This window comes from Bufo bufo, chromosome 2, assembly GCF_905171765.1.
Source record: "Bufo bufo chromosome 2, aBufBuf1.1, whole genome shotgun sequence".
NCBI classification, from domain to species: domain Eukaryota; kingdom Metazoa; phylum Chordata; class Amphibia; order Anura; family Bufonidae; genus Bufo; species Bufo bufo.
The window spans coordinates 445,169,687-445,241,775 of NC_053390.1; the positions used below are offsets into that span (position 1 = coordinate 445,169,687).

General features: G+C 44.9%; 1 protein-coding gene across 3 annotated transcripts; it reads left to right on the top strand.

Annotated features, from left to right (window-relative positions):
• The first annotated feature begins 2,633 nt into the window (after positions 1-2,633).
• On the top strand, positions 2,634-50,893 carry LOC120989422 (hippocampus abundant transcript 1 protein-like). 3 transcript variants are annotated; one of them, XM_040417511.1, is made up of 12 exons: positions 2,634-2,891; positions 7,003-7,098; positions 7,174-7,236; positions 10,745-10,872; positions 11,680-11,794; positions 22,845-23,063; positions 27,467-27,580; positions 27,886-27,957; positions 28,085-28,197; positions 44,611-44,708; positions 47,364-47,530; positions 49,344-50,893. In XM_040417511.1, exons 1-12 carry the CDS (start codon positions 2,874-2,876, stop codon positions 49,554-49,556), a joined length of 1,416 nt encoding a protein of 471 aa, XP_040273445.1. In that variant the 5' UTR covers positions 2,634-2,873; the 3' UTR covers positions 49,557-50,893. The 3 variants fall into 3 exon arrangements, with proteins under 3 accessions (XP_040273445.1, XP_040273443.1, XP_040273444.1); XM_040417509.1 differs by having other exon boundaries at positions 2,634-2,850; positions 7,000-7,098; XM_040417510.1 differs by having other exon boundaries at positions 2,634-2,850.
• The last annotated feature ends 21,196 nt before the right edge of the window (positions 50,894-72,089 follow it).

Below are 72,089 nucleotides of genomic sequence, written 5' to 3' on the forward strand. Positions count from 1 at the left end.
TTCCGGCGGCAATTCGTGCACCTTCATGCGTTCCAGGGTGACACGCATCGCACGTCCGGTTTGTCACTTCCGGTTCCTGTGCCTAGGCGCGTGCTCTGAGCCCAGTAACAGATGGCATCTCTCTGTATATAACTGGTATGTTGCTCTATGTATTTCTGTATGTATTTTTATATTTGCACCTGCTCCTGAAGAAGGGGAGGATTGTTCCCCGAAACGCGTTGAGCCTTGATACTATTGGAATAAAACAATTGATCAGAAGCCTGCCTGTTTATGCTGCCATCAATCTCTGCCTACTCTACATGCGATCCTGGCCGGGCGGGGGGTTTAAAGTTACAAGTGTCATGAGTTTATCCTGGTGACTACCCCCCAGCGAAGTGAGTGCTCACTATTTTTATGTTTATAAATGACGGTGACCGATGCCATATGTCTTTATGCTATATATGTGTCATCCACAGATCCCCCCCATAAGTGTCCCTGTGTAAATAGTGCCCCCCCCCCCCCAATACACCGCAATCTGTATATCACCTATCGATCTATATCGGTCTGTCTATCACTGCCTATTCATCTAATACATCCCTTTGTCTATCTCTTCCCATCTCCACTCTGTGTCTCATCTGTTTCCGTCTGTACAGACATCACCCCCATCATCTGGGCAGGTTACAGGCACAATCTCCAGGCAGATAGCGGTGACTGAGCGGAACCCTCAGCCTCTTCAGCACGATGACCTCACTGCTGCAGGTATGACTAGAGCCCCGTGACGTCACGGTGTGGTGAGAACTGAGAAGTGACGTGCTCAGCAGTAGTGGCATGTGGTGAGGTGACAGCAGTGAGGCAGCTCCAGGTTCCTCCTCATCCACCTGCTCCTGTCTCCACTACCAGGGGGAATGTCCTATGTGAAGCCGCACTCCGCCCGCTCACAGCCCCTTCACAGCCTTATCTCTGCCTGGGTGACAACAGCTGGCACGGCTGCAGCTGCCCAAGTGACCTTGCCCACAGCTCAGCTGGCAGGAGGGGAAGCCCAGCTCCGGTCCCTTCGCTAGTTCTCCTCCATTCAGCCTGCAGCATGACTGCAGCATGGGCAGCGCGCTTGTCACCCTGTGCCATCTCCTGTCCGGGGGCAGGCTCAGCGGCTTCAATCTGGATGTCACACACACCCTGGTGAAGGAGGTTTGATGGAATGATTTAATAATGACATGATACTACTACTCACTCTCACAGTAGCATTGAGTTACGTAGCAGGCAGGTGCAGCATAACGTCACTCACTGCGTCACAGACTCACGTGCCTGCTCCTCCCACTTTATTAATGAAGCAGGCGGAGCAGGAGCGTGATGAAGTGAGTGACATCACGTTACGCTGACATCCGGTCAGGCATGCCTGCTACGCTACTATGAGAGTGAGTAGTACTAGTAGACCTGGCAGGCCCTGCAGGAGGAGCCTCTCAAGGGGCACCCGAGTGGCCGAATGGTTAGTCCGCCCCTGCACCCGCGAGGAAAAAAACTGAACGCGATCGCAGACAAAACTGACTGAACTTGCTTGAGAAATGGTGCGAGTTTCACTTACTGCATCCTAACGTAAAACTATATAAGGCTCTATTCACACATCCGTAATTCCGTTCCGCATTGCGGACCCATTCATTTCTATGGGGCCAGACGATGTGCTGCCCGGATCCGGAAAAGCAGACCCGCACTTCCGGGTCCGCAATTCCGATCCCGAAAAAAACAGAACATGTCCTATTCTTGTCCGCAATTGCGGACAAGAACAGGCAATTTCTATTAAGTGCCGGCGATGTGCGGTCCGCAAAATGCGGAACACACATTGCCGGTGTCCGTGTTTTGCGGATCCGCGAAACACACACGGATGTGTGAATGGGGCCTAAATGTGGTGTCGCTGCAATTGTACTGACCCAGAGAATGAAAATAACAGGTAAGTTAATACATAGTGAAAATTGTAAAAACAAAACCAATAAAACTGGGGCGAAATAGTTGCATTTTTTTTTTGTTTATATTCCACCCCATTTAGAATTTTTTTCCGGCTCCCCACTACACGGTATACAATATTAAATGGTGCCGTTAGAAAGCACAACTTGTCCCGCCAAAACCAAAACCTCATACGGCTACGTGAGCAGAAAAATAAAAAAATTATGGCTTCAGGAAGGTGGGGAGGAAAAAATAATGATCCAAAAAAGGAAAATCTTAAATATCAGCTGAACCTGTGCTATCCACAGCCATACTTGGTTTTCCAGAGCTTAGTGATGACGTATCTCTAGGTGTACATGTATATACAATGACGTAATGATTGCACACCAACAGCTCTGAAGAGCAGCTCATAGGCGACCTGTGGTAATGGCGCGCTCAGCTGCTTGCAGAAAACACCCGTCCTAAACATATGGCTACCAGGATACTGGCAGACGCCAGGAGGCGGGCCGGGCCCCTAGGATGACAGCGTCCACTCATGCCCCACTCAATATGGCGCTCTTTACCAGTCCTCTAGTCAGCTTGCGTCACGGGTTTTATCCAAACAGCACGTACGTTCTAGCTAAAGGACTCGCGCGCCAGCCAATAGGAATGCTCGCTGAAAAGGCAGCAACCTGCTATTGGCTGTTCAGTGACCGAAGGGTGGAGTTAAGGACCGAGGCCGGAAGCGGGTAATGGGGGCTAGAATGTAGCGGAGGGAGCCTCCGTTTCCATGGTAGTGTGGCCCGGTGAGCTGTGAGGGCCTGGTACCGGAGTCATTCCCGTTGTCGGGATGACGGGCCTGAGCTCACCATGACCGGAGAAAAGAAAAAGAAGAAGAGGCTGAATCGCAGCATACTGCTGGCTAAGAAAATCGTTTTCAAAGATGGAGGGACGGTGAGTGGTGACAGCTCTCACATATGTCACCTGTAAGGCAGGTAGTGAGCAGCAACTGGTGACTGTGATGTCATAGCCAAACTTGTGACGTCATCATTTACCACTCTTATTGCAATGCTTCTCCCACATGGATAACTTTTATAGCGAGGACTGGCTTGTGCCCTGGATTGCCAGCGCCAGCTGTTACCCAGAGATGTAGAAATGGCATTTTAAGTACTAGGTGACAGTTTGCTGCCACTTTTTGGTTTTGGAGTAGATGCCCTCTGGCGCTGTTTATAGTCTCCGGTGCCCGCTATCCTGCACCTTTCAGCATTCTGGACACCAGTCTCAATAAACCGCAGACTCTCAGTCTTCATTATTGTTTGCCATGCTTCGGGGGCACCAGTGCAGTCACCCCCCAGCCTGGTGGCCTGTATTGGTGCCATGCACTGCAGGGTACATGGCTTTGTGTGGTTCATTGGTGTGCTCAGCTTCCCAGATTGGGTAAGGACAGCTCCCAATAACACAGTCCCCAAACTTGAACACCATGGTTGCTTCCGCTGTGAAATATTATTTGTTTACGCAGTTTTGCCAGGATTGCAAAAAACCGCATTGCGCCACGACGTGTAAACCCAGGCAAAGGGTATATGTCTGCAGGAGAGGCATGCGCTGCAGTCAGTATGTATTTTCAGATGTAAAATCCTCGCTGTATTACAGCACCTTCATAATGGAGGAGATTTCAACAGATCTCATACATGTCCTCTGCATTGCAGGCCCGCCTGGGGCGCGCGCGCGCCGTCACCTTGCAGGCCCGCCTGGGGCGCGCGCGCGCCGTCTCCTTGCAGGCCCGTCTGGGGCGCCCGCGCCGTCTCCTTGCAGGCCCGTCTGGCGCGCGCGCGCCGTCACCTTGCAGGCCCGTCTGGGGCGCGCGCGCCGTCACCTTGCAGGCCCGTCTGTGGCGCGCGCGCCGTCACCTTGCAGGCCCGTCTGTGGCGCGCGCGCCGTCACCTTGCAGGCCCGTCTGTGGCGCGCGCGCGACGTCACCTTGCAGGCCCGTCTGTGGCGCGCGCGCGACGTCACCTTGCAGGCCCGTCTGGGGCGCCCGCGCGACGTCACCTTGCAGGCCCGTCTGGGGCGCGCGCGCGACGTCACCTTGCAGGCCCGTCTGGGGCGCGCGCGCGACGTCACCTTGCAGGCCCGTCTGGGGCGCGCGCGCGACGTCACCTTGCAGGCCCGTCTGGGGCGCGCGCGCGACGTCACCTTGCAGGCCCGTCTGGGGCGCGCGCGCGACGTCACCTTGCAGGCCCGTCTGGGGCGCGCGCGCGCCGTCACCTTGCAGGCCCGTCTGGGGCGCGCGCGCGCCGTCACCTTGCAGGCCCGTCTGGGGCGCGCGCGCGCGCCGTCACCTTTTGCAATGAGGCTCTACATAGATACAGGTCCTACCCATGGGATCGGCTCCTATCCAGCATTTCTGGCACACCCTGTGGGTGTCTGAATATTGAGGAATTGATTGAGAACAATATACCGTATGAATGTGCTGCACAGGTTTTATCCTTTCCTGTTACCTCTTTGTAGTGTCCTAGTTTGCTTTGCTGTGGTGCGTGGAAACCGGTCCAGTGGGTATGACAGGGCATAAAATGGTATGGTACACGAGGGAATCATGAGGTGTCTGTCAGGGAGGGGTGTATGGATTTAGTGGAAATCTGGGCTGTCTGACAAACTGCCAATATGAGAGCTCCATGCAGAGCAAATATTAACTAAGAAGCAGGTTATGGTGCATGCCCTCCACCCCTGCCTGCGCCTGGCATTGCCATCTTTGTGTCTGCAGCTCCATAACTGTAAAGTAGATCGTGTCTCTAGTGCTAGAAAAATCTTCCCAGCCACAGAATATCAATATAGCCACATTGATTGGCACTTAAAGATGACCTGTCACCGCTCCTGACATGTCTGTTTTAATAGCTTCATGCATTCCCTATGTAATTACAATTCTGGAGCATCTATTCTTGTGGCTCTATAATGTGCCTTTCCTTTATTATTTCTACTAGAAGTTATATATAAAATGCTAGCAGTCTGCAGTAAGGGTATAGAGGGGTGTTAACCAGTTGGGGGGTGTCCCTGCACAGTCTGGCACCAGCAGCACTGATTGGACAGAGTCGGACACACCTGCTACTGGTAACACCCAGCAGTATCTTTACTGCAGACTGCTGGCAATTTATTGGTAAACTTTTAGCAGGAATAATACAGGAATTTCACAGCATAGAGCCATAAGAATAGGCTCCAGAATTATTACATGGTGAACGCAAGTAGTTACTAAAACAGACATGTCAGGAGCGGTGACAGCTCCTCTTAAACATTTGCGGTGCCTAAGTCTAGATCGCCAATGTTGTTTAATCTCGCAGCTGTAATTGTGCAGTGACCCGGTAAATCACTGCTAAAGGGTTACTGCTATAATGCACTATGGTTCACTGCTAAAGGGTTAATGTACACTGTATATGCGCTTCCATTAATAACAATGGCTAATGTGACTTTAGTCACTCTGCATTATAGGCTATTTATTTATGGGTATGAAGTGGTTAACTGGCGAGTAAGTCAAGGGATAGGATTTGTATGCAGTTGGAGGACTACTACCATTTACAGCACCCAGCCTTCAGGAAAAGGCTACCTTGATGTATACTGGGCTAACCATTATCCACTCAAAGAGGTATATTTTGCTTTAACCATGCTGGCCTGGTCATTTGTCGTCATGTCCGACCCAGGCCCCAGTTCTCCTGCATTGCACACCGCTGCTCATCCGAAACATACAGGAGACGTCACAATCCACGCTATGCTCCGAGGAGAAGATTTGCACCTCTCCTGTCAATGCAGGCCCGGCTTGTGGGGAGTGCTGGAGCAGGGAACTACAACTACCGTCATTGCCACAGCCATCACTCCCATCCTATCTACCCTGGGCTGGTGCACTGCATTTGTATTACGTATGGATCTATATAGAAGCCTATCTAGAGTTCATTGCAGCCAGTAGATTGAGATGGATTGCCAGATGGCTACTGATACTGTAGGGCTCATGCACACAGCTGTACTATGGATCCATGCTCTCATGTGTGGTCTGGGCGCAATATGACGGCATACTAGGTGCGTATGGAACTGCCATTTTGTCTCTCTTACTATACTGACTGATACCTGCTCCACTGCGTGGAATAGCTGCCAATTAGAGCGCAGCTTTCATTTGTTAAACTGCTGTGGAGAGTGAAAGCTGTTCTGTGATTGGTTGCCAAGGCCAGTTCTTCGAGGCACTTTGTATGAATGAACATAGAGATGGATACTGAATATTTGAGAATTACTTTACAATTTTGTCCATGTTAAATATCAATAGTTTCCCCACATATCTTAGGCTACTTTCACATTAGCGTTTTTTGCGGATCCGTCATGGATCTGCAAAAATGCTTCTGTTACCATAATACAACCGCATGCATCCGTCATGAACGGATCCGGTTGTGTTATGTCTTCTATAGCCATAAACACCACTGAAAGTCAAAGGGGGACGGATCAGTTTTCTATTGTGTCGGATCCGTCCCCATTGACTTACATTGTGTGTCAGGGTGGATCCGTTTTGCTCCGCACCACATCGCGGACAGAAAAACGCTGCTTGCAGCATTATTCTGTCCGCGATGGGAGCGCCACCAAACGGAACGGAATGCATTTTGGTGCACTCCATTTCGTTCAGTTTTGTCCCCATTGACAGTGAATGGGGACAAAACTGAAGTGTTTTTTCTCCCGCTCTTGAGATCCTATGACGGATCTCAATAGCAGAATTGAAAACGCTAATGTGAAAGTAGTCTTACAGGGACAACATGGAATATTTTCCCAAAGTTTCAAATATCCTCTCCCTTTTATCCCATTTAGTCTCTTCTTACAATATGTGGAAGCCATTGGTTTTCTGTGGTAAACTGCCTCTACCTGTGTGGCTTGTAGCAGACCGGTTATGAGTAGTGTTGAGCGAACTTGTGTTTTCAAGTTCGGCGTACAAGGTTCAGGTTATCTAAGAACTCTGTTATGGATTCCGCCACCACAAGTTCGCTCTACGCTAGTTACGAGCAGTGGTAGAGACTGAGGTACGTGAAGATTGTGTGTGGAGCACTGGAGCAAGCATTGACGAATGGTTTGTCTCTTTAGCAGCGACAAGGCGTTGGAGAGCCCAGTGTCTACCATGCAGTGGTGGTTATATTTTTGGAGTTTTTCGCCTGGGGATTGCTGACAACGCCCATGTTAACGGTAACTATGATGACACTGACTGATAGTAATTCCACTGATTTCACGGCATACTGAAGATAGATGTTCTCTCGACAGGTTCTGCACCAGACGTTCCCTCAGCACACCTTCTTAATGAATGGCCTAATCCATGGAGTGAAGGTGAGAAGCATGACCAAAGGGTTGTAAGCTAATTCCTACTCATTGGGGCAGTTTTTACTAATGAAAGTGCCCCACATTTACAAAAAGTCTTTAGACTGGCCTAGATTTACTAATTCTGTCTATAAAAGTGGCGCAAATCAAACTAAGCCGACCAATAGTTGGTAAAGGGTCCCTGCACCAGATTTATCATCCAACCTGAGCCCCTGTGATAAATCTGGTGCAGGTGTAGATAACCTGTCTTAAAGGGGTTCTGCAGTTTGTTTAAACCGATGTTCTATACTCTGGATAGATCATCAGCATCTGACCGGTGAACAGAGCTTAGCCGCACCCAGACCAGTTGATACTAGTCGTGACGTCACCAGGCCAGCGGTAAACAGTGAGAAGGCCGCGGCGCTCCTGGAGCGCCACTTCCTTCTCAAACAGCTGATCAGCGGGGTCCCGGGTGTCGGACCCCCGCCGGTCAGATGCTTATGATCTATCCAGAGGATAGATCATCAGTTTAAAGGGAATCTGTCACTAGCAATTTACCCCAATTTTTTTTTTCATGAATACATGTTTAACAGAGTACCTTTTTTCCATCTGTCTGATTCTTTTGATTGTCAGTTTTGTCATTTCTTCAAAAAAACGATTCTTGTGATATGTAAATGACGCTGTAAGGAGCCCAGAGGGGCGTTCTTCTTTCTCCACGGTGCCCAGGAACGCTCCCTCTTAAGTGCCGTGCCCGCCGAAATTTCAAATCTAATAACGCCTCCAAGTTCATCTAAATCCCCTCCCAGAGGCGCGGCTAAGTGCTCAACACCCCCCCCTCCTCAGCGCCGCGCTCTGCGGCAAACACCCCGATCCTCCTCTCGCCGGCATCCCAAATCCCGCGCAGGCGCAGTGCCGTCACTCATCTCATCATAACGCAGGCAATCGCCGACACTGCGCCTGCGCGGGATTTGGGATGCCGGCGAGAGGAGGATCGGGGTGTTTGCCGCAGAGCGCGGCGCTGAGGAGGGGGGAGTGTTGAGCACTTAGCCGCGCCTCTGGGAGGGGATTTAGATGAACTTGGAGGCGTTATTAGATTTGAAATTTCGGCGGGCACGGCACTTCAGAGGGGCGTTCCTGGGCACCGTGGAGAAAGAAGAACGCCCCTCTGGGCTCCTTACAGCGTCATTTACATATCACAAGAATCGATTTTTTGAAGAAATGACAAAACTGACAATCAAAAGAATCAGACAGATGGAAAAAAGGTACTCTGTTAAACACGTATTCATGAAAAAAAAATTGGGGTAAATTGCTAGTGACAGATTCCCTTTAAACAAACTGCAGAACCCCTTTAAGCTCACACCATCTTTACTATTAGTAAATCAGGGCCTGTGTCTTGCTCGGCTACTGTACACCAATATATGGTGTAAGGTTAGACTAGACAGACTAAAGATGTGCTAAATGTATCATCCAGCCCGAGCCACTGTGATAAATATGGCACATCTTTAGACTGTGTAGTCTAAGGGGCACATTCAGTAAGACTGGCGTTCTAGAAACCAGTCTTTATAAAGCCCAATCGCTGGCGGAGGATCTGCTGAAGTTACATTTAGACCATTTTCTATGCCTGTTTCAGTGACTGGTGAATGAGACGGGCTGGCCCTTCCACGCCCACATATTAGAACTGCTGTGAGCGGGGCAAAGTCGCAGATAGTGGCGCCGACATCTGCGCCTGAAATATGCCTACCGGTAATTTAGGCATATTTCAGCATAGTAAATGATCCCCTAAGTGCACACTGTCTAAGGGTCCATTCACACGTCCGTTATAACACTCCATTTCCGTTCAGATTTAAATCGGAACGTTTTTTCGGATCCATTAATTTCAATTGCCTCTGCAAAAATGCGGACACCAATCATAGTACTGTCCGAATCACGGAAACCGTTCCGTTTTCCTATTTTCGAGTATGCGGATCCTGAAAAAAAATTAAGCTTCTCCTACTTTCTGTTCCTTTTTCGGGTCTGTTGTCCCGAAAAATTGCGGATGACATGCACAAAACCCTCCGAATGTCATCCGATTTTGCGGATCCGTTGACAGGAAAATGGATGGGGGGGAAAAAAACTGAATAATGGAAACACGGAACGGATTCGGAAGCACTTTAGTAAAAAAAAACGGAAGGTTGTACTGAAAAACGGATCCGCAAAAAAAAGGAAAGTTTATCTGGAAAGGTAAAAATACTGACGTGTGAATGGACCCTTAATCTTAGACAGGATAACGCTAAGTGCATATATGCACCTATATTCCAGGATAGGAACAGAATCTGCAGCGGAGATACCTGCCTGAGATTAGTGAACAATGCAGTTGGAAAGTCTTTAGATCCTTTAGGGGTCATTTATATCCCCCAAGTTCTTCCCCATTATTCTGCACTCAATACCCATAATGACAAAAGGAAAACAGACTGTTAGAAATCTTTACTAATTTATTGAAAAGGAGAAAGTAAAATCTTGAATTGACTTAAGTATTCAGACCCTATACTCGGTTGAAGCACCTTTTGTCAACGATTACAGCATCCAGTCCTCTTGGATATAATGCCACAAGATTTGCACGCCTGGATTTGGGGATGTTCTGGAATTCTTCTCTGAAGATCCTCTCAAGCTCTGTCAGGTTGGATGGGGACCGTCACTGTACAGCCATTTTCAGGTCTCTCCAGAGATGTTTAATTAGGTTCAAGTCAGGGCTCTGGCTGGGCAATTCAAGGACATTCACAGAGTTGTCCCTAAGCCACTGCTGTGTCATCTTGGCTGTGTGCTTACAGTTATTGTCTTGTTGAAAGGTGAACTTTTGGCCCAGTCTGAGGTCCAGAGCACTCTGCATCAGCTTTTCATTAAGAATATCTCTATTTTGCTCCATTCAGTTTTCCCTCAACCCTGACCGGTCTCCCTGTCCCAGTCGCTGAAAGACACCACCACAGCATGATGCTGCCATCACCGTTCTTCACAGTAGGAATGGTATTGGGTAGGTGATGAGCAGTGCCTGGTTCAGAGATGATGCTTTAGAATTGAGGCCAGAAAGTTAAATCTTGATTTCATCATACCAGAGAATCTTGTTTCTCACAGTCTTCTTTCTGGTCACTGTGTCATAAAGCCCAGCTTGGTAGAGTGCTGCCATGATGGTTGACCTTCTGGAAGTTGCTCCCATCTGCATACAGGATCTTTGTAGCTCAGCCAGAGTGACCTTTGGGTTCTTAGTCACCTCTCTTACTAAAGCCCTTCTCCCCTGATTACTTATTAGTTTTGTTGGACGGCCAGCCTTAGGAAGAGTCCTGTTTCTAAATGTCTTCCACTTAAACAGCATCTCTCAACATGATCAACCCTATTAAACCAGTCATTGCCTGGTAGGGGTTGATCATGCTTACCAAAGTGATACCTTAGTTATGTTTGTAGCTTGCAGCGTGCCTGAGATATCACCTGTTCCTGAGATATTTTTATTATTATTATTTAGCAAATTAGCTGGTTACTGGTTAGCTATGCCTCATTTGTCTTACAGGGACTTCTTTCCTTCTTGAGTGCCCCCCTGATTGGAGCATTATCAGATGTTTGGGGCAGAAAGTCTTTCCTTCTACTCACTGTTTTCTTCACATGTGCCCCTATACCTTTGCTGAAGATAAGTCCATGGTATGTACATTAATGCTAAATACACAATTTTTTTTTTAAATCAGATCATTTTTTATTGAATATTTTAATGGATAAAACATATAAACATAAAGGCACGGAAAAGCCCTCCCAACACCCACCCCCTTCCTGGAGAGTCCTCTGAATGATAGAGCTGGGTACATAAACCCCTTACCCTATAAAAATGGGATTCACATAAAGATACAATATTTCACATTAGAATATAGCAAAATAAGCATATAAATTACTTTAATAACATAATGATATCGCTGATATATCCAAGCACTGATGTGCCATTACGTTCAGATTATGTGCACTATATGTAAAGACCAAGATGAACACATAAGTTAGTTGTAGTGTGCATGTTATGAGTTAAGGGCTCTTTACACAGGCCAAGAGTCTGCCAAATAACCGCTAACAAGCGATCATAGGAACCCTCGTTAGCAATTATGTGGCGGTGTAGAGATGTAGCGGATTACTCGAAGAACGAGCAAAATGCTTGTTTGTCGGTAATTGGATAGTTTGTGTAGGCACCTAAATCGTCGTTTGCTGGCACCCCCTCAGCATTAGCGATCGTTCCTCCACCATTGATGAGCAGGCGATTGCTGGGAAGAAACGCTTCCATTATACTGCCAAAGAAGCAGTATTTGTCACTCCACAAAACATTTTTCCACGCTCCAGAGTCCATTGAGAGGGCGTGCTTTGCACCACTCCATCTGATACTTGACATTGTGCTTTGTGATGTGTGGCTTACATGCTTTCTGATGTGGGATAGTAAACCTTATGTGACTTTTCCTTGGTCTCCTGCAGGTGGTATTTTGCAGTGATTTCTATGTCGGGTGTCTTTGCTGTGACTTTTTCAGTGATTTTCGCTTATGTGGCAGATATTACCCAGGAGCATGAGCGAAGTACAGCATATGGTTTGGTGAGTTCTTCATGACCCACATTATTGGATTTCTTTTTTTAAGGACAACTTTAAGTGGTTTTAAAGAGCTTTTTGTTGTATTTGATCAACTCTCCCATGTGCTGCAACTGTTTTTATGTTGCTGTCAATTTGGAACATACAGGGTCATGTGTCCACAGTTCTCCTCTTCTGGTCCTGGGGGGGGGGGGGGGGGGGGGTCTTCTGCCATTCATTTAGCGTGTGATTTTCCCTAGACTGCAGCCTTGCCCTCACCTCATGTTTTCATATTGGACATCATGCACATAGGCATGGACTAACGCTGTATTTTACTGCAAATGTGTGAGAATTATTGGCCGCCTGTGTAGTCACTGGAGGGTGATGTACATGATAAAGAATTTACAACATCACTTATAGATTCTGCCCCAGGATCCAGGGTAGGCTGTACAGGACAGGTACTAATCCAACAAATGAAGTCTACTGGGTGGGCACTGAAGAGCTCAGTTGGGAGGACTTGTGACCGGAGGGGGCTGATTTAGCTCTTGCAAAGGATCTGTACATTGGGGTGAATGATACGTCCCGAAAAAGGAGACAACATCATTAAAAAACTTATTTAAGCTAAATTGTTATCAAACCGATAAGAACATGGCTTAAATGAGTGTTTAGAAGCTGTCAGGAGTTCAGAGGTAAGGGCCACAGATGATGCCATCAAAGTAGCTCCCTGAAGGATTCTTATGGAGGACGCAGCACTTCGGTGAGTGCCACACCCTCCTCGCAGTTTACCAAGCACAGCGCTTTCCCATTCAATAGCAGATGTGTTTGGTATTGCATCTCATCCCCATTCACTTGTTACTTATCCTGCATGGTGAATGACATACAAAAACAGCAATTTGGTCATTGTTTTTTTCACTTCCCTTCCCCAAAAAAATCGTATAAAAAACAAACAAACAGTCATACCCCAAAATGGTATCAATAAAAACTACAGCCTACACTTCTAAAAACGCCCTCACACAACACTCCTTTTACAGAAAAATAAAGAAGTTATGAGTCTTAGATGTGGCAATGCAAAGACAAAAATTATTTTTAATTTAAAAAAAGGGATTTTAGGATGAAAAGGTAGTAAAACATTAAATAAACCTATATAAATTTGGTATTGATCGCCATATTTGTATTGACCCACAGAATAAAGTTATACCATATATACTGCATAGTGAACTCCATACAACATAAAAATAAACTCGGCGGGGGTCCAACACCCGGGACCCCCGCCGATGAGCTGTTTGAGAAGGCAACTCATTCAAGTGAACAGAGCTTAGCCGCACCCAGGCAAGCGGTAAACAGTGAGAAGGCCACGGTGCTGCTGGAGCGCTGCTGCCTTCTCAAACAGCTGCCTTCTCAAACACCCGGGACCCCCGCCGATCAGATGCTGATGATCTATCCAGAGGATAGATCATCAGTTTAAACAAACTGCAGAACCCCTTTAATAAAAAAAAACTGCAGCCTGGCCCAAAAAAAACAAGCCCTCTCACAACTGGGAAAATAAAAATGTTATGGATGTTAGTATACGGCAATCCAAAATACAACAGATTTTTAATAAAGAAAAAAGTAATGTTTATGATGCAAATGTAGTAAAACATGGAAAAAAAACCTAAATAAATTTAGTATCACCATAATTGATACAACCCTCAGAATAAAGTTATCATATACATCACATCGTGAACCCCATTAAAAATAAAAAACAGTGGCAAACAAAATGAAATAAAATGATCAAAAAGCAAAATGTACCCAAAAATTTTACCAATAAAAACTACAGCTTGTCCTGCAAAAAATCATCAAAAAAATAAATAAATGAAGGGCTCTTAAAAACAATTTCAGCAAATTCCATGTTCCAAAATCCACATGCTTGCTTCTTCCTTCCTCAGCGCTGCCGTTTCCCCAAACAGCAGTTTATGACCACATATTTTCTATTTTCCTCTCGCCTCCACAGTGGCATTACCTGGAGGTTACTCCGCCTCCTTCAGGGGCAGGAAACAATTAGATGAGTGCATAAAACGCCCCCTCCATGTCCTGCTCCAGTTGTTTCCTGTCTCTCAAGGAGTGCAGGAGAGTCCGTGCAAGCAAGACTGCAAAGCCTTTAGGTTTGTTATCCCGGTCTTTGTACCGGAGGGCTGCTGCAGGGGGTAGGGGCTCGGAACTGTGTTGCGGTCCTTGCTACCTCTAAGTATAAGTCCGGCGGATGCTGGCAACTCCGGGCTGAGGTCCCTGCTTCCGGTTGAGGAAGCATGTGAGCTGTTGGGGGCGGAGGACCACGGCCATTTGCATTCCAAAGGCGAATGCACAGGAGAGCGGGACATCGTAGTGCCGGAAGTGCGGAGTGTGGCCTGATGACGTCAGCCGGCGTAGCGTCCACCACCGCGTTGAAAAGGTGGTGTGATCGCCGGAGCATGGTGTCCCATACACTCTCCTGGACATGGGTGTGTAAGATGTCCCTGGTCTCAGAGGGAGATGTTGGCCGCAAATCTTTTGATCCTCCAAGCCCCTCCAGTCCGGTAAGCCTTGTCCAGGAGGGCCCTTCTGCTTGGCCCTATTTTATTAATCTTGGGGTGATTTCATGCAGTTCTGTCTGCTCTTAGGTGACGGCTCCCTTTTTTATCTTCACTTTCTTACTTTTTTGGCTAAGAATCTCCTTTGCATTATAGGGCAAAGAGTTCAAAAGCCAGTGGAGAGCCGTCACAAAAAAAAATGTGGCATCTGTAAAAAGACCCTTCCTGCTTCTACAAAAAATGGCTATGTCAGAAATGCACAGACAAAGTAGTATCTGAGGAATCCCCTTGTTTATTAGAAAGCATGAGATCGTTAATTAAGGAGGAAGTGGGGGCAGTGGTTGATGCCAAACTTGCCACAGCTTTGCTGGGGCCATCAACATCAAAATCTCTATCTCAGGTCATTGAGGATAGTGATTCAGATTTGGATGAAGGGGAAGTCTTCTCAGATGCTGGATCAAGTGATATGGATGACACAGTGGGTCATCCACTTTGCTCTATCGAGTCCCTTCTAAAAAATATCAGGGCCACCATAAATTTAGAGGAAGTCAAGGAACCCCTTTCTGTACAGGACCAGATGTTCCTAGGTCTAGGTGACAAAAAGAAGAGTTTTTCCAGTCCATAGTAACATCAGAAATATGATACAAAATGAGTGGAGAGATCCTGAAAAAAGGCAAATATCTTCGAAAATATTTAAGAGAAAATATCCCTTTACAGACGAGGACTCTGCCCTTTGGGAGAAAGCCCGAAAAGTGGATGCCCCATTGCGAGACTCTCTTAAAAAAATCTTCACTACCCTTTGATGACATTGGGGATCTTAGAGACACTATGGACAAAAGGTGTAAAGCCCTTATTGAGAAAGCTTGGGAATCTTCCACTGCCACCTTTTAGACCTGGGATATCTGCCACATATACGGCTCGTACCCTCGCTTTATGGTTATCACAACTGGAAGAACTTATTGAATTTTATGGCAGATGCGGCTGCATTGTTAAGTTGTCGGCTAGATCCAATGCCTCGGTGAATGCCTCGTGCAGATCCGTGTGGCTAAAATCATGTTCTGGGGACTCTGTCTCAAAAAAAAGATTATGTTCCATACCATGTGAAGGGGATAGACTCTTCGGATCATCCTTAGATGAATTTCTGGAGAAATCTTCAGATAAGAAGAGGGGTTTTCCTACAGAATAAAACATTTTCCACCAAAGGAAGTTTTTTGTATTAGGTTTGAACAAAAAAGAAAGGGATCCACCTCTAACTGGCAACCTTTTAAAAATAAAGGAAAGTGATTCATCTTTAATTCAGAAAGAACCTCTCGGCAGTCTTCCAAATGACGCCAGAGCCCCTGTGGGGGGGAAGATTAAGAGACTTTGCCCCAGCATGGGAATACATTCATGCTTCTCCCTGGATCATGTCGGTAATCAGGGAAGGTTACCAGCTAGATTTTGTAAAGAAAAAAAAACCTCCCGACAGATTTCTTTTAAACAGAAAATTAGTGGGGGTAGATCAAAAAGTGATGGAAGAACAGATCTCTCTTTTGCTGGAAAAGGCAGCTATAATCCCGGTACCCTCAAACCAGAGGGGGTTGGGATTTTATTCTCCTATTTATTTTTAGTAAAAAAAAGCCAAATGGTTCCTTCAGATCAATCATAAACTTAAAAGACCTGAACAAACACATTCAATACAAAAGATTCAAGATGGAGACAATAAAGTCTACGATCAATCTACTTCAAAAAGACTGCTTCATGGTAATCCTAGATCTTACAGACGTATATTATCATGTTGACATACATCCGAGATGCCAAAAGTTCCTAAGATTAGCAGTCTGGCTTGGGGGAGAAATACAACATTTTCAGTTTCAGGTCCTACCATTCAGCCTCTGTCAGGGCTCCAGATGGCGACCAAAATGGTCGCCAATGCGACTTAGAATTTACAAATGGCGACAAGACTTTTTAGTCTTGTCGCCATTTGCGACTAGACCCGCCGCCGCAGCTCTGCCGTTGAATACAGCGGCGGGCACAGGAGATGATAGTTCTCTGCCCCGCCGCCGATGTTCTTCTCAGCAGCGCAGTGGAGGAGTCTCTCCCTCCCCCTGTGCTACCGCCGCCAATAAGAAGAGAGACAGGAGGAGGAGGGGAGGGGCTGTGGCCACTGCGCCACCAATGAAGATAACTGACACCCCAGTATAATAAACATTGGTGGTGCAGTGCCAATGAGGGTTAAAAAAAATAAAAATAATTAACTCACCTCCTCCAATTGATCGCGTAGCTGCCGGTCTCCTGTTCTTTCTTCAGGACCTGTCAAAGGACCTGTGGTGACGTCACTGAGCTCATCACATGGTCCATTACCATGGTGATGGATCATGTGATGTACCATGTGATGAGCACAGTGATGTCACCACAGGTCCTGAAGAAAGAACAGGAGACCGGCAGCTACGCGATCATTTGGAGGAGGTGAGTTCATTATTTTTTTATTTTTTAACCCTCAATTGACCTTCTAATAGGCATTCTGTATTAAAGAATGCTATTAATTTCCCTTATAACCATGTTATAAGGGAAAATAACACAGTGAATAGACTTTCATCCTAGCAACCATGCGTGAAAATCGCACCGCATCCGCACTTGCTTGCGGATGCTTGCGATTTTCACACAGCCCCATTAACTTCTATGGGGCCTGCGTTGCGTGAAAAACACACAATATAGAGCATGCTGCGATTTTCACGCAACGCACAAGTAATGCGTGAAAATCACTGCTCATGTGCACAGCCCCATAGAAATGAATAGGTCCGGATTCAGTGCGGGTTGCATTGCACCCACGCAGAAATCTCGCCCATGTGAAAGGGGCCTAAGGGTGAATAGGACAAGGGTTCCAGCCCCTAAGGGGGCTAATAGTAAAAAAAAATAAAAAACACAAACACTAAGGCTACTTTCACAGTTGCGGCAGTGTGATCCGGCGGGCAGTTCCGTCGTCTGAACTGCCTGCCGGATCTGCCGATCTGGATGTGACTGAAAGCATTTGTGAGACACATCCGGATGGGATCCATCTCACAAATGCATTGCAAGAACGAATCCATCTCTCCGCTTGTCTTTTGGACAGACGGATCCATCTTGTATCTTTTTACACATTTTTACCGGTCTGCGCATGCGCAGACCAGAAGGACAGGTCCGGCTTTCTGGTATTTTGAATGCCGGATCAGGCACTAATACATTCCTATGGGGAAAAATGACGGATCCGGCATTTAGGCAAGTCTTCAGTTTTTTTCGCCGGAGATAAAACCGTAGCATGCTACGGTTTTCTCTTTTGCCTGATCAGTCAAAACGACTGAACTGAAGACATCCTGATGCATCCTGAACGGATCGCTCTCCATTCAGAATGCACGGGGATATGCCTGATCAGTTCTTTTCCGGTATTGAGCCCCTGTGACGGAACTCTATACCGGAAATGAAAAACGCTAGTGTGAAAGTACCCTAAAATATTTAAAATTTAAATCCCCACTTTCCCAATTTTTCATATAAAATATATAAACAATAAATAAATAAACATATTACATAGCGCTGCGTCCGAAAAGTCTAAACTATTAAATTATAAAAAAATATCTCCTATGCGGTGAGCGCCGTAACAGAAATAAATAAATAAAAGACATGCGATTCGCCATTTTTTAGTCATCTTGTCACCCCAAAAAATAGGATAGGACTGTTCTATTATGGGCCGAACGTTTCATAAAATGCAAAATGCACGCGGCTTTTTTTGGGGTTTGGTTTTTTTTGCGTGGTATTGAGTATCGCAATACTTTTTTATGGTGACGAAAGCGAATCAAAATTTTGGTATCGAAACAACCCTACGCCGATCTGATTCGGTTTCGATTTGGCGACTAAAAATGTAATTTGGCTCCTAAATTTTTCAGTTCAGGAGCCAATGGCTACTAGGTATTTTTTTTTAGTCTGGAGCACTGTCTGTTCAGCCCCCAGAATCTTTACGAAGATCATGGCAGAGGTAGCAGGCTTCCTTCATCACTCAGAGGTATTACTTATACCTTACCTCGACAATCTTCTGATTGCCGCTCCTTCAGAAGAGACTCTGAAGCGGAATTTGCAAATCACGATGGATACATTGGCGAGTTTGGATTGGTTTAATAAACTCCCCAAAAATCTAATCTCCTTCCAAGTCAATGATGTGTGTTCCTAGATGACCTCTTTCCTTCCAATAATGAAACAAAAGGATCTAATTTTCAAGGTATCTGAATTTTTCCAAAAGCGCAATGTGTCGATCAGAGACATAATGACTATGCTAGGTCTCATGACCTCAACGCTTCCTTCAGTGAAATGCGCCCAGGCTCATTCAAAAGAACTTCAATCGTTCCTGTTAAATGTCTGGAACAAAAAAACAGACGTCATTAAACAAAAGACTAGTAATATCTTCAAGAATAAAACTATCTTTGAATTGGTGGCTAGATCTAAAAAATCTCTGCAGAGGAGTAGAATGGCGTCAAAAGGATCAGCTTGTCTTGACGACAGATGCGGGCAGGCAAGGTTGGGAGGCTCACCTAAAAAAAAAAAATCAAGTTAAAGGGGTTGTCCGGGACCAAATGTTTTTAAAAAAAACATGTTTACTCACAATGTACATCTAAGTAAAGGCCTCCATACATTTTCAGCTATTTTTGCCACTTCTATGTGGCTCCAACGGTCCCCCACTCATTGTTTGTTTATATATCTGTTTATCTTTACCTGACTTCCGGCTGCACTGCCCTGTGGGTCCTGGGGCAGCGCAGCATCAGGTGGTTACAGCTGTCTCTCTGCTCCACTGTAACTCCGCCACCTCATCAATATTCACCTCAATTCATTCTGAAGCTCACCGGACTGGAGGGGCGGGGGCTGAGCGGGTTGTCAAGGGGCGGGGCTGAGCTGGTTGTTAGGGGGCGGGGCTTAGCGGGATGACGGCCAGTCACTGTAACTCCGCCCCTCATCAATATTCACCTCGATTCATTTGCTGCCAGTGACGTCACCGGGCTCCCTGAGCAGCGGAAGAGGAAGCTTTGCTTGCCTGCAAGGGACCCGGTACGTCACTGAGGAGAAGAAAACAGTAACTTCCGGCCATGAATTTCAAAGATGAAAACGGGGCTGCAGAAATCTGTGACAAAGGTACTACCTGCTTGTATGTAATGTGTATGCCACACTTATACTATAAGAGCAATCTCCCCAATCCCGGACAACCCCTTTAAGCAAGGACTGTGTAGTCCCTATCTCGCCCAGTCATCTACAAACATGAGGGAACTTTCAGCGGTGTGGCGGGCCCTAGAAGTATTTTCTCCACTTCTAAACCATGTAAAAGTTTCATCAGACAACACAACGACAGTAGCCTACCTGAACAAACAAGGGGGTACAAGAAGTCGTTCGCTATCTCTAATCTCAACAAAAATATTCAGGTGGGCAGAGAAAAACCTGATGTCCTTTTTGGCTGTACACATAAAAGGAAAACAGAACTGTGTGGCAAATTTCCTAAGCAGGAGAACTCTAAAAGAAGGAGAGTGGAGCCGCAATCAGAAAGTCTTCGAGGACATATGCCTCAGATGGGGTCTCCTAGAAATCAACCTTTTTTCCTCGAAAGAGAACAGAAAAATTCCAAAAAATTTCTCCTTATCCCACCAGGACCAACCATTACAGGTGGATGCTCTAGAGGGTCAGTGGCCGCAAGGCCTTCTATACCCATTCCCACCATTCGCCTTAATACCAAGAGTACTAATGAAAGTGATGGAGGACAGAGCACAACTAATTCTCATAGCCCCTTTCTGGCCGAAGAGGGCCTGGTTTCCCGTTCTGAAGTCCCTATCAAAACAGGACTTTTGGCATCTTTCTCAAATTCTGGATCTCCTATACCAGGAGCCAGTGATACATCCAGACATTCCTCAACTTCGGCTGACGGCTTGGAGGTTGAACGGGTAATCTTAAAAAATAAAGGATTATCAAATGCGGTCATAGATACATTAATAATGAGTAGAAAACAAGTGATGTCAAAAATATATCTTCAAGCTTAGAAGTCCTTTCTGCTGTCAGTTTCTGAAGTCTGGAATCCTTCCAAGGCTCCAGATGTCAATATATTATTGGATTTTTTGCAAGCAGGCCTAGAGAAAGGCCTCAGAGTAAGTACCCTGAAGGTACAAGTATCGGCCCTAAGTGCCTTTATGGGGACCAGATTGGCTGAGTTAATTAAGAGGTTTTTTTAGGGAACTAGTAGAATTAGGCCTTCCTTTAGGTCTAAAGTACCCCCATGGGACTTAAATCTGTCCTCTCGGTTCTAATGGATGCTCCTTTAGAACCTCTTTCTGATATTTCAGAAAAGTTATTATCTTTAAAAACTGTGTTCTGGCAATTACCACTGCCAAAAGGGTGGGAGAAATTCAAACCACCTCGATATCTCCCCCCTATCTTACAATTCTTGACAATAGAATAATTTTACGGCACTCTCCAAATTTCCTTACTAAAGGGGTCTCTTACGTTCCATTGTCAGAAAGAAATATCTCTTCCATCTTTTTGTCCTCAGGCAACTTCAGAAAAAGAAGATTTCAGAATCTAGACGTTAGGAGATGCGTCTTACAGTACCTTCAAAGAACCAAAGACTTTAGGAAGTCGAAGCAGCCAGAACAAGGGGTGAGCTGCAAGAAAAGCCACCATAGCACGCTGGATTAAACAATGCATTGTCCTTTGCTATAGGGAAAAGAACGTTTCTCCCCCGCTAAGACTGAAAGCGCATTCAACCAGGGTGGTTTCTACATCTTGGGCGGAAGGTGCCTACGCTTCCTTAGAGAATGTCAGCCACTTGGTCTAGCCCGTATACTTTCTTCAAACATTACAAACTAGACGTAATTTCTAATAAGGACTTGACCTTTGGCAGAAAGGTGTTGTCTGCTGTTATCCCGCCCTAAACAATTTCTCTGTTACTCCTCCAGGTAATGCCGTTGTGGAGGCGAGAGGAAAAAATGGAAATTACTCTTACCGGTAATTGGATTTTCCTTTAGCCTCCACAATGACATGGATAAATTCCCGCCCAAATTTTCTTGTTGTATTGATATTATTTTGTGTGGATGATATCCTTATTGTTCCTTTTGTGAAGAGATTACCTTATTAAATTGTTGCATCTATTCTTGAGTTACTAGGTTATTAACTGGAGCAGGACATGGGAGGGGGCGTTTTATGCACTGATATAATTGTTTCCTGCCCCTGAAGGAGGCGGAGTAACCTCCAGGTAATGCCGTTGTGGAGACGAGAGGAAAATCCAATTACCGGTAAGAGTAATTTTCATTTTTCCGTACTCAGGATAAATTGCGTAACAAGTTATGTCATGCTTTTTCATGTGGTCAAAACCATCACTACATTCCGAGCTAAATTCCCTGGGAGTTTAGTTTCAAAAATTGGGTTATTTCATGAGGTTTCCACTGTACTGGTTCCTCAGGGGTGCTGAAAGTTAACAGACTTCCTAAATTACATTTTGAATACTTTGAGGGGTGGAATTGATAAATGGGAGTGATTTACGTGGGATTCTAATATATAGGCCTCTGAAAGCCACTTTGGAAATTTTGTCCCTAAATAATAGGGTTTTGTAATTTTCTGACAAATTTGTATAATTTTTGATAAACTTATAAGCCTTCTAACGTCTGCCCCAAAAAATAAAAGTACTTTTCAAAAATGATGCCAACATAAAGTAGACACATGGAAAATGTTAAAATAAACTTTTTTGTGTGGTATGACTATGCAGATGGTAAGTGGATCACAACGGCGAAATGCTTATCCTACCACAGTTGTTTTAGACGCCGGTCTTAATAAAGCCCCATAGCTGGCGGAGGATCCGCCGAAGTTATGAAGAGGCACAGGCCTCTCCATAGCTTCCGCTCATCCAGCGCCAGTTCTAAATGTAAGACAGTTTCTGAGCTGTCTAACATTTAGACCATTTTGTACACCTATACCAGATGTAGAAAATTATGAATGATACAGGACTGCCAGCCCGCCCACACCCACAATTTTAGACCTGGCGTGAGCGGGACGAAGTTGCAGACAGCGCCTTAAAGGGGTTCTGCAGTTTTTTTTAAACTGATGATCCATTCACTTGAATGGAGCTTAGCCATGCCCAGGCCAGTGATACTAGTCGTGATGTCACTGGGCCTGCGGTAAACGGCGAGAAGGCCGCGGCACTATTGCCAGCGCCGTTGCCTTCTCAAACAGCTGATTAGCATGGGTCCTGGGTGTCGGACCCCCGCCGATCAGATGCTGATGATCTATCCAGTGGATAGCTCATCAGTTTTAAAAAAAAACTGCAGAACCCCTTTAAATACACCTAATTTATTTCAGATTAGTAAATGACCCCCACTTATCACAATATGTTACAATAATTATAATATATATTCTTATATGTTAAATTAAGATATTTGGATCCATGAATGTCTGTATTCCTATAATTATGATTAATATATTATATCTTCTGATATTTGTCCAGAATTTCTTTGTGTTTCAATTTAATTTAGTCCTCTTTTTGACTCCTGTTTTAGGTGTCAGCCACCTTTGCTGCCAGCCTTGTAACCAGTCCTGCAATTGGTGCCTATTTGTCTCGGGCATACAGTGACACACTAGTAGTAGTACTAGCCTCTGGTGTGGCATTGCTGGACATTGGATTTATCCTTCTTGCTGTTCCCGAGTCACTGCCTGAAGAAATGAGACCAGTGTCTTGGGGAGCGCCTATATCTTGGGAGCAAGCTGACCCTTTTGCGGTAAGTAAGAGGTCATTGTTAGATAACATATACACATTAGGCTACTTTCACACTGGCATTTCTGGGTCCGCTTGTGAGATCCATTTTCAGGGCCCTCACAAGCGGCCCATAATGCATTCTGAATGGATAAGGATCCGCTCAGAATGCATCAGTTTGCCTCCGATCAGTCTCCATTCCGCTCTGGAGACGGACACCAAAACGCTGCTTGCAGCGTTTTGATGTCCGCCTGACGATGCAGAGCCAAACGGATCCGTCCTGACTTACAATGTAAGTCAATGGGGACGGATCCGTTTTCGCTGACACAATATGGTGCAATTGAAAACGGATCCGCCTCCCATTGACTTTCAGTGTAAGTCAAAACGGATCCGTTTGCATTATCATGAACATTTTTTAATATTTTTTTTTGTTCCTGGTAATGCAAACGGATCCGTTCTGAACGGATACAAGCGTTTGCATTATAGGTGCGGATCCGTCTGTGCAGATACCAGACGGATCCGCACCTAAGGCAGGTGTGAAAGTAGCCTAATGTGCAGAATGCTGTTTGTATGTGTAAGTACATTCATAATTTACTCAAATAATCACAAGTTGGAAATGTGTGTGCACCAATGGAGCCAGAACAGGGTATTGTATTACATTACTGTATGAACATGAACAATTATACATCTATTAACCCTTAACAACCTGCGCCATACATGCACAGTGATCAGACGGGAACAGAAGCTGTGCCTGCCCAATCAGGAGGGAAGCCTGGCTGTTAGTGGCAGCCAGACCCCTGGTGTAACTGCTGGCATAGGAGGTAATCTGATGCCAGCAATTTAACCCCTCAGTGATTTACAAAGGGAAGGGGCTTCCACACTGATGGTTTCAGCTACAAAAGACTATAAGTCCCTGCCACATAAAGTCAGTGTCTCAGAGGCAAACTGTCTGTGTGAAACTGACAATTACAATGCCTTACATTACACTATATATTCTACTGCATTGTACCAGTGATCAGACCCTCAAAAGCTGAAGTCCGCTAAGACTTTTAGCAAATGGTGGTCCAAAAACATGATTTTTATTTTTTTTCAAAAATGCTTTATTGTGTAAAAGTAGTACAACTTAAAAACACTATGTGAAATCTATATCTCTGTAATCGTACTGAGTGACCCACAGAATAAAATTATCATGTCAATTTACATGCACAGTGTATGCTGTAAGAACAAATCCCAAAAAGCAATAGCATAGTTGCTACCCTTTTTTATCCTGCTTCCCAAAAAGCTAAATAAAAAGTAATCAAAAAGTCATATGTATCACAAAATAGAGCCAATGCTGATGGCAACTCCATCGAGAGAAAAATAAAAAAAAGGATGGTTGTCAGAGAATGGCTGTAACGGTATCCCAGAGGCTGTTCCAGAGCAACATGGCGCCCGTACACCAATCCATCTAAATCTGCGCCCCAAAAGGTGGTCTTTCCCTTCAGATCCCTGCAGAGAACCCAAACAGCAGTTTAAATTCACATTTATGGCATTGCATTACCCAGTAGAACCCAACTAACAATATAATGGGCATTGTGTGTCTTCAGATGGTACACGCTGGGCACAGCATATTGGGCACTGAAAGGCCATATCTGTGGAAAACTTAAAATTTTTGCTTTGCACAGTCCTCTGTGCATTATTTTCTGTAAAATACCTGTGGTGCCAAATGCTCACTACACTCATTCTTAAATATCATGGGGGTGTAGCTTCAAAAATGTGGTCGCTTCTCAGGGGTTCCATTTATTATTTCACCCCAGAGTCTCTACAGTTGTCAGAACAAGCCGTGTAAACCACCACATTAGGCCTCAAATGCAAATGGTGATCTTTTACTCCTGAACCCTATGATGCGTCCAGGCAAAAGATAAGGACCACATGTAGGGTGTTTATAAACCCAGGAAGCACGGCATAATAAGATGAGTTACATTTCACGCTGGCACAAAATGGGCACAACATATTGAGCAGATCTGTGGAAAAGTTGCAATTTTCAGTTTGCACCGTCTGATGTGAATAAATTTTTGCTAAACTCCTGTTGGGTCAAAATGCTCACAGGACCCCTTGGTAAATTCTGTAAGGGGTGTAGTTTCTAAAATGGGGTCGATTTTTGGGAGTTTCTTTTTATTTCACCTCAGAGCCTCTGCAGTTGTCGGCCAATGCTGTATAAATCGCTAAACTAGGCCTCAAATGCACCTGGTGCTCTTTCTCTTCTGAGCCCTGCAGTGTGCCCAGACAGTAGGTTATGACCACATAGGGGCTATTGTCATACTCAGGAAAATTATGTAACAAAAATTTGGGTTGCTTTTTCTCCTATTACCCTTTGTGAAAATAAAACATTTGAAGCTAAATCTACATATAAATGAAATTAAAATGTATTTTTTCATTTCATGTCTTATTTTTAAAAAGCACTCACTACACCACTCGATAAATTCCTTGAGAGGTCTAATTTCCAAATTAGGGTCACTTTTTTTTGGTTTTCACTGTAGTGATACCTCAGGTTCTCCTCAAATGCGACATGGTGTCTGAAAACCATTCCAGCAAAATCTGCCCTACAAAAGCCACTTGGTGCTCTTTCTCTTCTGAACCCTGCAGTGTGCCCATACAGCAGTTTATGACCACATATGGGGTGTTTCTGTAAACTGCTGAATCAGGGTAATTATTGTTGAGGTTTCTTTTGCTGTTAACCCTTGCTATGTTAAGTGAATGTACATCTCAGATTATGCATATTGGGGAAATTTTAAGATCAAGTTCGATGGATAGATATACAGGAGAGGATGTGATTGTTAGGGCTCTGCTTCCTGCCATTCTGTTTGCTTTGTGCCTGACATTTGCTGTTAAAGGGAAACCCTTATTAGGATGTTGAATGCTGGGAATAGAAAAGGATAAACATACTTAGCAGAAATTGCTACATCTTCCTCTAGCCGCATGTAATGGAGGATATGCACTGCAGCATTGGCAGCAGTATCGCCAAGTGCGGGAATTCAAGTTTATACTGTATATGATGGCTGGTGTTCACATGTAGCCCAGGAATGAACTGGTAGCTTCTTATAAACTGGCTGGGTTAAATGTATGGCATTACTTCATCAGAATTTTATACCAGTAATTTTGATTGATGTTCAGTCCATGCTGAAAAAACAATGACAGAAAACTGGCATGAGTACATTTATAAATTTGACCCATTGGGGGAGATTTATGAAAATAAATAAGCCATAAATTGCACCAAAAAACTGGCGTACATATTCTGCAAAGCATTTGTGTGTTTTAGACAGGATATGGTGTTGCTGTATAGGGCATGGCTTAAAAGAGTCTTTTGTGTCTCCAGACATGTCTGTTTTAGTAATTACATGCAATCCCCATGTAATAACATTTCTGGAGCATCTATTCTCATGACTCTGTTGTGCCATTCCTCTATTATTTGTACTAGAAGTTTAGGAATGAATTGCCAACAGTCAGCAGTAAAGACCCATGTGGGTGTTACCAGTTCAGGGTCTGTCCATGAGCAGTCTTGACGCTATCCAGTCAGTTATGTCAGCGTCAGGCTGTGCAGATGCACAACCCCAACTGGTAACATCCTTCTGGACCTTCTTTGCATGTTGCTGGCAAATCATTCACAAACTTCTAGCAGGGATAATCGAGGAATGGAAAAACATAATCCTAAGAATAGATGCTCCAGAATTTCTATTACAAGTGGCTACTAGAACAGACATAAACACTTGAAGGAAAAGAAAAGACTCCATAGTTCACACTGTATGACTAATGTGCAGGCGCACACAAACAGCTGAGCTGACTTGCGCTCTTAAAATTGGGCAGTGCAAGCACACTGTTGCAGTAAGCTTTGTAACAATCCACCGCTGTAAGGCCCGTTTCACACTGTCGGCAGTAGTTCCACCAGGAGTGCATTGCAGGAGCTCTATGGATCCAGCATTGCCCGCTCCTGATGCCCTCTCTGCACAGTGCCTATTCCCCTATTGCACAGACACTGGAGGGCACTGGGAGCGCACACTCACTGCAGGCACTTGCACACACAAGCTTTAACCCAATTTCTGCACCCCTGGAGCTGAAGATGAACTGCCCATAGAGACGAGGAGTGAATAGCTGTTTTAGAAGTGGAAAGCTAGATCAAAAATTTGTGAGATTAGGCAAATAATTGAGTTTACAAATAATCCAAAAGGGAAATGTAATATGTTTGTTTTGGTATGGTGCTGAACTGTGTAACTGTGGAGAAAAGTGCAGTTAGTCTAGAATACTCCCACAAGAAGATTTTCCAACTGGAGATATTGCAGTCCTTCATTTGTTTATTTTTATTTATTTTTTCTGAAAATGTAAGGATTGGGGCTCGCACAATTATTTAGTAAGCGTTGTCTACATGATTTCTTTTTTTTACCTATTTTACAGTCCTTACGGAAAGTTGGCCAGGATTCCACCGTTCTCCTCATCTGTATAACGGTGTTTCTGTCTTACCTGCCTGAAGCCGGACAGTACTCAAGCTTTTTTCTTTACCTACGACAGGTAAGAGGACTATATGATAAAAATGACATGTGTTTTTATTTTTTTTTGGTCATGGAAATAAGAAAATGGTTCCAGTAATAATTAGGCTTGTGTTGTAGACCAATGTCGCCTTTTCTGTGTTTATGGCATAAGATTTCTTTGTCTGTGACTGAACGTGTAGTTCCAGTAATAATTTAATTTCAGGCTTGGCTTATGTTGCAGAAAAATGTCACCTCTTCAGTCATAAGATTTCATTGTCGGTAACTGAACTTGTAAATGTTCTTATGGCTTATTGAGCATTGTAGTAATCCTTCTCAACCGTACAGGTGATTGGCTTCACATCAGAAACCGTGGCTACATTTATTGGCGTTGTCGGAATATTGTCAATCTTGGCTCAGGTGAGTGGTGTGGATTTTCAGCAGATGCAAATGGCTGCATGTCTGAACAGGATTAGCCAGCTTTAAGACACTTATTTTTCACGTGACCGTTTTATATTGCAATTGCCTTTTTTTCCTTTTTATTCAGACTGTGGTGCTGGGAGTTCTTATGAGATCAATTGGCAATAAGAACACTATATTACTTGGTCTTGGCTTCCAGATATTGCAGCTTGCTTGGTATGGCTTTGGGTCTCAGCAATGGTAAGTGGTATTAACCAGCAGATAATTGTGAATATGTCTAGATTAAATTGCACACAATGAAAAGTACACTTTAAACTGTATTTACTAGGTAGCTAACCTTCTGGTGGTTTCTGAACCCCGTGGCCTTACCTCTCTCCACTGCTACATTTTTTTATTTGACATTTTCCACTACTTTCCTTCGGACTGGGCACCTGATTGAGTTATGCTTTCATGTGGCACACTGCATACACAATTCTTAGTGTACTGTGTGTAATGTGATATTTTGCCCAGAAAGAAAGCAGCAGCAAGTTTAAAGAACTCCATGAACAAGGAGAAAGCGCCAGGTCATGCATCCAGGCAGTGGGTATATATACAGGGCATTTGTAAAGTCTTCAGACTTCACACTTTTTTCGCATGTTGTTATGTTGTGGCCTTGTGCTCAAATTAAAAAGATTTTCTGCAGATCCTCTCAAGCTCTGTCAGGTTGGAATGGGACTATCAGTGGACAGCCATTTTTAGGTCTCTAGAGATTGGGTTCAAGTCAGGGCTCTGTCTGTCCACTCAAGGACATTCACAGAGTTGTCCCTAAGCCACTCCTGTGTTGTCTTGGCTGTGTGCTTAAAGGGGTTGTCTCATCATAGACAATAGGGGCATATCGCTAGGATATGCCCCTATTGTCTTATAGGTGCAAGTCCCACCGCTGGGACCTGCACCTATATCGAGAATGGAGCCCCGCAATTCGGTGGCTGGAGGACTCCAGTTCGGCCACCATCAAGCTGGCTCCCTATAGAAGTGAAGCGTATACGCGTCCCCCGCTCCAATTCATTTCTATGGGGCCGACGTTCGGCTATTTTCGCTGGCCCCAAAGAAAATTAATGGAGGGCGGCTGCGCATGCGCAGTGTGCCCTCCTTCACTTGTTGGGCTCCGTTCTCGATATAGGTGCGGGTCCCAGTGGTGGGACCCACACCTATAAGACAATCGGGGCATATCCTAGCGATATGCCCCCATTGTCCATGATGAGACAACCCCTTTAAAGAGGACCTTTCATCTGGCAAAACATTGTGAACTAAGTGTCATGATCTGTACAGCAACGCCCAGGGATCTCACTGCACTCACTATTATCCCTGGGCGCCGCTCCGTTCTCCCGCTATGCCCTCCGGTATGTTCGGTCACTTGGTTATAGTAGGCGGAGACTTAGGGGACTTGGTCTTCTTGTCCCAGGCTGTAGCACTGCGCAGCGCAGAGCTCACAGCCTGGGAGTTTTTTTTTCTCCCAGGCTGTGAGCTCTGCGTTGCGATTGGCCAGCGCTACAGCCTAGGAGAAGGAGACGCCCAGGAGAACAAGGGCAGTCTCCTCCTACTATAACCAAGTGACCAAACATACCGGAGGGCATAGCAGGAGAACGGAGCGGCGCCCAGGGATAATAGTAAGTGCAGTGAGATCCCTGGGTGAATTATTGAGGCCACTCTGCTTCTTGGGGACTTGTGCCTCCACAGAATCCCATCTCTGAGCTCTAAAGGCAGTTCTTTCCTCCTCATGGCTTGGTTTTTAATCTGATATGCATTGTGACCAGTGAGACCTTTATAAAGATCTTAAAGATGATTAAAAGAAATAGGAGGCCCCCAGAGCTAAATCGCAAGTGTCCTAGAAAAGGGTCTGAATACTTATGTCCATGCAAACGTTTTCTAAAATTCAGTTTTTCTCTCTCATTATGGAGTACTGAGTACAGAAAGATTGGGGCGGAGTTGAATTTAGTTTCTTATTTTAGCACAAGGCCGCAACATGTGAAAAGGTCTGAAGACTTTTCGAACGCACTGTAATTTCATGTGGTAGTGTGCTTTTGTAAAGCATTTTCTCGCCCAGTTTCCTTGGGGGACACAGAAGACCTTGGGTATAGCTCATCTCCATAGGAGGCGTGACACTAAGTGAAGACTGTTAAGCCCCTCCTCCACAGCTATACCCTCAGCCTGGAGAGAGAGACTGCCAGTTTTTGCTTAGTGTCCAAGGAGGCAAGACACTCCCTGCTCTGCAGGGCTGGTTTCTCCTTGTTTAAATTTTAGATTTTTACTGATGGGCTATGATGTACTTATGTACTATGTTACTATGCTGCACTCTCACTGGTTTCACTGCCGGCCATAGGCATGACTCAGGCAGCATACATACATCCCTCTGTCTGTGGTTGTTTTCTCGCAGGTACGTTACTGGCCATGTGCATGTACCCCATACATGGCGGGGTGCTTGCACTCTCGCTGGATCCGCTGTCGGCCATATGCATGACCCCTCTTCCGTGGGCGGTGTATGCACTCTCGCTGGATTCGCTGCCTGCCATGGGCATGCCTTCCTTCCTCAGGTGACATACACACATTCTCACTGACTGTGTTTGTCTCTCACCAGTACGTTGCTGGCCATGTGTATGACTCCCATACATGGCGGGTGCACGCACTCTCCCTGGATGAGATGCTGGCCATGTGCATTACCCCCCCTTTTTTTCTGGGCGGCATGCTACACTCTCACCGGATACCTTGCTGGCCATGAGCATGGCCCTCTAACATGGGTGGAACGCTTGCACTCCCATTGGATACGGTGCTGGCCTTGTGCGTGACCACCCCACATTCCATGGGCAGAATTTGGCACGCTCATGAGATTCAAGGCTGTCCTTGTATGGCTGTGCTGGACTTGTACATGTCCCCCTTCATTGGCAGAGTAGTTGCACTCTCGCTAAGTCAGTGTTGGGTGTATTATTGCACACTCACTTAATGCTAGGATAACCCTGTGCATGTTCCCCTTTCACTAGGTGGACCTCCTGCGTTCCTGCTGGATTATAGGGTATGTCCTGCTTCTCTGAAGTAGGTACGGCCTTAGGCATCACTCCCTTTTGGGACCGGCCTTTGCACTCTTGCCGACTGCAGTTTGCCAGATACAATTTCACCCCTTTCGGGGCGGACTGCTTGCGTTCCATCGCATGCTATACTAGGCTTGTGCATAACTCCCTTGCAGGTTGCACTTTGCAATTACGTACATGCTGTGGCACTCTGTGGCGAGCCCCCTTTTTCGCTGAATTAACCTTTTTGCAGTGAGCGGACGTTCTTGTGCGTTGTTTGGGCCGTGTATGCCTTCTCCTCCTGTAGGTGGGTTGGCCTTCTCACTGCTTACGGGCTGCTAGTACGTATGCCTCATCTGCTTCCTGCGGCATACTTTTGTTTTCTTGGGATACGATGCTTGCCGCAAGTCTTGCACTCGTCTCTAAGGAGTTCATTCTGTCCACCTGACCCGGACAGGCTCTATTGCTCTCTGCTGCACCGAGCTGGGTGGTACTCATTCATTTAGTTGGCCCTTCATCCCAGGGAGTGTTCGTGGTTCCTAGATGCGTGCCCATTCGTCCTTCCGCGGTATTGCTTCCCTGCGCTAGTGGTCACATGGTCGAGAGTGCGGTTGTCTGGAGCGCCCCTCGAATTCTTCGTTGGCTCTGGCAGGACTGCGGTTCCCTTGCCTGCTGCAATTTCCTCCTCTTCGGATGCAGTGTGGTATGAGTCCTTCCTCTTGGCGCCTCTACGCTTCAGTCTGATCTGCTACCAGGTGCGGGCCGCTTTTCTCGGGAAGGTCACCCAAATTCGCTTGGGTGCTCGATTACCCAGGTCGGAGGACCTCCACCTTGGGTTCTTCAGGGTATTCGCCTTCTGCGAGGCGGTGAATCGGGCATCTCACAGTGTAGCAGGGTTCTGCTTTTGAGCTGTCCTATGGCTTCCCTGTTGCCCACTCCTCCGTTCGGTTGGAGGGTGTTATGCCGGCCTCTGTCTCGACTACCTTATCTCGCCGGCTCTGTTTGGCTCCCGCTCGGTACAGATCACTCCGATGTGGCTTCTGTCCCGCCAGACTTCAGAGGCTGTTCCTTCACTGTCCTCCCCTCTGGGGAGAGCATGGTTGTTCATGTGGATGGTTCCGGTGTTCCTTTTGGCCTCGTACTGTCTCCCTTGTTCACACTGGCTGTATTAGCTGTGCCTATTTACCGAGTCTACCGCGTTCTGTCCTCCCGCTGAGTGCAGATTGCGTGGTCCATTCTAAGACAATGGTCCTGCTGTAGACTTACCTTCTCGGTAACTTGGGGGGGACTACCTTTCGGTCCAGATTGTCCTTTGATCTCCCACACCGGGACTGTAGAACATGGCTACATCAGCATGGACTTTAGCCTGTCTTGTCCTGGCATCTGGTGGATACTGGGCGGACCCTTTGGTTCCGTTCCGTCTGTCCTTCTGCTCCCCCACTCGGGTGGATACGGGACAACGTTGCTCGGGGGCCGACGGGACCAGTTTTGTCGACTTCTGCCCGTGTTACTGGTCTGCGCCTGATCACATTGGGTTTTCGCCCGCTTGCCAGGCGACTCCAGCGGGTTCGCTACTGTCCGCTCCTGGCTGTATTTCGTCCAGGATCTGTCGTAAGACTTATGGTTTTTTTGTCTGGGGTTCTGTGGGAAGCTGTGCATTCCCCACTCTGACTTTTTCTCTCCCCATGGTTCTGTCTTTTTTCCAGTCCGGCCTGGACCTGGGACTGGGATTCCTTTACTTGAGGTGTCAAGTGTCAGCGCTGTTCTTCCTCTTCCAGCGTTCCCCGGCCCTCTGGGCCTGTCAAGACCTTCTTACTCGAAATGGCTCTTTGGTTCCTCTGTACTGTCCTTCGGTACCGCCCTGGGAACTACATACTGAGCTCTCGGCGCTCCAATCTTTTCCTTGGAGCCGTTACAGAAGTTCTCTCTACCCCGCCTGTCCTGTACGGTTGTGTTTCCATATCAGTCGTGTCTCTGACGGGTGCCTGAATGGCCCCTTTTTGTTCTGAGCCTTCTGTCTTTTCCCAGGACAGGGCTGTTTCTACATCCCGTTCCTTCCTTCTGAAGGTGGTGTTGCCTTTCGCTTCAACACTTCACCGATTTGGACGTTGTTTGGGCCTTGCCGGTTTTACTTGGAGATCTCCGACTCTTGTCGACGTTCGGTCTCTTGGGTTTCCTGGAGGTCCGCGCTTAGAGTTGACGGACTCCAGGGTGGTTTTCCTCCGCTTTATCAGATTGGCTATTGCTGAGGTTACCGCACCGAGGGCAGGATTCTGCCTTTGCTGTCACCGTTCATTTCACCAGAGCGGTCGGTGCCTCCTGGGCCGGAGGCATTGGGCTTCGGCCATGCATTTGAGCAAGGCGGCCACAGGTCTTCCTTGCACGCTTTACAGAGTTCTACAGGGTGCATACTCTGGCTTCGGCGTATGCTGCCTTGGTCCGCCTGGGTCTGCAGGCGGCGGTTCCTTGATGCCTTCGGGTGCTTCGCCTTGGAGCTGTGGTCCCTCCCCTTTTGGACTGCTTTTGAACGTCCCAAGGTCTTCTGTGTCCCCCAAGGAAACTGGGCGAGAAAACGAGATTTTTGTATAACTTACCAGTAAAATCTCTTTCTCGCTCTTTCCTTGGGGGACACAGCACCCACCCATTCATTGTTTTTCTCTACACGGTTTCCGAGTTTGTGTTACCCGTTGGGTAGTTGGCTTGTTGGTTCCTTGTTGGACTTTGCCTTTTCTCACTGCTTGGACACGCAACTGGCAGTCTCTCTCTCCAGGCTGAGGGTATAGCTGTGGAGGAGGGCCTTAACAGTCTTCACTTAGTGTCACGCCTCCTATGGAGATGAGCTATACCCAAGGTCTTCTGTGTCCCCCAAGGAAAGAGCGAGAAAGAGATTTTACTGGTAAGTTATACAAAAATCTCGTTTTTTCCCCTATTTATCATGGTCAAAGAATAACTACAAGCACACCAGAATATAAGTAAAGAATGTTTTATCCAGTGACATGCTGGACCCATGACGGAAATTCATTAGACTCTGTTATAGTAAGTTAGGTCTATTGGGCACCGTTCATTTCTGTTCAGTGCTGCCTTTTGTCTGTTTGTTTTTTAACAGAAAAACAGGGCAGATATGAACATAGCCTTAGTGTGCAGATGTCCCATGTTATTATATAAGATTAGGCTTCAGAACTGTTCCGGAGCCTGCTACAATTAACTCCTTTCTGTCTAGTGACAGAATTATATCCCTTTATATCAATAAACCACTTAACTTTTGTTAGACAAACCTGTGCTATAATCCACAAATAAAACAGAAAGTCAGTCCTGCGTCTCAACACGGACAGTTACTTGCGCTGCTGCTGGTCCCGGGTTCGTGTGGTAGGTTTCACACTGGCAAAGTCAAGTTCATAGGTTTTGGAACCGCGCTGCTGGGAGCTATGTATTCCGGTCACAGGTGGATGATACAAGGGTGTCAGCCCCTCTCCTCGACAACCAAAGGATATGGTCCTCCCAGACCTCCTCCTCTACAGGGTTTAAGGGGATAGGCAAGATAGTGAAGCACCCTTGAGAAAGTTGTTCTAAAAGGTTTTATTCTACTTACAACAGGTCAGTAGACAAAAGGCATAAAAATACAAGATGATCGTCACGTTCCTGCCCGACCCGGGTTTCGCTACCTCGCTTCTTCAAGGGCGATGACTGAGCATGCTCACAAACGAGCCCTATAAATAGCCCAGCCCTCTCATTATTATTCAAGCGGGTGTGGTTCCCATCCGTATAGGACATTTTCAAAATAACAGTTTTACAACATATAACATAAAATCACACTGATGCAATCATTTTTAAAATACAAACATAAGAATATAAAATTATACACGGGAGTGGATTGTTACTCCCTATTGCCAATTTGTGTAAAGACCCTTTCGGGTTACCGCTGTTCTCAATAGTCAATATATACATTCAGCCTCTTAATAAGAATCTATCCCCCACTTAATCCTCTCTTGTCCTAGGTGTATCCCAACTCAATTTATTATAGTAGTTCTATCCTCATATACATTCCATCCACTCCTCGGATATTATACCGGTATTCTCCACCTACTCCCGGAGCGTCATTCAGCTAATTTCCACTCCTCCTGGAACATCCCTCCACAGGACGCCATCCGATTCTGGGACGTCACACAGGTAATCTCCGCCCACTCTTAGAACGTCACTCAGGAGGGCGCCACCCACTCCGGTAGCGTCATTCAGGTGTTCTCGACCCCGCCTCCACCCCTGATGTTCCCATCACAAGGCATCCTTATCCAATGGAGCAGCCAGGAAACCTGACGTCATCCAAAGGTCCTTAGGAGGCCAGGTAGAGAACAGCCGAACGTCGCCACCGGTGGGTCATTTTACAGTAAACATGGTTTAAGGTCAAATTCAATGTTAAGCCCTCTGGGTTGTAGGGTTCCTAGCTGGTAAATCCACTCCACTTCCTTTCTATTGATTTGTGCCAGCGAGTCCCCCCCACGCCAGTGTGGCTTAACAGTTTCAACTCCAGCGAATTTTAACCCTTGTGGGTTTTTTCCATGTGATAATTTAAAGTGTGCTGATACGCTATGGGTCATTAGGCCTTTTTTGATGTTCCGTAGATGCTCTTGTATCCTAACTTTCAGCTTCCTAATTGTCCGTCCCACGTACTGGAGCCCACAAGGGCATTCCAGTACGTAGATGATGCCCTCATTTTCGCACGAACAATTGTTCTTTATACGGAATTCAGCCCCATTCTTTTTAGACACTATCTGTTTAATATTCACCTGTCGATCTCTGGAGTTCCGATTTTTACAGCCTGCACAAAAGCCACACCAGGTAAATTTTCCTTCTTTTTTCTCCTTCACATTAACTGGGGGTATGGCACTACGTACGAGTTTCTCTCTAATGTTGGTCGCTTTTTTAAAAATAAAAGAGGGATTTGCAGGTATTATTTTTCCTATTGTAGGGTCGTTTTTTAAAAACTCCCCAGTTCTTTTTCACCATTTTCTTAATGTTATCTGACATGGAGCAAAATTTGGTCACAAATGAAAATCTGTAGTCCCTATTTTCTTTTATCACTATTCTTTTTGTATGTTCCTTTTTTCCTTTTGTTTCCATCTCTACTTTCTGTATGCATTCATCTAAATTGGCCTCATCATATCCTCTCTCCACAAACCTATTTTTTAACACCCCACATTGCGTTCTATATTCATCCACCTCTGTACAATTACGGGCCATCCTCTTGAACTGTCCTTTCGGAATGTTCCTGAGCCATGGGCCGTAATGACAGCTCTTCATATCAATAAAGGAGTTCACGTCTGTTTCTTTAACCACCTCCGGACCGCTGTACGCACAGACGCGTCCTGGAGGTGGTTGATTCATTCCTCCTGGACGCATATACGCGTCCTCTCGCGAGACGCGAGATTTCCTGTGAACGCGCGCACACAGGCGCGCGCGCTCACAGGAACGGAAGGTAAGAGAGTTGATCTCCAGCCTGCCAGCGGCGATCGTTCGCTGGCAGGCTGGAGATGTGTTTTTTTTAACCCCTAACAGGTATATTAGACGCTGTTTTGATAACAGCGTCTAATATACCTGCTACCTGGTCCTCTGGTGGTCCCATTTGTTTGGATCGACCACCAGAGGACACAGGTAGCTCAGTAAAGTCCCACCAAGCACCACTACACTACACTACACCCCCCCCCCGTCACTTATTAACCCCTTATTAGCCCCTGATCACCCCTGATCACCCCATATAGACTCCCTGATCACCCCCCTGTCATTGATTACCCCCCTGTCATTGATCAACCCCCTGTAAAGCTCCATTCAGATGTCCGCATGATTTTTACGGATCCACTGATAGATGGATCGGATCCGCAAAACGCATCCGGACGTCTGAATGAAGCCTTACAGGGGCATGATCAATGACTGTGGTTATCACCCCATATAGACTCCCTGATCACCCCCCTGTCATTGATCACCCCCCTGTCATTGATTACCCCCCTGTAAAGCTCCATTCAGACGTCCGCATGATTTTTACGGATCCACTGATAGATGGATCGGATCCGCAAAACGCATCCGGACGTCTGAATGAAGCCTTACAGGGGCATGATCAATGACTGTGGTGATCACCCCATATAGACTCCCTGATCACCCCCCTGTAAAGCTCCATTCAGATGTCCGCATGATTTTTACGGATCCACTGATAGATGGATCGGATCCGCAAAACGCATCCGGACGTCTGAATGAAGCCTTACAGGGGCATGATCAATGACTGTGGTTATCACCCCATATAGACTCCCTGATCACCCCCCTGTCATTGATCACCCCCCTGTCATTGATTACCCCCCTGTAAAGCTCCATTCAGACGTCCGCATGATTTTTACGGATCCACTGATAGATGGATCGGATCCGCAAAACGCATCCGGACGTCTGAATGAAGCCTTACAGGGGCATGATCAATGACTGTGGTGATCACCCCATATAGACTCCCTGATCACCCCCCTGTCATTGATTACCCCCCTGTCATTGATCACCCCCCTGTAAAGCTCCATTCAGACGTCCGCATGATTTTTACGGATCCACTGATAGATGGATCGGATCCGCAAAACGCATCCGGACGTCTGAATGAAGCCTTACAGGGGCATGATCAATGACTGTGGTGATCACCCCATATAGACTCCCTGATCACCCCCCTGTCATTGATTACCCCCCTGTCATTGATCACCCCCCTGTAAAGCTCCATTCAGACGTCCGCATGATTTTTACGGATCCACTGATAGATGGATCGGATCCGCAAAACGCATCCGGACGTCTGAATGAAGCCTTACACGGGCGTGATCAATGACTGTGGTTATCACCCCATATAGACTCCCTGATCACCCCCCTGTCATTGATCACCACCCCTGTCATTGATCACCCCCCCTGTCATTGATCACCCCCCCCTGTCATTGATCACCCCCCTGTCATTGATCACCCCCCTGTCATTGATCACCCCCCTGTCATTGATCAACCCCCCTGTCATTGATCACCCCCCTGTCATTGATCACCCCTCTGTAAGGCTCCATTCAGACATTTTTTTGGCCCAAGTTAGCGGAATTATTATTTTTTTTTCTTACAAAGTCTCATATTCCACTAACTTGTGACAAAAAATTAAATCTCACATGAACTCACCATACCCCTCACGGAATCCAAATGCGTAAAATTTTTTAGACATTTATATTCCAGACTTCTTCTCACGCTTTAGGGCCCCTAGAATGCCAGGGCAGTATAAATACCCCACATGTGACCCCATTTCGGAAAGAAGACACCCCCAGGTATTCAGTGAGGGGCATATTGAGTCCATGAAAGATTGAAATTTTTGTCCCAAGTTAGCGGAACGGGAGACTTTGTGAGAAAAAAATAAAAAATATCAATTTCCGCTAACTTGTGCCAAAAAAAAAAAATTTCTATGAACTCGCCATGCCCCTCATTGAATACCTTGGGGTGTCTTCTTTCCAAAATGGGGTCACATGTGGGGTATTTATACTGCCCTGGCATTCTAGGGGCCCCAAAGCGTGAGAAGAAGTCTGGTATCCAAATGTCTAAAAATGCCCTCCTAAAAGGAATTTGGGCCCCTTTGCGCATCTAGGCTGCAAAAAAGTGTCACACATCTGGTATCGCCGTACTCAGGAGAAGTTGGGGAATGTGTTTTGGGGTGTCATTTTACATATACCCATGCTGGGTGAGATAAATATCTTGGTCAAATGCCAACTTTGTATAAAAAAATGGGAAAAGTTGTCTTTTGCCAAGATATTTCTCTCACCCAGCATGGGTATATGTAAAAAGACACCCCAAAACACATTCCCCAACTTCTCCCGAGTACGGAGATACCAGATGTGTGACACTTTTTTGCAGCCTAGGTGGGCAAAGGGGCCCATATTCCAAAGAGCACCTTTCTGATTTCACTGGTCATTTACCTACTTACCACACATTAGGGCCCCTGGAAAATGCCAGGGCAGTATAACTACCCCACAAGTGACCCCATTTTGGAAAGAAGACACCCCAAGGTATTCCGTGAGGGGCATGGCGAGTTCCTAGAATTTTTTATTTTTTGTCACAAGTTAGTGGAAAATGATGATTTTTTTTTATTTTTTTTTTTCATACAAAGTCTCATATTCCACTAACTTGTGACAAAAAATAAAAACTTCCATGAACTCACTATGCCCATCAGCGAATACCTTGGGGTCTATTCTTTCCAAAATGGGGTCACTTGTGGGGTAGGTATAATGCCCTGGTATTTTAGGGGCCCAAATGTGTGGTAAGGAGTTTGAAATCAAATTCTGTAAAAAATGACGAGTGAAATCCGAAAGGTGCTCTTTGGAATATGGGCCCCTTTGCCCACCTAGGCTGCAAAAAAGTGTCACACATCTGGTATCTCCGTACTCAGGAGAAGGTGGGGAATGTGTTTTGGGGTGTCATTTTACATATACCCATGCTGGGTGAGATAAATATCTTGGTCAAATGCCAACTTTGTATAAAAAAATGGGAAAAGTTGTCTTTTGCCAAGATATTTCTCTCACCCAGCATGGGTATATGTAAAAAGACACCCCAAAACACATTCCCCAACTTCTCCCGAGTACGGAGATACCAGATGTGTGACACTTTTTTGCAGCCTAGGTGGGCAAAGGGGCCCATATTCCAAAGAGCACCTTTCGGATTTCACTGGTCATTTACCTACTTACCACACATTAGGGCCCCTGGAAAATGCCAGGGCAGTATAACTACCCCACAAGTGACCCCATTTTGGAAAGAAGACACCCCAAGGTATTCCGTGAGGGGCATGGCGAGTTCCTAGAATTTTTTATTTTTTGTCACAAGTTAGTGGAAAATGATGATTTTTTTTTTTTTTTTTTTTTTTTCATACAAAGTCTCATATTCCACTAACTTGTGACAAAAAATAAAAACTTCCATGAACTCACTATGCCCATCAGCGAATACCTTGGGGTCTCTTCTTTCCAAAATGGGGTCACTTGTGGGGTAGTTATACTGCCCTGGCATTCTAGGGGCCCAAATGTGTGGTAAGGAGTTTGAAATCAAATTCTGTAAAAAATGACGAGTGAAATCCGAAAGGTGCTCTTTGGAATATGGGCCCCTTTGCCCACCTAGGCTGCAAAAAAGTGTCACACATCTGGTATCTCCGTATTCAGGAGAAGTTGGGGAATGTGTTTTGGGGTGTCTTTTTACATATACCCATGCTGGGTGAGAGAAATATCTTGGCAAAAGACAACTTTTCCCATTTTTTTATACAAAGTTGGCATTTGACCAAGATATTTATCTCACCCAGCATGGGTATATGTAAAATGACACCCCAAAACACATTCCCCAACTTCTACTGAATACGGAGATACCAGATGTGTGACACTTTTTTGCAGCCTAGGTGGGCAAAGGGGCCCACATTCCAAAGAGCACCTTTCGGATTTCACTGGTCAGTTTTTACAGAATTTGATTTCAAACTCCTTACCACACATTTGGGCCCCTAGAATGCCAGGGCAGTATAACTACCCCACAAGTGACCCCATTTTGGAAAGAAGAGACCCCAAGGTATTTCGTGATGGGCATAGTGAGTTCATGGAAGTTTTTATTTTTTGTCACAAGTTAGTGGAATATGAGACTTTGTAAGAAAAAAAAAATAAAAATAAAAAATCATCATTTTCCGCTAACTTGTGACAAAAAATAAAAAGTTCTATGAACTCACTATGCCCATCAGCGAATACCTTAGGGTGTCTACTTTCAGAAATAGGGTCATTTGTGGGGTGTTTGTACTGTCTGGGCATTGTAGAACCTCAGGAAACATGACAGGTGCTCAGAAAGTCAGAGCTGCTTCAAAAAGCGGAAATTCACATTTTTGTACCATAGTTTGTAAACGCTATAACTTTTACCCAAACCATTTTTTTTTTACCCAAACATTTTTTTTTTATCAAAGACATGTAGAACAATAAATTTAGAGCAAAATTTATATATGGATGTCATTTTTTTTGCAAAATTTTACAACTGAAAGTGAAAAATGTCATTTTTTTGCAAAAAAATCGTTAAATTTCGATTAATAACAAAAAAAGTAAAAATGTCAGCAGCAATGAAATACCACCAAATGAAAGCTCTATTAGTGAGAAGAAAAGGAGGTAAAATTCATTTGGGTGGTAAGTTGCATGACCGAGCAATAAATGGTGAAAGTAGTGTAGGTCAGAAGTGTAAAAAGTGGCCTGGTCTTTCAGGGTGTTTAAGCACTGGGGGCTGAGGTGGTTAAAATAGGAGCTAGTAAGGAAACGTCCATTTTCAACCCGAATGCATAGGTCAAGAAAATTAACGCTTGTGTTGCTGATTTCCCCCACAAAACGTAGATTCCAACTATTGTGGTTCAATTGGGAGATAAAGGACTCGAGTCCCTCCTTTCCTCCTTCCCACACCAGGAGACAGTCATCAATATACCTCCTCCAGAAGGTCAATTTGCCTCCCGGAGTGTCCGCTCCTAGTGTGGGAAGGATGAAATTCTCCTCCCAGGCCCCCATAAAAATATTTGCGAAGCTGGGGGCGAATTTCGCCCCCATCGCAGTGCCAATGCACTGTACGTAATGTGAGTCTTTGAACCAAAAATAGTTGTAATCGAGACAATAACTGAGGCATTCCAAAATAAAATTTCCCTGCTGATTCCCCATTTTCGCATCATTTCTGATTCTATTTTCCACCGCTTCCATTCCCAATTTCTTTGGGATAACTGTGTACAGGGATGCCACATCAATTGTGGCCATCCATGTGTTCACAGTGGGGGGGTTAAGGTCTTTGATGAGCTCCAGCACAGACCCAGTATCTTTCAAATGGGAGGGGTTTTGCAGAACATACCCTTGTAAATAAAAATCAATATATTCCGTGACTCTGCACGTCAATGAATTGAGCCCCGAAATTATCGGTCTTCCCGGGGGGTCTACTGGATTTTTGTGGACTTTGGGCAGATGGTATATCACCGGCACCAGGGGGAACGGGATGGTAAGATAATTAAACTCTTTTTTATTTAGTATTCCTTTTTATTTAGGTTTCCTGGCTGCTCCATTGGATAATGATGCCTTGTGATGGGAACATCAGGGGTGGAGGCGGGGTCGAGAACACCTGAATGACGCTACCGGAGTGGGTGGCGCCCTCCTGAGTGACGTTCTAAGAGTGGGCGGAGATTACCTGTGTGACGTCCCAGAATCGGATGGCGTCCTGTGGAGGGATGTTCCAGGAGGAGTGGAAATTAGCTGAATGACGCTCCGGGAGTAGGTGGAGAATACCGGTATAATATCCGAGGAGTAGATGGAATGCATATGAGGATAGAACTACTATAATAAATTGAGTTGGGATACACCTAGGACAAGAGAGGATTAAGTGGGGGATAGATTCTTATTAAGAGGCTGAATATATATATTGACTATTGAGAACAGCGGTAACCCGAAAGGGCCTTTACACAAATTGGCAATAGGGAGTAACAATCCACTCCCGTGTATAATTTTATATTCTTATGTTTGTATTTTAAAAATGATTGCATCAGTGTGATTTCATGTTATATGTTGTAAAACTGTTATTTTGAAAATGTCCTATACGGATGGGAACCACACCCGCTTGAATAATAATGAGAGGGCTGGGCTATTTATAGGGCTCGTTTGTGAGCATGCTCAGTCATCGCCCTTGAAGAAGCGAGGTAGCGAAACCCGGGTCGGGCAGGAACGTGACGATCATCTTGTATTTTTATGCCTTTTGTCTACTGACCTGTTGTAAGTAGAATAAAACCTTTTAGAACAACATTCTCAAGGGTGCTTCACTATCTTGCCTATCCCCTTAAACCCTGTAGAGGAGGAGGTCTGGGAGGACCATATCCTTTGGTTGTCGAGGAGAGGGGCTGACACCCTTGTATCATCCACCTGTGACCGGAATACATAGCTCCCAGCAGCGCGGTTCCAAAACCTATGAACTTGACTGTGCTATAATCCAGCAGAAATCAAGATAACCCATTAAAAATCTAATCTCCAAAATATAATTAAAGCGACGGTCAATATTCAATGTTATCGCATATACATAGGGCCAGATTTATCATTACTCTGACAGCTCACTCCACTTTCACATATGGCTAAAGTCAGTTTTAGCCAAGTCAGATTTATGATCGGCCTTTTAAGACTGTAATAAATGTGGTTTGACGGTAGTCTCATAAGATAAGCATGGTCCTCACTGGAGTGAAATTGCGACTTTTTAAATAGTCCCAATAGTAAATCTGTCTAGAGATTCAATTACATAAGAAAACACGCCCACTTTCAAAAAACTGGCGAGCATAGTGCAGGGCAGAAAAAAGTCGCAAATTTGTGCGCAGTTTTAGCGTTTGGGACTTTTTGGGGGACTTTTTCACTCCATTATTCTGACCTGAGCTAATGATAAATCTGGCCCATAGTCTATCAAATAAATATATGCTCCAGATGGTGATCGTGATGGTTAGGGGTATGTATCAAGGTGTAGGGTAGAGAGTTCCTTCCCTGAACTCACCCTAAACTATACCTCAGCCCAGAGACGACCCCTAATGGTGGGGACTCTGTCTGTGTACCTGGGCTAACACACCCTAGTTGGCCCTAACGGGTCCTGGTACCCCAACACACCCAAGCTGGCCCTATTCCTTTTTTTTTTTTTTTACATCATCTGTGGACATTCTGTCAGCTAGTTTGAGCCTATATAGCTGTGAACATGTGCTGCTAGATCGCCACAATATACATTTCCCATAGCTTTGAGTTCTTTTATTCAGTCAAAAAAACTATTTTATACATATGCAAATGAGGCTAGTAGGGAGCTCAAGGGGCTGTTACTAACGTTTAAGAAGCCTAGCCACTCCCACTGTGAAGGAGCCCAGCACCACCCTGCATCCTCCGAATCTCCTCCTTTCTCCCCCGACGTCACACGGAGCGCCGTAATCTCGCGCATGCCAGCTAGCGCATGTGCATTTCGTTCCCTGAGGCTGATGCCAGCAAAGTAAAGGAACACTATACCGGCGCTCTAACTGTGTGACGCCGGGGGAGCAAGGAGGAGATTCGGAGGATGCAGGGTGGTGCTGGGCTCCTTCACAGTTGGCGTGGCTGGGCTCCTGAAAGGTTGGTAACCTCATTTGCATATGTATATAATCTTCTTCTTTTTTTTTTACTAAATAAAAGCACTCACAGCTATGGAATATGTATATTGTGGTGATCTAGCAGCACATGTCCTCAGCTGTAAAGGCTAAACCTAGCTGACAGAATCCCTTTAAAGGGCTTGTCTGCTTTGGACAGCCACTACTTGTTAAGATTCCATTGCCAATAAGATTATTACAAAGTGTTGCCCTTCTGGGACCCCAGTGATCATCTGTTATCTGTTGGGAAACTTGATAGACATTTCCCTACAGTACCATCTTACAGTGCCCATTCACATCAGTGGGTTGCCTACCCAATTTATGACAGATTCTCCAGTGTAACCACTCTACACTCTGGCCAAGAATCCTCCTATAATAACTCGGGGTTGAATAGAGATGTAAATGAGTAAGTAGTTTACTGTACAACCCCTTTAAGGACTGACATGTTGCTGTCTCTGGTAGGATGATGTGGGCTGCTGGTGCAGTAGCTGCAATGTCAAGTATTACCTTCCCTGCTATCAGTGCTGTGGTGTCTCGCAATGCAGATCCAGACCAGCAAGGTGAGTTGCACAGCTATGGCTTATTTATTTAAAGGGGTTATCCGTTGGATAGGTCATCAGTATCTGATCGGTATGGGTCCGACACATGGGACACCCGTCTATCAGCTGTTTGAAAAGGCAGCAGTGCTGCTGTGAGTGCAGTGACCAAGCACAGCCACTATACAATGTATGGCGCTGTGCTTGGTAAGCTGTGAGAAGGCAGCGGCGCTTACAGGAGCTCCACTGCCTTCTTAAACAGCTGATCAGCAGGGTCCCGGGTGTCGGACACCCACCGATCAGATACTGATGACCTATCCTGAGGATAGGTCGTCAGTATCAAAATCTCAGAATAGGGATAAAAGTCTTCTGGCTACAGATTTTGATAACCTGTCCTCCGAATATGTGGTCAATATCAGATCGGTGGGGTTCTGACACCCGCCAAACCTATGATCAGCAGTTTTGGACTGCCGTTGTGCTGGAGACTGTGCAGTGTGCAGGCGGCTCCGAACACTATGTACTGGCTGTGCTGAGTTACTGCAGCTCAGCTCCCTTTCAAGTGAATGGTAGCTGAGCTTTAATATGACAGTATTGGAAACTTCCGTGTATGGAGGCTTCTTCTTCCACTCCGTACACTGTTAGTTTCTGGCACCAGGGCAGTCTGGGACCTCTGAGTGAGGTTGTGGACACCCACGAATCTGATATTGCTGAACTATCTGGAGGACCGCTTTAACTAATTATATGCAAAGAGGTATCTCCTGGAGTAAAAATCATCTCACTAGTACCACTTTCTAAGGTGACTCTCTAACAAGCCTTGGAGCACGACAACAGAAAACAAAGCCAAAGGTCCATCCATTGAAACAGCTGTCTAAGTGTTTGTCTCTCATCAGTACGGTGTTTTGTCTTCTTACACGTTCACACAGTGTGCAGTCTGACATTCAGCATAAATCATTCCTGTCTTCCAGACTGTTCTTTGTAGTCTAACTTGTTTATTGGTCAACAGGTTGTACATATGTGATTGATTATATACGATTGATTGGTTGGTAAAACAGGATTGTTTGGTAAAACTACAAGAATACAAATCACATGTATAAGTATAGGATAGCATGTACTATAACATTAACAGTCATCAGTGAAAGCACATTGTAAAATTGCTGCCTGTACATAGGATTGCATGGCTAGCTAACAGTAATAACAACTCCCTGAGTAACCATTACAACTAGCTGAACAGCTCTGTATAACATCATGTCCCTGAAACAAAGGTAGATCTTTCACCAAATATGCTTTTACAAGGATAGTGGAGTTTGAGAAGGAAATATGCATAGGACAGCTCTGAACTGGAGACTGGAGATTTCTCTTTCCCAAAATGCTTTGCACTTCCACAATGCAGTGCTCCACCCATAATGCAGCAGTCTTTGTAACAGGAAAAACAAAGTGTAATACAACTTAACACCGCTAGATGGTGCTATAACTACACTAAACACTTCAGAAATACCAAGACTGAGGCAGACTTGATCTGTAATGATTCTCTAAGGCTACTTTCACACTAGCGTTCGGGGCTCCGCTTGTGAGTTCCGTTTGAAGGCTCTCACAAGCGGCCCCGAACGGATCCGTCCAGCCCTAATGCATTCCGAGTGGACGCGGATCCGCTCAGAATACATCAGTCTGGCAGCGTTCAGCCTCCGTTCCGCTCCGCAGGCGGACACCTGAACGCAGCTTGCAGCGTTCAGGTGTCCGCCTGGCCGTGCGGAGGCAAACGGATCCGTCCAGACTTACAATGTAAGTCAATGGGGACGGATCCGTTTGAAGTTGACACAATATGGCTCAATTTTCAAACTGATCCGTCCCCCATTGACTTTCAATGTAAAGTCAAAATGGATCCGTTTGCATTTTCATGAACAAAAAAAAAAAAAAAAACATTTTTTTTTTTTTTTTGTTCATAGTAATGCAAACGGATCCGTTCTGAACGGCTCTAAGCGTTTGCATTATAGGTGCGGATCCGTCTGTGCAGATACCAGACGGATCCGCACCTAACGCAGGTGTGAAAGTAGCCTAACCCTGCTGGGCAAAACAGTACGGAGTAAGATTGTGACTTGCTTATTGAGATGCCTTGGATGCAGCTTAGGCCCCTTTTACATGAGCGAGTTCCACACATCGGACTTGCAGCTTGTGTCAAGGAGAGCACCCGTTCTGAACTCGGGGGCACTGGCAGGGTCGCATAGCATTATATTGATTTATGATGCTCTGTAGCCCTTACAGTTCTGTGATGTATTGTATAACACTGACAGCATTATGTAAGTGTTATACAATACATTGCAGACCTCTAAGGGTTACATATCAATATAATGCTATGCGACCCCATCGGTGCTGGGAAGTCAGGACAGGTGCTCTCGCTGACATGCTGCAAGTCCAATGCGTGGAACTCGCTCATGTAAAAGGGGCCTTAGAGGAGGAACTGGCTCTCCTTAAGGAGACCAGCTGTGTATGGAGACTTGCAGACAAGGCTGCATGGGCAAATAATATTTAAACAACTATCTTTCAGAGTAAGTGAACCTTCTCCCTAGAGCCGCCGCCTTAAAGTTATATGAAATTTCTAGATGTAATGCACCATACAAACTTTGCATGTACATAAATCCCTTCAAACACTTGAGCTTAATGAATATTGGGTCTCTGCTGTAGGTGTTGTACAAGGAATGGTAACTGGAATTCGTGGCTTATGTAATGGATTGGGGCCCGCTTTATATGGGTTCGTCTTTTATTTGTTCCATGTTGAGTTGAATGAAATGAATGAGGAGGAGCCTTCTGACAAAGTCCTGAAACCCAATATGGCCAACCCTTCTGATGAGGTAAGCTCCTTATTAGCAAAGATAAGATCATGGCCTGTTATAGAGAAATTGACTGATCAATATTGCTGCATCCTTAAAATGAAGCAGAGCATTAGGACCAAGGGGATTCAGTGTTGAGAACAATAAGGTTATACCATGATTGGTTAAAGGAACATAACCTGGACTCAAATGATAGCTCGTAATTTCCATATCTTTCTTGTATATTTCGGTAATTTAATGAGTCAGGTTATCCCTTATAATGTTTCTAAAAGGGGGTTTATAACCTGATTTTTTTGCAAAACATAGAACCAGTCTTGTTCTTGGGGTGGGCCTGATATTGCAGCTTATTGCCAGTCAACCAGACTTTTTTTATGTAATAGCACTCAGTAATAGTCACTCAAATCTAATAATATATTTGATAGTGTATATAGAGATTATATATTGTGGGGATTCGCTCTGGTAGGCAGGGCAAGTAAAATGACTCTGTACAGTCTTGGTGTTAGTTCACACACAATGGAAAGCCCACATAGCAGAAATCACCTTGTTGGCAGTTCTATCTCCAGCGGTCCACAGCAGGCTTTAGGGGGCCTGTTTCCCTAAATACGGGTCTCAGCCCTCCAGCACAGCACAAGCCTCAGATCCCAGCGCACACACACCTTGCTGCTGAGCCCAGCTGTCTTTTAAGGGCAGCTAGGTGCTGTCAAAACCCGGACCGGCACTTAAAATCCAGTCCGGTGTCTGACCCCATCTGGCTGCAAATGTCTGTTTTGTTTTTGCCTCTTATATTTTCAATATGGTTAGAGTTGTTCCTCAACTCCAGTCCTCAGGGCCCACCTTCCGGTCATGATTTGAGAATATCCCACACAATGGATACCTAAGGTAAGTCCTGATGCTTAGACACTAATTATATCACTTGTCCAATACTAAGGAAATCCTGAAAACATGACTGGCAGGTGGGTCCTGAAGACTGGAGTTGAAGAACACTGCCATAACGTATAGGGCATTTAAGGACTTCAGAAGAGGATGATTGCAGCACTATGCTTATTGCAGTCCCAATGCCAGGTTCCTAATAGAAACTGTTATAAAGTAAAAATAAACTGAGACAAATATTATTTTATTCACTAGTCTTTCTTTTTTTAAATTGTTTGGACTTTGCCTTTTAAAGGGGTTTCCAGGATTTTGATATTAATGACCTCTCCTCAGAATAGGCTATTAATATTAGATGGGCTGGAGTATGACACTTCCACTGTTTAGTTGTGGCAACGACACTAGAACTGCACAGCCCTGTCTATTGTGTAGTGGACAGAGCTGGTAACTGAAGCACTGGTTCCATTTACTTTGGCACCAGAGCTACAAGTTAATAGCTGATTGGTGGTGTTGCCGGAACCTGATAGGCCATCAGTATCAAAATCCTGGAAAACCTCTTTAAACGGGTTGTCACTTCAGCAAATAGCATTTATTATGTGGAGAAAGTTAATACAAAGCACTTACTAATGTATTGTTATTATCCATATTGCTTCCTTTGCTGGCTGGATTCATTTTTCCATCACATTATACACTGCACGTTTCCATGGTTATGACCACCCTGCAATCCATCAGCGGTGGCCGTGCTTGCACACTATAGGAAAAAGAGCTGGCCCATTTGGTGGCTGGGATCGTGGGAGTGTACATAGGCTAATGCTTTTTCCTATTGTGTGCAAGCACGACCACCACTCGTGGATTGCAGGATGGTCATAACCATGGACTTCCTCTACATAATAAAAGGTTAAGGTTTAAATATGTGCTGTATTAAGGGATTAACGTGTATTTATTTATTTTCTTCTCTCCATCACAGAGAAGTATAATCCCTGGTCCACCCTTTCTGTTTGGGGCTTGTTCTGTATTGTTGTCCTTGCTTGTAGCACTCTTCATCCCAGAGCACACCAGCCTTACACTGCGCTCTGGTGCTCATAAGAAGCACAGCAATGGTGCTCAGAGCCATGCACTTCTACCTCCTGCCCACCTCCTTGAGGGCAAGGAACCACTCCTTGATGATAGCAGAGTATGACCCAAGGACTTTTACATGGGTGTCCTAGCAAGAAGACTGTCAACATCATGGATTGCTCCAAGATAGTTGAGTGAACTTAACTAGAACAGCAGAAGAAGCAAGGACCAAAAGACAGAGGAAACTTTGACAGTTTCTTTTACTAGACAAAGCAAATGCTGTTACAAAAGTGCCATGGCAGGGATTGAGGTGGTGGGTCTGCTTGTAAGAACGTGGCCAGGAAAGGTATAACTGAATAGTTCATCAGTTATTTGCTGCAGGAAATTGGATATGCCATGTAAAATGTTATAATAGGAAGACTGGCTGAGTGAGATGTTATGAAATCAGAAAATCTCTTGCCAAATCCAAGAAGAGGACCTCAGTAGGAGCTGCCCAAAGTTCTGCCTTTACACCGAATTACAGAAGAAGAGCCAATTGCATTGTGGCAAAAATTATACCTTTTTGTTATTGTTTTTAATTCTCACTGAATTGAGTTGACTGAAATAATGGGTACACAATGTCCATTTTTGTATATTATGTTGTCTTCAAATTTTAAGCCCTCCTTTTGTTATTTCCCAATGCCACAGTGCAACCCCTGAGGGGGCTGAGTCGGAGGAAGAGCTCTCACGCTGGACTGACGGATCAGCCTATCTTTATTCCAAATTAAAAATCTTTTTTTTTTCTTTCCCAAATAAAACTCTTCTTCTTGTTCTTAAAATACTAAGGGAGGGAGAAGAAAAGTAATGAATGTGCACAAATGGTAGTTAGCAGGGCAAATACGGAGTTCCTTCTATACTTTGTAAAGCAATGTGATAACTAAATCGCAGCTGGTGTCTTTAGCTTGTAATCTAGTGCTGCTTAGGCAACTTAGGAAAAAATGTAAAAAATTGGCGCCATATTAGTTACCTTTGTCTGGTTTGGACGCCCCCTTTTGTTAAGAACCACCTGTTTTTGGCAGTGAAAGAAACCAGCGAGTCCTCATGTGCACTCATTGTGGCAGCTGTCTAGTTGGAGTTGAAGGCCACTTCTGAGACGCCTGGTGAACAGCTGATTTTGTCATGGCTAGGATAGGGCCACTACAGGAAAAACAATATTACTTGTGGACATTTAAATGACTGTCCTTTCCTACAATATGTGGATAGTCCAGGTTTGCTAGGGTTTAGATCTGCTGCTTGGTAGTAGCATCTACTTTGGGTCATACAGTAGAGGGGGTTCAAGTTCTGTAGTAGGACATTTGAGAAGTCTTATTTAAAGGGTATCTGTCAGAAGATGTGTACCTATGAAACTGGCTGACCTGTTACATGTGTGCTTGGCAGATGAAGGTATCTGTTGGTCCCGTGTTCATATGTGTCCACATTGCTGAGAGAGATTATATTTAAATATATGCAAATGAGCCATTAGAAGCAATGGGGGCGTTGCTGTTACATCTACAAGATCAGCTCTCACTGCAACTGCCACACCTTCTGCACTTTGACAGGGCCAGGTTGTGAAAACGTCATCACATCTAGCCCTGTCTATGAAAGTGCAGAGGGCTCAGCAGTTGCAGAGAGAGCAGAGCCTCTAGGTGTAACAGCAACACCCCCGTTGCTCCTAGAGGTCTGTTTTCATATAATAAAACATAATTTTCCTCAGTAATGCAGGCACATATGAACACGGGACCAACACAGATACCTTCATCTGCCAAGCACGCATGAAACAGATCAGCCAGGGTCGTAGGTACAAATCTGCTGACAGATGTACTTTAATCAGATAGCCCCTTTACAACCATTTTGGACAGTTGGTAAAGTGTGTTGACCAACATTTTTGCGCTTCAGTAGTGAAGTTATCTTGCTTGGAATTTTTTAGACTTCTGGGGATTTTTCAGCTACTTTTACAATCTTTATTACATTTCTGGATTTTCCCATAAATTGTAAGGAGAGCCTAAACCCTTAAAGTGTTGTATTTCCTTGAGGAAATGATTATCTTCCATAGACCAGAAGCTTCCAGGACAAGCTTTCTGATAAAAACAAAAGTGTGTTGTGCATGAATTGCTTCATGAAATGACTGCTGTAAAAGGGAGGATAAGTAAGGAGGCGTCCAGACAGTTGTCATACCACATAATAACATGTAAGCACAGAATCTTACGCCAGTGCATACAGACTCAGAATAGCTTAGTAGCCATCTACTCCAGAAGAAGTCTTCATAAGAGATTCCAATTCACTGTTTTATTAAAGGGGTTTTCTGAAAATAAAGCGCAATTGCTGTATAATCAGAAGTTATGAAACTTTTTTTATATACTTTATATTTAAATTCTTTGCCATATCTCTGTTTGCTGTGAATGAATGGGAACATTAGGCCTAATACTTTTCTTTCATGAGTTTTTAGCACAATTCTTTCCAAACATAGCAGCACAAATTTCTCTCCTGGACTGCTACATTTTACCTACCTACTGATATATTGTTTCTTTATCAGCTTATATCTCCTAAGGCAGGGATGGGCAAACTGCGGCTCTCCAGCTGTTGTAAAACTACAAATCCCATCATGCCCTGCTGTAGACTGATAGCTGTAGGCAGACTGGGCATACTGGGAGTTGTAGTTTTACAATTGCTGGAGAGCCGCAGTTTGCCCATCCCTGTCCTAGGGTAGGGGTAGGTGCAGAACAGTCACTTATTTTCAATGTGTTTATATAAATCAGTGCTTGCACCAAATCTTCCATGGTAGGAGCCACTGTTTTCAGTAGCTCTCTAATTTGGCTAATATAGGGGGTTTGAGGTCCTTAGGTCCTAATAGGGCTCATGAAAATTTATTGTTGAGGTAAATTAAAGTGTACCTAAACTTTTTTTTTTTTTTTTTTTCATAATTTAATAGTATAGGTGAATTTAGTGAAGTTTGTAATATATTTTATTAAATAAAAGTTTGTGTTTCTACATTTATTACCTTTTGGCTACCCTTGCTCTGATTACAGTCTCTCAATTGACTGATCAAACCGATATACAGGAGAGAGATTACAGTAGACTTATACTAGACAGACCTAGTATTGAGTGATTTATTTAAGCCGGGAGCTTGGGTGAGGTAAATTACTCAGTTGTAGCTGCAGGCATGTCTGGTCACTATCTCGTCCCCTCCCCATAGACTTCAATGGGCTCTGTATACACTTCCGTGTAAGAATTTGCACAGTCAATTCGGAGACCGTGATCAAGGTGTGGGGGAAGGGGGGATTTGGTGTACAAAACAGGCACTTTTTTTAACTCCCTATCACTAAAGGTCACCTATACTATTAAATTATAAAATATAAAGTAAAGGTTTTTGGGTGTGCTTTAAAGGGGTTCTGCAGTTTTTTTAAACTGATGATCTATCCTCTGGATAGATCATCAGTCTGACACCCGGGACCCCCCCCCCGATCAGCTGTTTGAGAAGGCAGAGGCGCTGGGAGTAGCGCTGCGGTCTTCTTGCTGTTTACTGCAGGCCCAGTGACGTCACGTCTAGTATCACTGGCCAGGGCGGCGCTAAACTCCATTCAAGTGAACGGAGATTAGCCCCGCCCAGGCCAGTGATACTAGTCGTGATGTCACTGGGCCTGCGGTAAACAGCGAGAAGGCCGCAGCGCTACTGACAGCGCCTCTGCCTTCTCAAACAGCTGATCGGCGGGGGTCCCGTGTGTCGAACCCCCGCCGATCAGATGCTGATGATCTATCCTTGATCATCAGTTTAAAAAAACTGCAGAACCCCTTTTAAAGAGGACCTTTCACTAGTTTAAAAACTAACTATATCAGTGGGCAGAGCGGCGCCCAGGGGTCCCCCTGCACTTACTAGTATGTCTGGGCGCCGCTCCCTTCGCCCGGTATAGGCTCTGGTGTCTGCAGCTCCCTCTGTTGTACTGGGCAGAGTTTTTGTATTGGGGTTGTCCCTTGCTGCAGCGCTGGCCAATCGTAGCGCACAGCTCATAGCCTAGGACTCCCAGGCTATGAGCTGTGCGCTACGATTGGCCAGCGCTGCTGCAAGGGACAACCCTAATACAAAAACTCCGCCCAGTACAACAGAGGGAGCTGCAGACACCGGAGCCTATACCGGGCGAACGGAGCGGCGCCCAGACATACTGGGCGCCGCTCTGCCCATTGATATAGTTAGTTTTTAGTTTTTAAACAAGTGAAAGGTCCTCTTTAAGCTTAGTTTTATGAAACCAGAAAATCCTTTTAAGGACCCACCTATATTGACTAAGATGTAATTCACACTGACTAGCAATCATTTAGGCCATCACCTATGGTAGAAATAAAGGGCATTTTTTACATAGCTCCTGAGGTTATGCTATCTAGTAGAAGTACTACTCTGTTGTATTGTGGTAAGAACACAGTTGGACCTGTATTGTGCCCATGTTATTGAACTTCAACTAACAACTGTAAAGTGGACATGGCAACCAGCAGCAGTCTTGCTGTCATATTTCCAGAACAGCTACCTACATAAAAAGTGAACTCAGACACACTAAAATGAATATATCATTTGATGTTATATTAAGTAGACACTTAACCTAGAAATGAATGTTGGGGAGAAGCAGTAAACCGGTCATCACCTCTATGAAATAGTGATCAATGGGATTCATTATAATGTGTAGGATGAAAAAGTCTTTATGATGAATCAAAGCCCAAAATTATCATGCGGGTAACACTTAAAGTCAGTTTTGGTGTACTTGGCACCAAATTTATCAAACGTCACATGTTTGTTAGCCCCCCCTTACAGGGGTTGTGCTTCCTGATGCCAGCTTCTGTGCTCTCCGCTCAGGTCCCTGGATGTAAATTTCTGTTGTGATGCCTGTTGTATCACTAGCTACAGAAGTGACCCGATCCCCCTGCGTCAAGTGACCACCGCTGCAACAGCGTCAAAACAGAAGAAGAAGGTCCGGAGCAGAGGCTGGAGAGTGCAGAAGTTGGGAGCCAGCGTCAGGAATGAAGTAAGTATACCTACCTTTTGCAGGTCTGCCCAGGAGGGTTGCCAAACAACCCCCTGCCCCAAACATGGCAAACTCCTTTAATGAGCTGCAAAATTTTATTTTTGCATTTCAGCAGCCAGACCTTTTTTGTTATTTTTTCATTGACGTGTCTGCGGCCTTGTTTTATGTGGGAGAAATGCATTAGAGGGTACTTTGTTTATATACCGTAATTTTTTTTGCCACGCAAAAATATAGTAAACTATTTTGCGGTTATATCAATGTGGAATAAAGTATTTTATAACTTTATTCCACATTTATAATGTATTAGCATACTCCTGTATGCTATCCTGTATATACTATGACACAGAATTCTGTTAGGGCAACACTATTGTGCCCCAATAGCAGGCTTACCGAACAGACAGTACTTCATAGGTCTTCAGGGCTGACTGCAGTGACTCCCCTAGTCTCCAATCAGGTCACTGGGAAACCCAGTGACCTGATTGCAAGTGGAAGTAAAGAGTTAACAGCGGGGATCAAAGCGTTCTCTGACCCTGGCTATGAAGCACCAGCAGCCTGCTCTAAGAACCCAGGCTGTTGCTAACAGACAGTTCTTGGCACAGGAGCACTCTACCAGCTGTCATGGTGCAGTGTGGGTATTAAACTCCACACCGAACGCAAGAGGGAAGGGCAAAGGTACTAGGTCTGGAACCTATGGAAAGGGAAAGGTTACCACCTAGTGAATCCCTAAACCGAGCCCTGACTACTAACAGTATGAACAGACTTCAATGGTAGGAATGTTCATACGCAGGAACCTAGAGCCCTATCTGACCTTAAAGGGTCCTGGAAATAGTGTTAGGACAAAGATGACCTGTTCCTTCCCAGCTGAAGGAACAGGAGACTCCCTCAGGCCTAATACCAAAAGATAGGGGAATACAACAAATAAGAAATAGGGAAAACACAACTCAGAGGAGACCCAAACACCAGCACTTCCACAACCAGAAAGGAGCTATCAACCACATAGCATGATGGGTGAGACCAGACTAAATAGATGAGTTGGAATGACCACTTAAGCTACACCTGAGACAAGAGGTGTGGTCATAACCAGCAACTACACAGAAACAAGTGAAACCAAAGAGGCTGTCAGATCTCATCACGTGCAGCCAGTCTCTTAGATCTTCTGACCCCTGTCATGGGAAAGACCATGACACCAGCCCTTAACAACACCCCCACCCTTTTTAAGACAGTGGGCCTTTTGTTAAGGGGTTACATTTGGTGCATCTTTAACCCCTTAAGGACCGGGCTCATTTTCACCTTTAGGACCAGGCCATTTTTTGCAAATCTGACCAGTGTCACTTTATGTGGTGATAACTTTAAAACGCTTTGACTTATCCAGGCCATTCTGAGATTTGTTTTTTTCGTCACATATTGTACTTCATGACACTGGTAAAATGGAGTAAAAAAAAAAACATTTTTATTTATAAAAAAAATTCCAAATTTGCCCAAAAAAAATTCAAAATTGCAAGTTTCAATTTCTCTACCTCTCTAATACATATTAATACCTACAAAAATAGTTATTACTTTATATTTCCCATATGTCTTCTTCATGTTAGGATCATTTTGGGAATGACATTTTATTTTTGGGGGACGTTACAAGGCTTAGAAGTTTAGAAATTTTCAAAAACCAACTTTTCAAGGACCAGCTCAGGTCTGAAGTCACTTTGTGAAGCTTACATAATAGAAACCACCCAAAAATGACCCCATTCTAGAAACTACACCCCTCAAGGTATTCAAAACTGATTTTACAAACGTCGTTAACCCTTTAGGTGTTCCACAAGAATTAATGGAAAATAGAGATACAATTTCAAAATTTCACTTTTTTGGCAGATTTTCCATTTTAATATTTTTTTTTCCAGTTACAAAGCAAGGGTTAACAGCCAAACAAAACTCAATATTTATGGCCCTGATTCTGTAGTTTACAGAAACACCCCATATGTGGTCGTAAACTGCTGTACGGGCACACGGCAGGGCGCAGAAGGAAAGGAATGCCATACGGTTTTTGGAAGGCAGATTTTGCTGGACTGTTTTTTTTGACACCATGTCCCATTTGAAGCCTCCCTGATGCACCCCTAGAGTAGAAACTCCCAAAAAGTTACCCTATTTTAGAAACTACGGGATAGGGTGGAAGTTTGGTACTAGTTTAGGGTACATATGATTTTTTATTGCTCGATATTACACTTTTTGTGAGGCAAGGTAACAAGAAATAGCTTTTTTGGCACCGTTTTTTTTTTTTTTTTTTTGTTATTTACAACATTCATCTGACAGGTTAGATCATGTGGTATTTTTATAGAGCAGGTTGTCACGGACGCAGCGATACCTAATATGTATACAATGTTTTTATTTATGTAAGTTTTACACAATGATTTCATTTTTTAAACAAAAAAAAATCATGTTTTAGTGTCTCCATAGTCTGAGAGCCATAGTTTTTTCAGTTTTTGGGCGATTATCTTAGGTAGGGTCTCATTTTTTTGTCGGATGAGATGATGGTTTAATTTGCACTATTTTGGGGTGCATATGACTTTTTGATCGCTTGCTATTACACTTTTGTGATGTAAGATGACAAAAAATTGCTTTTTTTACACCACTTTTATTTTAATTTTTTTACGGTGTTCATCTGAGGTGTTAGGTCATGTGATATTTTTATAGAGTCGGTCGATACGGACGCGGCGATACTTAATATGTATACTTTTTACTTTATTTATGTAAGTGTTACACAATAATATCATTTTTGAAACAAAAAAATAATGTTTTAGTGTTTCCATAGTCTAAGAGTCATAGTTTTTTTTCAGTTTTTGAGCGATTATCTTGGGTAGGGTATGATTTTTGCGGGATGAGATCACGGTTTGATTGGCACTTTTTTGGGGTACATATGACCTTTTGATCGCTTGCTATTACACTTTTTGTGATGTAAGGTGACCAAAAATGGTTTATTTAGCACAGTTTTTATTTTTTACGGTGTTCACCTGAGGGGTTAGGTCATGTGATATTTTTATAGAGCCGGTCGATACGGACGCGGCGATACCGAATATGTATACTTTTTTTTATTTATGTAAGTTTTACACAATAACAGCTTTTTTAAAACAAAAAAAAATGATGTTTTAGTGTCTCCATATTCTGAGCCATAGTTTTTTTTATTTTTTGGGCGATTGTCTGTTAGGGGCTCATTTTTTGCGGGATGAGGTGACGGTTAGATTGGTACTATGTTGGTGGGCGTACGCCTTTTTGATCGCTTGCTGTTGTACTTTTTGTGATGTAAGGTGACAATAAAATTGTTTATTTAGCACCGTTTTTATTTTTTATGGTGTTCATCTGAGGGGTTAGGTCATGTGATATGTTTATACAGCTGGTCGATACGGAAGCGACGATACCTAATATGTCTATAGGTCTTTTCGCTATTTTTGTTTTACAATTTTTTTTACTTTATTTTTGGAAAAGGGCGGGGTTTTTTTTGTTTTTTTTTTACTTGAAACTTTAAATTTTTTTTGTAAAACTTTAATTTTATAAACTTTTTTTTTTTCACTTTATTTTTTGTCTCACTATGGGACAGGGTCTGATCCTTGTTTCAATACAGCACAATACATCTGTATTGTGCTGTATTGAACTGTTAGTGTCTTACACTGTAAGATGCTAACAGTTGCTTAGGAGACCCAGCCTGGGGGCTGGGCCTCTTAGGCTTCCGTACATGACAGGCCCCAAGCCTTGAAATGGCTTGGGGCTGCCATGGCAACCATCGAGCCCCCGCCACAGCAGCGCGGGGACCTGATGTATGAGGTGAGGGAGCACAAACCTCCCATATGCCGCGGTCAGCGCTGACCGCGGCATATGAGGGGTTATCGCCGATGCTGGTGGATGCAGCAGGGATCCGGCTGTCAGTAACCGCCGGATCTCTGCTGCTGATCGGGGGGACCACACGCGGGGGGAGGAACGACTGCAGGACGAGAACGCTCGTCCTCGAGCGCTAAGTGCTGGCGATTGAGGACGAGCATTCTCGTCCTGGGTCGTTAAGGGGTTAAACCTAACAAAAGACATATTTTGTGACCTTTTGCGTACAGAATTCTAGCGTGCAGGGCTTGATAAATCCCCCCCCCCCCCCCATAGAATAAACATATTCTGATTCAGTCAAAATATTATGAGAAATTTCTCTCAATTTCTATAATAAACATTATTAGGCTGCTTTCACACTAGCGTTTTCAATTCTGCTATTGAGATCCGTCATAGGATCTCAATAGCGGAAGAAAACGCTTCAGTTTTTTCCCTATTCATTGTCAATAGGGACAAAACTGAACGAAACGGAATGCACCAAAATGCATTCCGTTCCATTTGGTTGCGTCCACATCGCAGACACGATGTGGACGCGCAAGCAGCATTTTCTGTCCGCGATGTGGTGCGGAGCAAGACTGATCCGTCCTGACACACAATGTAAGTCAATGGGGACGGATCCATTTTCTCTGACACAATAGATCCGTCTAGACTATATAAGACATAGTACAACCGATCCATTTATGACGGATGCATGCGGTTGTATTATTGTAACAGAAGCGTTTTTGCAAATCCATGACAGATCCGCAAGAAATGCTAGTGTGAAAGTAGCCTTACTTGTATACTTCGTAAAGTACAGTGTGTATATAATATATATATCAAAATTGTGCGCAATCCTGAATAATATTTAAAATAAAACCAAAGAAATGTGAAGCTTTAAGCAAATAAATGGCTCACCTTTAATTGCAACTCCTTACGTAAATAATAAGTTACATGTATCCCAAACTAGTGCCGTTAAAAATATGTCTCTGAAAAAGTTATGGCCCGCCCCAATCTGCGCATTTTGGGAATCTGATGCGGACCCACTGATCTCAATGGGGCCGCAAAAGATGCAGACAGCACACCCATGAGTCCATTCCGCGGAGCTGCAAATCAATAGAACATGTCCTATTCTTGCCCGTTTGCTGACAAGGATAGTACATTTCCGAAGGAGTGGAAAAAATGGCCATAGGCTTTCGGCTGGTATCCGCGTTTTGCGGATCGCAAAAACGTATACAGTCATGTGCAGGAGCCCTTACAGGTAGAGAGCTGCAGCAGAAAGAACACACCCCGTGATCTGCCAGTCTGAAAAGAATCTAGCAGATCAACTGGAACTGTGAATGGGAGATCTCTGGATCCATGTGACGTACAGGGCTGGTTCTAGCTTTGTTAGAAAAAGATGTGCTATATGATCTCTGATTTTCTTCTTTTACATTAATCATGGCGTAACCCCTTTAACACTTTATGCCAAATCATAAATGGCGTAAGTTAGAAAAAGGTAGAATTGATTTTATTTTCCATTCAGCCACAAAAAAAGTTCTAAGTTCATTAATCCTCCTCCTACATTGACAGAAAATTATGAGTTTCTGAATGTGGTGATTAAAAAAATGAAAAAACTCAACAAATTGCAGTTTGGCCTGCATACCAAGAGAAGCACTTGATACCCACTCTCAATATGTTGGTAGATCTGGCTAGAGATTTTCACCCAAATTGAAAGCTAGTAGTGTGTATTGAAGATGGCCCAAAAATATTAAGGAACTGGAAATGCTCTGCCTGGAGGAGTCATCCAAGCGGTTTATATATCTGTGTAGATAAAACTTGAAGGCACAGCACAAAAAGTAAATGACAATTAAAGGGAACCTGTCACCAGGATTTTGTGCATAGAGCTGAGGACATGGGCTGCTAGATGGCCGCTAGCACATCCGCAATACCCAGTCCCCATAGCTCTTTGTGCTTTTATTGTGTTAAAAAACAGTTTTGATCCATATGCAAATGACCTGATATGAGTCCTGTGTCCGGAGATTAGTCCAGCGGAAAGGAGCCCAGCACCGCCCCGCGTCCTCCGAATCGCCTCCTTGCTGGCTGACGTCAAAGAGCTGGAGCGCCGAAATCTCGTGATGCACGAGCTAGCGCATGCTTAGTTCGTTCCCTGTGCTGATGCCAGTACAGGGAATGAACATTATGCCGACACTGCGCATGCGCTAGCTCGTGCATCGCGAGATTTCGGCGCTCCAGCTCTGTGACGCCAGCAAGGAGGAGATTCGGAGGACGCGGGGCGGTGCTGGACTCATCTCCGGATACAGGACTCATATCAGGTCATTTGCATATGGATCAAATCTGTTTTTTTACACAATAAAAGCACACAGAGCTATGGGGACTGGGTATTGCAGATGTGCTAGCGGCCATCTAGCAGCCCATGTCCTCAGCTCTATACACAAAATCCTGGTGACAGGTTCTCTTTAAGTGAAGACCACTTGGAACATTAATGAATAGCATGTGTTTATACAAGGGGTGTTCAATAAGTTGTCTACTTGAATATGAAAACATAGGGGGTCATTTACTAAATGATATACACCAGTTTTCTGGCATACATATGTGTCGCAGATTGCGACTTTTCCCTGATTACGCCAGGTCTAAAAAATATGGTAGCCCACCAGGCTTGTCTCATTTATCATTTTCTATGCCTGTTTTAGGCGTAGAAAATATTCTAAATCTAGGCCAGCAAGGAGGCTGGCATAGATTTAGACTGGCAGTGGATGCACCAAAGTTATGTAGAGGCCAGCGCCTCCACCGCAAGCACAGAAGTTAAGACCTGCGTCTAAAACGCCGATCTTAATAAATGACCCCCAAAATTTTCTGAAAATTTAGCTTGCTACTTTATGGTGTTATCCCCCTTGACTTAACACACTTATTGCACTTTTCCTCCAGTGATCCTCAGAATAGAAGGTGATGTCTTGCTGCTGCAGGAACCCTGTTACCGCTTCTTTGCATTATCAGAAAATTGCAGAAATCTCCTCAGGTTCCCAAAGAGAAAGTAATCACTGGGAGAAAGGTCTGGACTGTAGGATGGATGGTTAAGGTAGATGAAGCCATATTCCTTAATAGCAGAATGTGATTTGCAAGACTTGTGAGCAGCAGCAGACCTGCCAACAACTTCCCACGGTCTTGTGTGGCATGAATTCTAGTAATAAAACACCTTCTGTATCCAAAAAAAACAGTTGTCATGATCTTTCCAGCTGACTGATGCACACAAATTTTTTGGGGAGTTGGTGACCCCTTGAGCTTCCATTGCATGGCTCTTGTTTGGTATCAGGATTTTGGTGGTGGTGGACCCATGTTTCATCACCTGTAATAATCCAAGCATTTCTGAATTCTCTTGGCTAAATTGCTGAAGATAAGTTTTTTTTTTTTTCTCAGGTGTCAATATTCGTGGCAAGATGTGCTTTAACTGCAGACTGTCAGCTTTAATTTGAGGTTATTTACATCCAAATCAGGTGTACGGTGTAGGAATTACAACAGTTTGCATATGTGCCTCCCACTTGTTAAGGAACCAAAAGTAATAGGACGTATGCCCCCGGACTGCCGCTCCGTCTCCATTGACTATAATGGGGGCGGGGGCGGAGTTCCAACGGCAGCGCACGCCGAGAGGCAGCCGGATTAAAAGTACTGCATGCGGTCTTTTTAGTCCGGCTGCCTCTCGGCGTGCACTGCCGCCGGAACTCCGCCCCAATTATAGTCAATGGGGAAGGAGCGGCAGTCCGGGGGCACACGTGAACTAGCGGCACGACGGATCCGACAGGCTGTTCACCCGCCAGAACAGCCTTCCGGAGTCCCCTGCCGCTAGTGTGAAACTAGCCTAACTTCTTTGAGTTACAGAGGTTGTCTAATGAAGACAACACTTAAAAAAATAAAAATAAAATAGCCGGCTCTATGATCTCTTTAGGTCTGGCCTCTCTCACCCTGGCAATAAACTGTTAGTACCAAGTGAAGCCACAGCATACTTATCATATGCATGGATGTGCCAGGTTTCCCAGAGTGGGAGCATTGTAAAAAAAATTATATGTTGGCTAGTATTCCTTTAACCCAGCCTTTTCTGAAAATGTGTACCCCATAATTTATTTGCTGTTTGTATTTATACTACATAACTGTGACAAGTATAAAATTGCGCACATTAAGAACAATTAGATTATCTCAACCACAGATGGTAAAGTCTTGACCTGTTGTATTAAGTCCTGTCTAGTTCTTCCTGTTATTTCCTTGCATTGTTTCTGGACCTGTAACTTTACCCCTCGACAACCTTGGCTTTTTCCTACTAATTCAAAGGATTGGTCATGTGGGTTACAGTGTCTGGATAAAGCCCTTTCATTCTAAATCTTGTATTCTAGTCTTGTGATTCTGGTGTTGTAATCCTGTAACCCATAAAGCATAAATCTATAAATCACAATCAGGGTGTATGGACACATAGCAGTTCAGTTAAAACAGCATCAAAACCACATTGGAAAAAAGATGCGGTTTAAACTGCTAAGTATGAATATACCCTAAAATCTGTGATCTTGAGTAAAATACCTTATTTACATGCTCTGTTATCTCATTTTTTTTCAATAACTGTGTCTTTTACTACAAACCTCTGCAGCATCACATACAATGGATGATATCAGCAGGGTCGCACCGCCAATTAGGCAAGGTGAGGCGATCGCCTCAGGCGGCGCGGCCCTGGTGACAAGTGGGGCGCAGCAGCGGCAGGACTCAGGGAGATGAGCGCTTCCATTGTGGAAGCGCTCATCTCCATAGTCATCTGTATCGCAGTCCTCAGGACAGTGATACAGAAGGATGCTGCATCTCCCTTCCCCGTTCGTCTTATAGGCTGCAGGCCTAGTGCCTGCAGCCTATCAGAGGCCGCTGCAGGCGGCGCGATGACGTCATTGCGCCGCCTGAGCCGTACAGCGCGGGACACAGGCCGGAAGAGGCCTGCATCGCATCGCTGTCAGCCTGATGGAGGTAAGTATGTGAGTTTTTTTATTTATTTTTTATATGGTACAATACAGGAAAGGAGCGCTGTGGGGGCACTTGTTACTGGCACATGATTGGGGGGCATCTATGCGGGGCACTTTTTACTAGCACATCTATGGGGGGAATTTCTTAGTGGCACATTATTGGGTGGCTCTATGGGGGCACTTCTTACTGGCACATTATTGGGGGGCACTGTGGGGGCATCTATGGTGGTACTTCTTACTGGCATATTATTGGGGGACACTTTACTGGCACATTATTGGGGGGGCACTTCTTACTGGCACATTATTGGGGGGCATCTACTGAGGCCACAAAGAAGAGGTATTTTATATGGGGGAAGGGGGGAGAGGAACACTGGGGGCATCACTGAAGCCACAAAGGAGGAGTATTTTATATGGGCAGAACTATGGGGGAGGGGGGAGAGGAAAACTATGAGGGCATCTACTGAGGCCACAAAGAAGGGGTATTTTAATAGGGGCTCTGTATAGGGGCATTTTATACTGGGACTCATTATGGGTACTATGGGGAAGGGGGGGGAGAGGAGTACTATGGGGTCATCTACGGGGGCACTAAGAAGGGGTATTTTATGCTTGAAAATTATAGGGGACACTGAGGACATCTACTTGGGCACTATATAGGGGCATTTTATACTGGTACATTATGGGGGCACTAGGAGGAAGGGGGGAGCACTATGGGGCATTTACTGGGGGCACTATATCGGGGTATTTTATAATAGCACATTATGGGAGCACTATGGGGACATTAGCTCAACTGGGGGCATTTAAAGGGGGTATTTTTGCACTGGCACACATTATAAGGGAGCATTTTTTGTACTGTCACATTATAAGGAAAATTATTATTACTGGGGCCATTATGGTGGGCTTTATTACTACTGGGGGTCTATGGTGAACATGATTACTAGTATTTGCACTATGAGAGCATTATTACTTCTGGGGCACAGTGGGGACATGTTGGGGGCACTATAGGAGCACTGTTACTGCCATGTGTGCTATAGCAGAGAATTATTACTACCGTATATACAATTGGGTTGGGGGACACTTGGCTATCTAGTGCTGTATGGACTGAGGATAGTCAACTGGATATAAAATAGTAAATTTATTGGACAATACATACAGTATAAAACATGCAATCCAAAAAATGTACTATTTTATATCCAGTTGACTATCCTCAGTCCATACAGCACTAGATAGCCGAGTGCCGCCCAACCCAATTGTATATCTATTTCCTCCTCATCGACCCTGGGGTGAGTCTCGGGGTGTGCACCGACCTGTAGTTCCCAAATTGGCTGAGCCACTGATTTTATTATTATTTTTATAGATAATTATTACTATTGGTGGGACTTTGGGGAGCACTGTTACCATGGGGGCACCCTGGCAAAGTATCAGATTACCACAATTATTTTTGGGAGACATTATGTTTACACTATTAGTGTCAGAGGCACTATTTGCTGGGCGCAGTTATTTTAGGACACTGCGTGCCAATAATTATTGAAGGGTACTATCTGCATGGTACTAGTATTAGGGTTTATCTGTTTCTGCAGTATAATATTGGGGAGCACAGTGGGCACAGTATTGGGGGTCGTAAGATGATTTGTCCAGAAGATGGGAGGATGACGGAAAAGTAGTAAACTACGTTTTTTTTGTCAAACTGCAGAGACGAGAAATGTCTGAAAAATTGTGGTCTGGTCTGAAAGGAGAAGATGAGAAAAGAGAACATCTACATCAAAGGAGACATCACTGGATGTAAGAGGTATGTGGCGCTGTATTTCCCTGTATGTTCTGTAGTGATATACGTAATGTTAGGAGGGCAGGCGATGGGTTGACTTTTTCAATTTTCACCTCAGGCAGCAGAAAGGCTAGGTGCACCCCTGGATATCAGCTGCAGGGGATTTAGCGGTGGTCACTATAAACCTAAAGGCCCTTTTCCATGGACCAATAATTGCCCTTTGTAAAAAAGGATGTGCTTCCCACAAAAATGAATCTGTATAGTGACCCGGTGGAGATGATTCCTTCATGTACATGCAGCTTTAATCCACTTGAATGATCAGCCAATGTGATGTGGACTACAATGAGCGCCAATCTGCAATATAATAAGATGATTGGCCCTGGTTTAAAGGGCCTTTACATAGGCCAATTAGCATATTGTTGGCAGCACATCCCCTGTTTACATGAGGGCATGTACTACCAATAACTTTTTTAAGATAATGTAAAAGATCCAGTCAGACAACAAACAATTGGTGTGTTATTTAGATTGGCTGCTGATTGGGAACAAGAGTTTTTATGAGCGCTAGTTCAGCTCATTATTGACTTGTGTAAAAGAACCTTAGCATGGCACCTACAACAATGACTTTGTTGTGAGATGCCACATTAGTCCTGCAGCCTGCACCTGTAGTGTAAGTAGAGTGCCCGATCCTGTAAGCTGCACCAAACTACTTAAAGGGGTATTCCCATCTGAAATATCTTCTTTTAAAAGTTTACACTGGTGCCATACATCATTTTTGTAAATAGCTTCTATTTTTTTATAATGCACCCTTTTAGAGAAATACACTTCCCTCTTACCCCATTGTTGACATTTGGCAACCGATAGATACGGCCACTGCTCCACGGCCGCATCTATGGGCTGCGCTTGCGCAGACTGCTCTCCCTTTTCACCCAGGCAGCCGGCGATTCAGACGAGTACACGCTGCCGCGCATGCGCATATCGTCTTTCCTCACTGCCGCGTCTGATACAAAGCTCTGTATGCAGCGCGGACTCTGGATCGAGCGGCGCATAGAGTGGGTGTGCATTGGAGCGATAGGAGGAGAGTGGAGGGACAATGGGGGACAATTTTATTTAGTGGAGGGACAATGGGGGACAATTTCATTTAGTGGAGGGACAATGGGGGACAAGTTTATTTAGTGGAGGGACAATGGGGGACAAGTTTATTTAGTGAAGGGACAATGGGGGACAAGTTTATTTAGTGGAGGGACGCTGGGGGACAAGTTCATTTAGTGGAGGGACAATTTCATTTAGTGGAGGGACACTGGGGGACAATTTTATTTAGTGGAGGGACACTGGAGGACAAGTTTATTTAGTGGAGGAACACTAGGGGACAATTTTATTTAGTGGAGGGACAATGGGGGACAATTTCATTTAGTGGAGGGACACTGGAGGACAAGTTTATTTAGTGGAGGGACAATGGGGGACAAGTTTATTTAGTGAAGGGACAATGGGGGACAAGTTTATTTAGTGGAGGGACGCTGGGGGACAAGTTTATTTAGTGGAGGGACACTGGGGGACAATTTTATTTAGTGGAGGGACACTGGGGGACAATTTTATTTAGTGGAGGGACACTGGGGGACAAGTTTATTTAGTGGAGGGACAATGGGGGACAATTTTATTTAGTGGAGGGACACTGGGGGACAATTTTATTTAGTGGAGGGACACTGGGGGACAAGTTTATTTAGTGGAGGGACAATGGGGGACAAGTTTATTTAGTGGAGGGACAATGGGGGACAAGTTTATTTAGTGAAGGGACAATGGGGGACAATTTTATTTAGTGGAGGGACGCTGGGGGACAATTTTATTCAGTGGCAGAGCTGTATGGGAAACTGGTCAGCCACAGTACTAGAGGCGACTGGAGAAGACAGATGTAGCAGAGCTGTATAGGAAACTGGTCAGCCACAGTGCTAGTGGAGGATGGGAAGACAGATGTAGCAGAGCTGTATTGAAAGCGGTTCAGCCACAGTGCTAGTGGAGGATGGGAAGACAGATGTAGCAGAGCTGTATATGAAGCTGGTCAGCCACAGTGCTAGAGGGGACTGGGGAAGACAGATGTAGCAGAGCTGTATAGGAAACTTGTCAGCCACAGTGCTAGAGGGGACTGGGAAAGACAGATGTAGCAGAACTGTATATGCATCTATACAGATACATGGTCGAAGGTGTATACACAACTGTAGTAGAGCTGTAATGGAAACAAATCTGCATCAGTCAGTGCTGGTGGGTGGGGGATGGTAATATTTTAGGGGAGGCAAAAGCACAGATCATTTGGCTACTAGTTAACATGCTTTTGGGCTGATGTATAGTAGTGAATTATTGTTTTGCTGCTTAGAATGGGTTTTGTGTGTAAAACTGTATTCGAATACAGGACAGCCACATGTTAGGGTACTTTCACACTTGCGTTTAAATTTTCCGGTATTGAGTTTTGTCCTAGGGGCTCAATACCGGAAAAAAAACTGATCAGTTTTATCCTATTGCATTCTGAATGGAGAGCAATCCGTTCAGTATGCATCAGGATGTCTTTAGTTCAGTCACTGTACGGTTTTTGGATGGAGAAAATACCGCAGCATGCTACAGTATTTTCTCAGTCCAAAATTCCGGAACAGTTGCCGGAATGCCGGATCCGGCCTTATTTTACATTGAAATGCATTAATGCCGGATCCGACCCAAAGTGTTCCAGAAAAACGGATCCGGTTTTGCGGTCTGCGCATGCGCAGACCTTTAAAAACGTGAAAAAGATAAATAACGGATCCGTTTTTCCTGGTGACAACCAGAGATATGGATCCGTCCACAAATGGTATCCGTTTTCATACAGATTGCCAGCAACGCAAGTGTGAAAGTACCCTTACTGTCTTAGCTCACTTCCCATGGCTCACATCCCATGATGATTCCCCAGCAGGAGGGATGGGTTTCACAGACACTGCAGGCTCCCAGACTGATGACTCATACTATCAACATGAACGAGCACGTAAGGACTGAGTTCTCAGTGTGATGTCATAAGGAAGTGTGGCAGACCTTCGCTCAAACTGCCTAAGCCCGCTCAGCTTTAGAAGCTGAAAACCAGGAAGTGAACAGCAGAGCTGGCTGCAGGTGTGGATGAATTAGCGAGATGGAAAAACCCCTTTAATCACCCCAAATACAAAAATAACAAAAGTTTTCTCTTTAACGCTATTCCCTCTTGTGTAACCCCCTTTTGGTGTATGCTATATGTATGTGCCTAGTTTTTCCCGGTTACACCTGACCTTACCTATGTTAGATCAAACAGAAGAAAAAGTGGAAGGAAAAAGAATTCTTTGTGTACTCACTGACTACTTTTCGTATGCTGTTTCATGAATGAGCAGGACCTGCAAGAACAGACCATCTCTGCTTCAAACTACCCACTTGCCTGGTTGAATTTCAGGGAAGTATATCAAGCCTGACAAATTTCTGGAGTTGAAAATGTAGAGCCATCACCTTCTTCATTCCTTCTCTATACCTGTCATGCTCCTGTGTGGGAGGAAAACACCACACCGAGCATAGGAGGGAAAGGGAATACCGGAATTAGGCCTGGAAACTAGAGAAGGAAGATGATCACCTCCTAGAGAAAACCCGTAACTCCAGTCCTGACAGACTACCAGTATGAACAGGCCCCAAAGGTGTAGGCAAGTTCATATACCGTATACCTAGAATCCTATCTCACCCTATAGGACCTTGGAACTAATATCAGGACAGAATCTACCTGTTCCTCCAAAGGGAAGGACGAACAGGAGTCTCCCTCAGGCCTAATGACAAACAGGGAAAGGCAACACACACACACACACACACACACACACACACACACACAGAGACATATATATATATATATATATATATATATATATATATATAAAATCCAGAAAATGAGCGGCACTCCAGTAGGTTAAGAACAAATGATTCCTTTAATCACCCGTGCGGTGCAACGTTTCGGCTCAGTACTAGAGCCTTTTTCAAGCAGAGAACTAATACAAATGATGGCAAATAAATAGGTGAAACAATCAAGGTACAAATCATGTGACCACAATCCACCATGTGGGTGTGTTACAAAATAAAGCAGTGAAATAAATGCAATGAAAAAAATACAGTGAAAAAGATACAATGTACAATAAAGACATGATCATACATATCAATCATAACGTGAAAAGAACACGGATTCCAGCTCTTCACAAATAAAAAGGCTTTTTTATTCGACTTCCTTAACCACCTCCGGACCGCTGTACGCAGATTCGCGTTCCGGAGGTGGCAGCGCTGCGCACAGTCACGCATATACGCGTCATCTCGCGAGACGCGAGATTTCGCTCCAAGCCGGCCTGCGCATGTGCATCGCGGGCCGGCAAAAGTTAAAGAACAAGTTCGTCACCAGCCTGCCAGCAATGATCATTGGCTGGCAGGCTGGCGATTTTTAAAAAATCCAATCACAAGCCATATAACAGATCATATTAGTAAATATGATCTGTTATATGGCTTCTCTGCTGGTCCTTTTCGTCGGTTGGATCCAGCAGAGAAGCAGACATCACTGTGAGTACACCAAACACTTCACTGTAGCCCCTCATCACCCCCCTGCACCCCAATTAACCCTTTGATCACCCCTTTGATCGCCCCTGTCAATCACCAGTGAAAGGAAAAAAAGTGATCAGTGTAAACTGTCACTTTTTTTTTTTTTCACTAGTATTGGCTGTTAGGTTTTAGGGATAGTTTAGGCCCCTTGGTTAGGTAGTTAGCGTCAGTTAGCGCCCACCCCACCGCACCGCAGTCACTTTTATTCGCTGAATAGCGTATCGCTAATCAGCATTTGTACTTTTATAGTATCTGTAAGTGATCAAAACTGATCACGGTCAGATCTATAATAGTATTAGTGTCACTTTAGTTCGCCCTCCACCCAAAACGCAGTGTTTGCCCGATCAGGCCTGATCGGTCGCCCACACGTGCGTTCACCCACGCCCGCCCCACCGCAGTGACAAAAAATATATATTTTTTGATCACTGCACATTCATTTTACACGCACTGCGGCGATAAAAAAATCAGTTTTGATATTTTTTATCAACCGCAGCAGCCTCTGGTACTTCGCTAGCCTCCCCTTTGTAAGACAGGTTTGCTTTTTTTCTTGGGTAGTCTCAGGGAATACCCCTAAATTTAGTAGTCCAAAATGTCAAACAGGGGGTATTCTTCTGAAGAGGCCTACAGGATTCTGACCCAGTCGGATGAGGAGTGGGAACCCTCATCTGATGAATCTAGCGGGTCAGAATATGAACCTGTGGAAAGCAGTGGCTCTCTGACCCAAAGTTCGGACGAGGAGGTGGAGGTCCCTGGCAGCACCAGGCGTACCCGGCCCCGTGTCGCTAGACCACAGGTTATGCAGGATCCGCTTCAAGAGCAGCAGAGTGGGGCTGTCGCTGCCGGATCACGTGGTGAGGCATACACCAGCAGCGCAGCCCTCCCTGGACCTAGTACCAGCACTGCCGTACAACATGGTGACGTGGCGAGCACCAGAAGGGCAGTTGAAGCTGGTACGGTGGCACGTGCAGTAGTTACCCCGTCGCAGCCACCGCACAGACAGGCCCGTAGAGCCCCTAGAATCCCTGAGGTGCTGGCAAACCCTGATTGGCAGTCACCAACTTCAGCCACACCTGTAGTTCCCCCTTTCACCGCCCAGTCTGGAGTTCGGGTTGAGACGGCTCAAATCGGTTCGGCCCTGGGATTTTTTGAGCTGTTCTTGACTGCGGAGCTCTTGGACTTAGTCGTGGCAGAGACCAACCAGTATGCCACACAATTTATATCCGCCAACCCGGGAAGCTTTTATGCCCAGCCTTTCCGGTGGAAACCAGTCCAAGTTTCCGAAATTAAAATTTTTTTGGGCCTTCTCCTCAACATGGGCCTGACAAAAAAGCATGAATTGCGGTCATATTGGTCAACGCACCCGATTCATCACATGCCCATGTTCTCTGCTGCTATGTCCAGGGCACGATTTGAGGCCATCCTCCGTTTCCTGCATTTTAGCGACAACACCACCTCCCGTCCCAGAGGCCACCCAGCTTTTGACCGGCTCCACAAAATTCGGCCCCTCATAGACCATTTCAACCAGAAATTTGCAGATTTGTATACCCCCGAGCAAAACATCTGCGTAGACGAGTCCCTAATACATTTTACCGGGCGCCTTGGCTTCAAACAGTACATCCCAAGCAAGCGTGCCCGGTATGGGGTCAAATTGTATAAGCTCTGTGAAAGGGCCACAGGCTATACCCACAAATTTCGGATCTATGAGGGAAAAGATCAGACCCTGGAGCCGGTCGGTTGCCCTGACTACCTGGGGAGCAGTGGGAAGACAGTCTGGGACTTGGTGTCACCCTTATTCGGCAAGGGGTACCATCTTTATGTGGACAATTTTTACACAAGTGTGGCCCTCTTTAGGCATTTGTTTCTAGAACGGATTTGCGCCTGTGGCACCGCGCGAACTAGTCGCGTGGGCTTCCCCCAACGGCTTGTAACCACCCGTCTTGCAAGGGGGGAGAGGGCTGCCTTGTGTAACGAAGAACTGCTCGCGGTGAAATGGAGAGACAAGCGTGACGTTTACATGCTCTCCTCCATTCACGCAGACACGACAATACAAATTGAGCGAGCAACCCGTGTCATTGAAAAGCCCCTCTGTGTCCACGACTATAATGCGCTCATGGGAGGGGTGGACTTCAATGACCAGATGTTGTCTCCGTATTTAGTTTCCCGCAGAACCAGACGCTGGTATAAGAAGGTGTCTGTATATTTAATTCAATTGGCACTCTACAATAGTTTTGTTCTCTACAGTAAGGCTGGGAGAACACGATCTTTCCTCAAATTCCAGGAAGAGATCATCGAGAACCTCCTTTACCCAGGAGGTTCCGTGGCCCCATCCCCCAGTGTAGTTAGCCGTCTACACGAGCGACATTTCCCCAGTGTCGTTCCTGGTACCTCAACCCAACCGTCACCCCGAAAAAGATGTCGTGTCTGTAGCAGGAGCGGAA

What these genes read in the sequence shown, in the direction of transcription:
- LOC120989422 (XM_040417509.1), top strand. Translation starts at nt 2,767, where the DNA reads ATGACCGGAGAAAAGAAAAAGAAGAAGAGGCTGAATCGCAGCATACTG. An exon ending in TTTTCAAAGATGGAGGGACG is followed by an intron (nt 2,851 to 6,999) that starts GTGAGTGGTGAC and finishes TTGTCTCTTTAG; the next exon opens with CAGCGACAAGGCGTTGGAGA. An exon ending in GGCTTTGGGTCTCAGCAATG is followed by an intron (nt 28,198 to 44,610) that starts GTAAGTGGTATT and finishes TGTCTCTGGTAG; the next exon opens with GATGATGTGGGCTGCTGGTG.